The sequence below is a fragment of the Triplophysa dalaica genome, chromosome 25, assembly GCF_015846415.1.
Source record: "Triplophysa dalaica isolate WHDGS20190420 chromosome 25, ASM1584641v1, whole genome shotgun sequence".
In the NCBI taxonomy this organism is placed as follows: domain Eukaryota; kingdom Metazoa; phylum Chordata; class Actinopteri; order Cypriniformes; family Nemacheilidae; genus Triplophysa; species Triplophysa dalaica.
In genome coordinates, this window is record NC_079566.1 from 2,995,897 (window position 1) to 3,053,727 (window position 57,831).

Consider the following 57,831-nt stretch of genomic DNA (forward strand, 5'->3'; position numbering starts at 1 on the left):
CACAACATGATGATATTTTAAACTCCTCATGTAGCCGAATCTGTGCTGTTTTGTATTAGCTACCTCCAGTTTTCCCTTTGTTTTGCCTCCAGCTAAGCGTGACTTCAGCCGTAAAAATCCAGAAAGAAATCCAGTAGAAATCCAGTCTTTTAATTTAACCGCAAGTGCTGTGATATTACTTTACTTGATTCTAAACAAAAAAGAATTGATGTTCAAATACATTGAACAGTTAATGTAATGCTCTACCAGAAAACTAAATAGATCAGCTCTTGTTTCCAATATTCTCCAAATTGGTGTTTTGAAATGCTAGTTTTTGAAAAGCGTGAACAGAAGGCCAAAACATAGAGACTTTATTTACTGTTGTTGTAACTGCACTGATCCAATAAATCACGGCCACGAATCATACAGATGTCTTTTAGACTTTTATTTTGCTCTCTCTTTCCTGTGTCGATCCGAAGATGTCACGGTCTAAGAAAGACACCGTGAAAACTACAAATAAAAGACATATACAACTTAAACACACCTCTTTTACAACAGAATCCCATAACAAATAGTCCAATTTGCCTCATTGTTACAATACAGAACACGTTACATTACACACATTAAAGCACATAAACTCAAACATAAAAATTATAACATGCAACAAATATAAACAAATACCGTGTGCGCCTTTAGGACCATATGCAGAGATTATACGTTTTGAAGGAGCCGCACGTGTTACGACCTGTTCGCATCCATTGCTCTCTGACCCACAGTTCTTCACTCCCTCTCTTAGTCATGTGACGCATTACGCATTATTAAAGGAACATTACATACAGAAAAGCTTTTCATTTTTAAACACAATATAAACAATTTATAATCAACAATTTTCTCTAAACATTGTATTTTAACCATGTTTCAAAAAACCTCAATGAACTTTACAAATCATATCAATAAGCATTACAATATGTCATCGGACATTTACACTCCCATCAAATTACTATGATTTATGATGAACTTCAATAAATGTTTGAATAAATCCAGTAATTTTCAAAATCAAACATCAGAACAAATTGTGTTTTTACTTATCCATGTTCATGTTAAATGAGTACTTCAAATTCCATGCATTATTGCATTTAGAGATTACCACACAAATTTAGTTGTTTTCTACAAGCACAACCAATTTATGAATTGGACGTTCAAGAATAGAAAAATTATTGTTTTTGCTTTTGCCCTCTTTACTCGCCTTTCTATCGCCTAATTGAATTGTGACCTTTCGCACCAATCCATCTTCATCTGTACGAACATCAAGCACTCTTCCTAGTCTCCAGCCATTGCGTGGAAGTGCGTCCTCTTGGAGAATGACAACATCTCCGATTTTTACATTTCGTTTTGCGGAATGCCAGCGCTGTCTGAGTGCTATGTTTGCCAAGTACTCCCTTTTCCATCTACCCCAGAATTGCTCTGTCAAGTACTGGACTCTACGCCACCTTTTTTTGGAATAAAGGTCTTCTGCTTCAAATTTTCCTGGTGGTGGCAGCGGTACAGAAGCTTTCATGGTGAGCAAGTGGTTTGGGGTAAGAGGCTCTAGGCTCTTTGGGTCATTAATGGTATCAGTGGTGAGTGGACGGCAATTTATGATAGACATGGCTTCATAAAGGAAGGTTCTTAAGGAAGCATCATCTAATCTGCCAGCACTTTGAGAGAGGACCCAATTTAAGACACTCCTAATTGTTCTGATCTGCCTTTCCCAAATACCCCCCATGTGGCTGGCATCAGGTACATTGAATGTAAAGTCACATTGTTTTTGGGCTAAGTATGCAGTTAGTCTCTCTTTGTCCAACTCGTTAAGTGCCTTCGTCAGTTCATTCTTTGCCCCAATGAAATTTGTGCCTTGATCTGACCGGATTTCTCTTACAGCACCACGGATTGCTATAAAACTCCGCAGAGCATTTATGAAAGCATCAGTAGTAAGGTCTTCCAGCATTTCCACATGAATTGCTCTAGAAGAGAGACAGGTGAATATGAGGCCATATCTCTTGTACTCTTTACGGCCTTGCTTGGTGTGAAATGGCCCGAAACAATCCATGCCACAGTAGGAAAACGGTGGCGAGGGATCAACACGGTTAGCAGGTAGGTCTGCCATCTTCTGTGTTTCTGTTGGCCTGCGAGCTCTTCTGCATGTAACGCACTGCTTAATGTAGTTAGCTACAACTTTACTGCCACCAACAATCCAGTAACCGTTAGCTCTCAGTTCGTTAAGGGTTTGCCCTCTGCCTTGGTGTTGAGTTTTCTCATGGCAGTGACCCAAAATTAGACGTGTCACCGAACCATTCTTTGGCAGGATTATTGGATGCTTCAAGTCCAAAGGTGAGGAAGCTTTGGTTAAACGCCCCCCTACTCTGAGAACGCCATCGTGCAGCACTGGATCAAGCTGGAAAAATTGATTGTTATTTGGAAGTTTGCCATGACTTAGTGTTTCCATTTCTTTTTCGAATGCATCCTTTTGTGCCAATTTTATAAGCGCGACACCTGCTTTCTTTAAGTCCTCGACATTTATGGGCTTTGGGAATTTGTTTCCTTTAGCTAGTTGCTGGATTCGAGCGACCACTTTCAATGCTGTATGCCATTTTGAGAACCGACTGAATCTGTCCAAAAATTGTTCTTCCTTTTCTAGCTTGGTTTGTAGTACCTGTGTCACTTTTACTTCAGGATCACCCACCAAGAGCTCTGGATCTGACTCCGACGTGACAATCTCTCTTTCCCACAAAAACTTGGGTCCAGTAAACCAATTTGAACTGATCAACTCTGACACACTGAGGCCTCTGGAGGCATGGTCTGCTGGATTACTGTCACTATCAACGTAGTACCACTGTGCGGGGTCTGATGTTTCTCTGATTCTTTGAACTCTATTGGCTACAAAAACGTGGAACCTTCTAGCTTCATTATTGATATAGCCCAAGACTACTTTTGAGTCTGTCCAAAAATATTCTTGGTCGATTTTGAGTTCTAGCTCTTCCCTTAACATACTGCTGACTGCTGAAGAAACTACTGCAGCTGATAACTCAAGCCTGGGTATTGTCACAACTTTAGTGGGTGCAACCCTTGCTTTCCCAATGACTAAAGAGCAGTGTACTTTGTCTTCACTCAGCAATCGTATGTATGAGCACTGACCATACCCTTGACTACTCGCATCGGAAAAATGATGAAGTTCAATTCTCTGGGTCGTTTCCATTTTTCCAGATGTGATGCATCTTGGAATCTGAAGACCCTGCAGATTCTTTAGATCATTTAGCCAGCTTTCCCATCGTGGCTTTAATTCTTCTGGCAGTGGTTCATCCCATTCAATGCCCTTTCGGCACATGTCCTGTAGTATTTTCTTTCCCAGGAGGAGGAAAGGAGCTAGAAAGCCCAGTGGGTCAAACACAGAAGCTATAGTTGAGAGAATTCCCCGCCTCGTTGCTGGTTTCTCATCCAAAATAACTTTAAATGAGAAGGTGTCACTATTTGCACTCCACTTCACTCCTAACACAGTTTGGACTGGAAGGTCATCATGCCTGAGATCCACGTCATGCATTTCAGTTGCTCGTTCATTGTCAGGTATTGACTCCAAAACTTCTCTGTTATTGGAGATGAATTTATGAAGATGCAGTCTTCCTTTGGCACACACAGTTTGTGCTTCTCTCACTAGGTTTATGGCAGTGTCCACATCTTCAACACTGACGAGGCCATCGTCAACATAGAAATTTTTCCTTATGAAGTTGGCTGCTGCAGGATAGTCTTTCTCATTTTGGTTTGCAAGATGCTTCATTCCATAATTTGCGCAGCCAGGTGAGGATGCCGCTCCAAATAGATGGACTTTCATACGATATTCCTTTGGCTCAGAATTCGTATCCCCGTTCTCCCACCACAAGAAACGTAAATAATCTCTGTCCTCCTGGCTTACATGGAACCTGTGGAACATCTTCTCCACATCACAGATGACTGCTATAGGGTATTTGCGAAACCTGCAGAGCACTCCAGTCAGTCCATTTGTAAGATCTGGTCCAACGAGCAGATGATCATTTAGTGCAGTGCCATCATACTTGGCTGAACAGTCGAACACTACCCTAATTTTGTTTGGCTTTTTAGGGTGGTAAACACCTTGGTGAGGGATATACCACACATTTCCTGTTTCAGATTGTTGTTCAGCTCTCTCAGCATCACCATCCTTGAAAACACCTCCCATGAATTTGACATAGTCTTCCTTGAACTTTGGATTTTTCTCAAGCTTCCCTTTTAACCGCTTCAGCCGTGCCAAAGCCAACCGCTTATTTTCTGGCAGGTGTGGGCGTGTCCTAAAGGGTAGGGGCATTTCCAAGTGACCATCCGCATTGTAGTTTGTTTTCTCATTTAATAGTTGCATGAATTGTATGTCATCTTGTGACATGCTCCTTTCTCCAGGGTTGGTATCCTTGAAGTCTGATTCAAGAGCTCTGATGATGGTGGCTGGTGTCAATGGTGGAACTTCCTTGACGTGTACGCGATGGCACAGACCTATTACTTCTGTAGACTTTGCAACCTTTGGTGAGCTACCGACAATACTCCAACCTAAATCTGTCTTAATGGCATAGGGCTCATCTTCACCTCCTGTGATGACTTGTCGTGGTGCCAGTGCTCTTGAGCAGTCGTAACCTATCAACAGTCCGACTTTGCAATCCATCAGCTTTGGCATTTCCTGCACTATACTGTTTAGATGATTCCACCTTTTTGCAGTCTGAGAGGTAGGTATGTGGGAACGTTCAAGAGGAATGAAATCTCTGGTATAGGCGGGTGGCAAGTTGACAAGACTTTGAGAGAGAAGCCCTTTAACTCGAAGCCCATTGACTCTCTCACTCTGAATAATGGAATCTTTTCCCATCATTGTGGTAAGCTTTAACTTAACTGGCTCTAGACTCGCACCTATCTCTTCACATACTTCTTTGTCTACAAAGGTGTTGCTGCTTTGGGTATCCAGTAAGGCATACACCAGGATCTGTTTTTCTGGATTTGTAGATGAAGAAATCCACACAGGAACTATCATGGATGTACTCCCACCACAACCTCTGTCAACAGAGCAAGAAAGGGAAGAAGTTGTTTCTTCTGTTTCGATAGCATGAGAGGATGTGTCTGCTGCAGCAGAAGAGCGTTCTTCATGAAGTGGGGTTGGATGACGTTTCTTACAAATGCTACAAATTGCCTTGCTTCTACACTCTCTCGAATTATGTCCTCGTCTAAGACACCCAAAGCAGAGATTGTTATCAAATATAAGCCTTTTCTTCTCTTCCACTGGCTTATTGGCAAACGTCTGACATTTGTGGATGGAGTGGCTGTCTCCACAACACAGGCATGGAACTGGCTCTGAAAATGGCGATGTGACATTTACTTTATTTGATTCCTTTGGTTGATTTTCACCGGCACTGTTCGACCTCATCACTGTACAGAACTTATCAGGTGCCTTTACATTTGTTATAAACGCGTTGGCCCTTTGGCGCTTTACGTCTCTGATGGGCCTTTCTTCTGTTGACTTCAAGGCATTAAAGGAAGTTACAGGGTTGCATGCCACTTCTGCCTCACGGGCCACAAATTCAGCAAACTCATTGAACTTAGGGTATTCCTCCGTTTCTCTTAAGTGCTTTGTGACATAACGGTTCCATTGAGAGGTTACCCAATCAGGGAGTTTTTGTACCATTCTCTGATTCTCTTCACAGTCATTTAACACCTGAAGTCCTTTGATGTGTGGTATAGCATTGTTGCAGGATATCAGGAAATCACTAAATTGTCTCAATTTAACTGACTCCCTAGAACTAATCTTGGGCCAGTTATTTAGTTTTTCTCTAAATGCCCGCTGTATTACAAAGGGATGACCATATCTAGAGTTCAATAGCTCCCATGCCTGTTCATAGGCTTTATCATCCTTTCGGAAAAAGCTTCCCTCCAGTACACATTTTGCTTCACCACTGATGTATTTCTTTAGATAGAATAACCTATCAACTGGATTTGTGCATCGTCTTTCAATCAAAGCTTTAAAACTTGAACTCCACTCTAAGAATGTAAGTGGATCGCCTGTAAAGACTGAGGGTTCGGGTGCTGGTAGTCTGGTAAGAACCATTGCGTCATGCAAGGCTTGTGCTAATGATCCATCATCGTTAGATTGATTTGGTTGCACTTTGTCAATGTTAATGAATGTCTGTTCCTTTTTCATTTCTTTAGGAGAATAAATGGGACTATTGGCCACTTCACTACCTGTGGTTCTACTTTCGTCACTAGAATCAGCTTCAGAGTATGCTTTAAGCTTTGCCGCTATTACTTGTAGATCTCTTTGGTTTTCCAGTCTCTTTAGCTCCTGTTTTTGTGCAGCTATAGCTTCTTCCATCTTAATTTCAGCCTGTTTTGCTGCGAGTTGTGCTGCACATTCTGCTCTTTTTGCTGCGATGCTTAGGTTTTCGGACGAACATTTTGAATGGCTACTTTGGACAGTGTGTTTTGATTTTGTACTTCCAAATATTGAGTTGGCGTACTCTTTATCCAGCACCATGTGAATTCTTGCATTTTCTCCTGTAGCATCAAATTCCTCTAACCCGACTTCACACATACGTACTTTCAGTAGCCTCATTAGGTCTGCTGTTACTGCTGTACAGGAATCCATCTTCCTTCTAATTTCGGTAGAAGGTGCTGTTTGAGAACGAATGGTTTCATACATTTCTTTTACTTGTGTCTCCAGTCCTTCTACGGCATCCATCATTTTACTTAAGTCTTCCTCAGAACACTCATCCTTTATTTTGACACGTGTATCTTTCGCTTGATCTTTCCAACTTTCATAAAGCTTGATCCACTTAATCTCCTTTTGAGAAATTTCTTGCTGCTTAAGCTCCAGCATTTTTTCAGTTAGTTTTCTTTCCCTTGAAGACTTTCTTGGTTCTTTTTTAGAAGGGGCAGAAGTAGAACCTTTCTCTACTTCTTGTATTGTTTCTAACTCTGTCTGACTGGTCTCCATTTGCTCACCTTGCAACAACCTTTCATTATTTGACATTGTGCCTGGCACTTTATCTTCTTCTTGTTTAATTATTTTTTAGCTCTACTTTATATACTCTTTGAGACCAAGACAGTGATAACTGAAAAATCCCAGTAACACTTAAAATACCATTTAAGAACTCAGATCATATAACAGAGCAAGAACATTAACAACAGTTGAATTGTACGATGTAGATAATAATAGAAAGTGTAAATGTAATGATAATCAAATAAACACAATTATATTTCAATGAAACGTTTCCCTTTTATCAAAGTCCTTTTAAATGTCCAGAAATTTTAAAGTTAACAGTCAAACCTGATGTTTGTATGGTCGCACTCTTCTTCCGGTATTGAGTAACGTCACACAGTAACGCTGAACTCTGAAGATTTTGCCGAAGATTTGCGGCGATGTTGTCAACACAGGTAATTCACGCCCTCTCCTGGTAAGACGCGATATCTCTAAAGATGCCAGAATCAACACTCCCGGTCATCTGTCGATCAGCAAACCGAAGCTCCGCCTACACCAGCGATATCGTCTTTTCTCTTATGGCGTCTTTCTTTACTCTGTACTCTCGTCGACTTCGGCGGTACGTTTTCACTGTAACTGCACTGATCCAATAAATCACGGCCACGAATCATACAGATGTCTTTTAGACTTTTATTTTGCTCTCTCTTTCCTGTGTCGATCCGAAGATGTCACGGTCTAAGAAAGACACCGTGAAAACTACAAATAAAAGACATATACAACTTAAACACACCTCTTTTACAACAGAATCCCATAACAAATAGTCCAATTTGCCTCATTGTTACAATACAGAACACGTTACATTACACACATTAAAGCACATAAACTCAAACATAAAAATTATAACATGCAACAAATATAAACAAATACCGTGTGCGCCTTTAGGACCATATGCAGAGATTATACGTTTTGAAGGAGCCGCACGTGTTACGACCTGTTCGCATCCATTGCTCTCTGACCCACAGTTCTTCACTCCCTCTCTTAGTCATGTGACGCATTACGCATTATTAAAGGAACATTACATACAGAAAAGCTTTTCATTTTTAAACACAATATAAACAATTTATAATCAACAATTTTCTCTAAACATTGTATTTTAACCATGTTTCAAAAAACCTCAATGAACTTTACAAATCATATCAATAAGCATTACAATATGTCATCGGACATTTACAGTTGTAGTCTAAGAGGTGGACTTTTTGCTCGGGCAATCACTTAAGCGACTTGAGAGGAAGAGTGACAGCAGGTTTGCCAACTCGGCGGGTTTCCCACGGAATTGAGCTACTTTTAAACTAATTATTTTTTATTCCACGGGTTGAAATTTGACATTAATAAATTGTAGTTGACTTAAATGCGTATATTGAACTAATTAACTCTACCAAATGTATATTCTAACAAAAATAAAACTGAATTGGATAATAAATCTGCAAATAGTAACAGAAAAGAAAAGGCAACCACATAGGATTTAGTTCAGCAGCTGTAAATCTTGAGGTTTGATCATTTTATATATGTAAATATGTCAATGATTACTATTATTGTTTAATGCATAACAGCGACAGTAGAATGTGTATTTTATGTTTGAGAGTGGCATATTTTGAGTTTTAGTGCTTTGGCTAGTTTGATTGGCCATTGGGAGTGTTTATTACAAAAACCTGGCAACTCTGAGTGATGGTGATATTGAGAGAACAGGACAGATGATGATGTTTCTCAGTTCATCTCTGAACAGATGTGTTTTCACTTTAATCATGTTTTATCTACACTCGATGATGAGACGAGAGAGAGAGATGAAGAAAGAGGGAGGAGAGACACATTCGCCGGGGAAGAACTTCATCCAACCTCATCATTAACATAATAACGCAGAAGATGAAAGTGACATCAGCTCAACATTTATTAACAAATCTAACACAACAGGTAGTTCCAAATTTATAAATCCACTTTATTAACTTATCTTAATCACGTATATTCTGTACAACAGCACAACTGATACTGATTTATAAACTGTGTAATGTTTCCAACCCCCACTCATGCAGACCACAGAACTAAAGTCTGAAATCTAAACATAAGTCTTTCTTTTGTAAGCAAGCAGTACACGTTTCTAAATGTAGTTACTAACCACAGTACAAACATATGTAAGTGTGTGAGATGTTTATGGGGAACTGAGGCAGCCCATGACTATGATTATTTTTACACAAAGTGCATGTGAGTGTGAGTAATCCCTGTGTGAGCATCAACACCTTCAGCTTTGTCACAGTCTGTTTGCCTTGAGAAACGCTCTGTCTACGCTCTGTGTGTGTAATGCTGTGTCTCTCGGCTTTTCTGAGGTATTTCACAGGAACCAGCATTCCCGGCATTCATCATCTTCTGATTGGTGGATGTGTGCAGATCCCTACGAAAAAGCTTCATTTTTTGGCAATGCATCATCTGAGCTCATTTTTAACACATGCGTTAAATGTGAAAAACACTTAACCACACACAGAATTAAATTCCTGTGACAGGAAGTAAAATCACAGAGAAGAAATTTTGCTCAAGACACATTTCAATGTACAAATGAAATATCATTTCAATGTACATATCATCCGTGTTAAGGTCTCAGGCCAGGTTTCACAAAGAAAGAGCAATAAAAAAGGATGGAGACTGATAGATGTTTCTCAGTATTTGAGCTCCAGGAAGAGCTCCAGCTGTCTGTAAATCACAGGGAAAGGAAAAAGATAAAGAGCAAATGCAACTAACTGATGTGTGAGGTTCAGCAGAGAGACCCACCGGAAAGGACCTCTTCTGAGTTAAAAAAGTGTCAGGTGTACTCTCTGGGCCGATCAAAACAAAGGTTTTACACCTACAGCCATCACGACGACATTAGCCAGGTTTCCATTAAAGATTTGCACAAAACTTTTTTAAATGTCGATTAAAAAACAATGCGTAATGAGGCATTTCCATTAAACAGTGTTATAAGAATGAAGTGTATTTTTGTCTGTTATTACCTTATTTCGAAGGGTCATGAATATTAATGTTGGTTCTAATGGCAATATAGGTGGAATTGCCCACCTTCTTAAATCAGTATCAAAATGTTGAGTGAAGCTCTGTGCTTAAAATTGCTTTGTAAACAAATATAAACAAGGTTTGGGGGAATATGAAATGCAGGATACAGACCAGACGCATCAGGAGGAAACAATAGTGTTTGAAGCTCGCAATGTCATTTCCATATACAGACCTCTTTTTATTCATCTATGCCTATGTAAATACAGTTTCCATTCTATGGCACCTTTAAGTCACTGTTCCTAATAAATCCCCATCCTGCATTTAGGCCATCATATAAGATATTACATAATGTGAATTTCTCACATCGTATCTTTCTATGTTCTGCCCAAACATACCAGGAATGGTCATGTGACTTTTTCGTAGGCCACATGACTTGTAAATGCAATAAAAAGTGTTTCCATATCAGTTTTTCTCAATATGGCGTTACCGTATTGGCTAATGAAACATGGGCATATTTTCCGTGCGCTATTTCATTTGGAAGGAAAATGGAAAGGCAGCTTTTGTCAGCTATGTGATTGAAGAGGTACTGATGAAAGATTGTCAGAAAAAATAAATTTGACTACAAAAAGCTATTATATGACTTGTAACACTGAATGATGCATACAGACTGCATTTATGTGTGTTGTCTACATTGAATGTGTTTCTTTGTGTTATTTGTCGCTATGATGAGAGATTGTTATAGTAACAATCATTTAATTAATCTTTATGGCTTTAAAGATATTTGGTATATTTGATATCCCCTAATCCCACCCTAAACCCAACTTCTTCTCAACCATACAAAACACAACACACGAGTGAATGTACAGTCACGGGTATTTATGTATTTACATACATTGACCGAAACAGTATATTATAAATCTTGCGTTACAAAGCTTCTGAATTGAAGCCATAAGACAACTTTATAGACAGTTTCATTAGACGGCTGACATTCTTGACACACCCACCAAAGAAGAGAAAACGCATCTCAAACACCCTTGCACAACGTTTCCAGGAAACATGTCGTTCAACCCGGAAACCGTAGCAAAACGTTGCGTACTGGTTTGAGCTTGAACGTGCCCCAGGGCTGCGTGTGATAGTCTTTCCGTCGGAACACTGTTCGTTTGCTATTTATTTTTGGTTTTAGGAGGTAATCCTCACTGGGGAATCCTTCGAAAGACTAGCTAGAACTAGTTTAGAACAGGCGGGCGTAACACAAGGGAGCCAATGCAATTTAACAATCACAGCTGGCGTGTCACTTTGTCAGGTGGTAAATTTAAAGTTTGATAAAAAAATCGATAGTTTTTATATCTTTAACATTTGTATGTGCTTTATTAGCTGTATTTAATGTTATATGTTAAATAAAGGGGTTATGTTACTTGATCAGATGTGTGAATGATGTAATGTGTAATGCAAATACATTTGATCCTGATCGTTTCAATTGAAAATCACACTCCAATACGTGTCATCATTGCAAAATGTCTGTGCAATATATCATTTCATAATGATGGTAGAGGAAAGATTCTCCTGCTGGTACTAATTCAGTTAACAGTAATTGGGGAAAGGAACTTTTCATGTCATGTGGGTTGAGGACAGGTTGCCTTATATCACTTTCAGTTCTGATGGTCTTAATATAAAAAGTAGTCTAGTCGAGGTGAAATTCTTCAGCAGATGACATAATGTTGACATAATGTTTGTCCCACATATGGTGGGAGGACAACATATGTATTAGCAATGTTTTGTGGTATTTCATGTCACAGTAAAAAAAAATTCATCTTTGTTTGATATCTCACAGGCATTTGTAACTACTTTACGAGTTGGCTGATTCTTATCAATTCATATGATCTTTATACATTTTTAATATGATTTTAATGCGATCTATGCTTTCGCAACAGTGATGGTTAGGTTTTGGTGTGGGTTAGGGTAGAGGCTTCAGTGTTCTTTTTTTAAAAGTATGAATTCAGACGAAATAACCACCTCGTGAAATAGTTAAGAATTCCTGTTAGGTTGTGTTGGATAAACTTGATGATTCAACGTTTCAATGGATGGTTTAAAAATATCAAAATGCTGACAACCTCAAGTCAGCTTCCTCTCAGTCACTTGGCTTTTCTATTAAATAATGTATTATTTATTCCACCTGCCACTGTTCGATATCATTGAGTATAGTTCTTAAATTATGTTGTAACATTTAATACACAACCTTTCTTTACATTACAAAACAATACATTACCAAAATGATCCAGTTACAGTTAAGAGGTCAGTTCCGAGCTTATCTCATCTTGTTCTCTCTCTGGTCCTGTTTTTCCCTGACCGGGAACAGTCCCTCTCTCTCTCTCTCTCTCTCTCTCTCTAAAATGCGTCTGATTCAATGAGACATCACGGGAGATCAGAGCCTGTATAAAAGATTGAACCATCTGACGGGGGTTAAAGAGAACATCGTGTCCTCTGGGTTACTGGGAAAATGAGCTCTAGCTCAACCTCACTGTTACACAGAAGAGGATCTGTCCGTGTCCTTCAATAAACTTGCACTCCTCACTGTGTTCTGTGTATGAGTTTGAGGATCCTCTGGGTTGAGGATATGTGCTCAACTTTAAGTCAATGCGATGTGAAAACTGATTTTATTCTAAAGAATTTGTTTCTGTTTCATTTCTGATAAATATAATACATTGCTCTTTTCCATCTACAGATGTACAATATAAAGTTAATATTGTTTCATGTTTTATACATTTTATACATTTCCACCACAGGAATACAGACAGATAGGTTAGTTTAGGTGTTCATTTTGAGCTCTAAATTCTCTCTAAGCTTGAAATAGTCTGTGAACCGAATCATTGTTTATCAGACTGAAATAGTGAAGTTACACTGAGACAGTCTGCAGTCGAGGCCTGACATGTTTAGGTCAGGGTGAAGTTAACTTAGGTAAGCACGATTCAAGGTCAGTAGAATTGACAGAGTCTTGCCGTGGTTAACACTGCCATCTGCTTGTACACTTAAATACAAGACTTGTGGTATATTCGATTTTCACATTCGATTATAATAATTAGATACAGTTTCAATCTGTCCAGCAAACCCCAGAGCTCTTATGACTTTAAACATTAACAGTGAAAGGAAAATCTAGACGTCTTTGTATAAATTTACAGAATTATGACCAGGCAGTCTGAAGTTATAGGCATTTAGTTTTAAGGTGCAAGTCGACCCCTGCTGGTTGTGTGAGAAACTACAGACGTTCGAAACGATGCTCTAAAAGCCATAAAGTACCTCACACCTTAATAATAATACCACTAGGCCTACATACCCTTATGCCATCTTTCTTCGCAAAGATATATTGGCTGTGTATAAAAGTGTGTGTTTAAGGGGTTTAGGGGATACAGTTTGTACAATCAAGTCAATGTGTCTTAAAAAAGGTAAATTTGTCTATGCAAACTCCCTATAATTTTTACATTTCTGCATTTGGCAGACGCTTTAACCCAAAGCGACTTATATTGCATCATCCTATACATTTTGCTTCTAAGTATGTGCAATCCCCTGGGATCTAGTTCATAACAACACATTTGAAATTTGTTTTAGGCTACACATTATTTTGCGACCTACACAAACCAGTTGGAATGACACCAGACAATATCAGATCAAGAAGCAATAGTTTTCGGAGCTGGTGCCTTAAAGGTGCCTTACAACATAAAACGCCACCAGACTTTCTACACGACACTTTTGAAGAAAATCGAAATTGATTGCAGTATATGTGCCTCTGTAAACATGTATGGAGGTCTGGTTTTTAACGGTTCTTTGGCGATGTAAAACTACTCATATATGTGATATATCTGATATTTGAAAAGGACCTTGTTTGCGTCTCACAAGGTTTAAATAGGTGGACATCACAGAAAACAAAATGTGCCCATCAAGCAGATGCCTACACCCATAACAGCTGAAAAGGACCTTATCTACATCTCTAAAAACAAAGGAGGCCTGTCATTAGAGCATGTGTTATAATTATTTTAATATTATGTTACTTTTTTGCTTTGCCTTGTGTCTACTATGACTGTCATTGGACACAGTGAGACATTAAATAAAAATGATTTATATGCTTACTGGATTACTTGAACGCTGTCTTTTGTTTCTGTTACCATATTTCCCCCCATTTACTTGCTATAGTTCACAATTGTTTGCTGCTTTTTCATCTGTGTGGGCACTGAAATGCACCATCGCCTCAAACTTTCACATTTGGTGCATCGGTCCGTTTGTTGCCAGGTGTTCCTTCCTGAAATAAAAACAGTTATTTCTTAGTCTACAGACAACTATATTATAGGCTAGCGGGAGTTTCATGCTGTTCATTTCTTCCTTTATAACGCGAGATTTTAACTGAAGTTTATGTTTGTTTTTCACTCGCTTTCTGTTTATTCACATATTAAATAAGAGACGTTAAGAGACGATGTTTGCATCTACCAATGCAAAGACTGCAGTAGCCTATAATCACTCATAAACACTTCGTCCGTCTACCCTACAGGAATATTACATGCAATACGATTTAAATGTATAATCATAATTATGATACCAAAAACATCAAAACTGTTTTTGTTACTGTTTTTTGTTGATGTTGATAACATTTTTCTGTCTACAGTTTGTCATTATTCTTATTGATTGAAATATAATAACTGCATAAATATAACTATATGAAGACAGTGCATATGACAATGCACATTTAATACTTGGCTACCTAAAACTAAGAAAAGAACATGAGATGTTATTAAAAACATCTCAGCTGAAAAAAACTAGATGAAAAGAACATTAATGTTCTTTTCAGCTACTACATCTCTTAAAGCAGAGCACTCGGGTTAACATGTCAGTAATGCTTTACACATATCACTTGTTGTTTATGCTCAGGACAATTTCTACCATCCTGCTATATGTGTACAGTGTATATTGAGCACTGCTTGTTTGGCCACAGGTACAGGGCCCAAAAACCAGCTGAACCGGCGCCTGGGAAAATGCCGGCTTGACCAAAGCATGACAAGGTGAGGCAGGATCATGACACCGTTACTTGGCTAAAATTGTCTCTCCATTATTTTGAATTCAGACTGCGATACCAAGCTAAAACACTAGATGTCATTGTGCCAAACCGTTTCCTTTAATGCCACCAAAAGATAAAGTAAAGTTAAAGTGTCAGAAAAACAGATGCCTTCTATCAGTGAATGCTCCCTCAGATCTGCCTGAAACGCTTCGTGTTACCACACCCCCAAAATCTACGTCAGTTGGTGGTATGATTTGACTAAGAACCCCCAAATGTATACGCAAGCAAGGTGGGCGTACCTGTCAGTACAATTGAAGAGGAACCTGATGTTCCAAATATGGTAAGAAGCATTACATTTCCCTTCACACGCTTGCAGTATTCTACCAATCACTACACACTGGTGAACTGGCCAATCATAGCACACCTCGCTTTTCAGAGCCATGAGGTTTGTGAAAAAACTGTGTATTTCAGAGAGGCGGAGAAAAGAGTTGATGCAGCATGAAAAACACAGCGTTTTGAACCTTAAATCGTGTAGACACATTGCATTACATCTATTGCATTTTCCCTTCCAGAATACCGATTCTGATACCTGGGCTCAGGGTATCGGCTGATACCGAGTATTGATCTGATACCTTGGTGTGTATCTGTGTACAGCTGTATATACTACTAGCCCTGTGCCTGAATTAATAAAATTATTTTTGGTGTGCTTCAGACTTATCCCTTAATATAACATGAATAAACACATACATTAAACTAGAGTATAATTCTTATCTGAGAGATTTTTTAATCTTGACAGTAATATTATTGATTTTTCTTAAGTCGCGGACATACTGCTAGCACGTTTTTTCATTTCATCTAAGTTGCTCTTAAGTGGTTCCATGTGAAGAAATGATTTTCCATTTGAAGCTAGCGGGTATAACTTGGTCCTATTTAAGAATATGTTATTGGATCGGTACTTGTTTCAAGGACTCGCCGACAACAATACCAGAATTTTATGTGGTTTCGATGGCCTTTCCGATACTAGTATCGGTATCGGAACAACCATTATGATTATACATTAAAATCATAATATAAATGAATACTAACATGAATAAAATTTTAAATCATAATATTATTAGATACTAGCCAAACACAAACCAGAAGTTAACTGAGTAACCGTCTATAGTCCTTTTTTAAACTTTTATCAGCAAGGTAAATTAACTTACTGACTTCCTCAAGCAGGTGGGACAAGTTGAACAGGACAAAATCTACATTAGTATCATTTCTATATTTAATAACTTGCTGCACTAAGAGAAAAGGTTGCAAGGAGCATGCCAAAAAGAAAAATAACAGAAAAGAAAAAACAAAATGCCCTTGAACGAAACTAAAATGATTTAAAAACATGTTGTAAACAATAAACAAATAGAAAAATTTAGCGATGTGTACCCAAGTTTCTTTATATCACGTCTTCACAGTTATCAGTAGTTAGAGAATAACACAATAGTTATTCACAAAGTGTGTTGAAGTAAATCAAACACCATTATATTTAAACAACAAATAAAGAATTATTTAATTATTAACAACCAAAAACATTGTTTTCTATTCCTGAAGGACACAACCCTGGTTGGCTCTATATTTCCAACATCCCACTTGTGCCCCACAAATATTTCATATGGAATAACAAAGATATATTATTTAAAAACAAATCTTTATTCTATCATACTTGGTTCAATGAAGGTATTCTTCTAGTAAGACAGTTATTTAATTCTCATGGATACATGTTGGCATACACTGAATTTCTTCAAAAATTCCAATTACCGATTAAACCAAGAGAATTTGCTATTTTTATTGACGCAATTCCGAAGAGTGTGACGGTACTTTTAAAAAACTGCATTTCAGAAGGAATCAGCATGGTTCCTCCACGTGGAAACATGTACATTGAAAATATTGATGTTTTAAGACAAAAATGTAGTAATAAGATTATAAGAAATGCTCTTTGTTCTGTTTCTTTACCTGCAGCAAAAAAAATTGGTCTTCTTTATTTGGTAAAATCTCTTGGGTGAAAGCTTGGAAACTGCCGAATAAGTTTTGTATCAAAAACAAAATTAAGGAAGTGTCTTACAAAATTCTTCATAGAATTTATCCGGCTAAGCATGTTTTGGAAAGATTTAAGCTTAATATTGTATATACCTGTGAATTTTGTGGTCAAGAAAGGGAAACTATTTTCCTTTTTTTTTTCTTCATTGTATTTACTCAAGATATTGAATTCTATATTAACAGAAAACTGGAATGTATGATAAAAATGTGTATATTTGATGTGCTTTTTTATACAGAAAATGAAAATTTGAACTGTAAACAACAACATATTATACATTTGTTTATTCTATTAGGGAAAGTCTATATACATGTGAAAAATTTGGTTTACATTGCGCCCACTTTTTCTTATTTTATTTATGACTTCAAATTGTATGTAGATCTCTTGGAAAAAACTAAACACAAAAACGCACTGAAAACATGTAATGCTCTGAAAACATTGAAATTTATTTATTTCTATTTTTTCCCCTATCTGATAGCGATTGTTAATAGATTGGAATATGTTATACCTCTTGTTCTATTGGCATTGATTTAATAAAGCATAAAAAAAACACCCGTCTTGTGTTCCAAACACCCATTAAGGTCTGCTGGATGACGTCGCGATAATCGATGAATATTCATCATGATTTCACTTCCGCTTTCTAAATACGGTCGTGCTATCTGCTATTGAATTTATGTCTAGAAGGGATACCGCTACGGCCGGAAGTGATACAAAATCTCGCCATAAAATTACATTAAATTATATTATCTAATGCCTACACCTACCCCAACCCTAAACCTAACCTTACATTAATAAAAAATTGTTGTGAACTGTTGTCAGTGTGACAAAAATTATGCGGAATTGAACTGCGCATGCGCAGTGGTCGGAGCTGTATCCCGCTGCTGCTGAACAGTTCAGTGACTGACTGCTCCACGTGCACGAAATCTCGGAGCGGGAGCACGTTTATTATCGGGCTTATGATCACAGTTTAACAGTGTTTTATATATTAACACAAGTTTTATCGAGACGGTCAAGAGTTTTCACACTCCGTACATATACAGATAATCTACAAATAATCAGGTAAGAGAAATATTTTCGTGATGTTTCAGTTAGCATCGTTTTGGGAAGATACGATCAACAATTGTGTGGATTGTAGTAAAAATCATAGAGCTGTAAAAACTGCGAATAATGAAGCCAACAACCATATATAAATGTGAGTTTAAGGTGTTTATAGATACATCACAATGTCCTGTTTTTAACAATATAACTCATTGTTAGCACATGTACGTTAACACAACCGGTTAAGTAGATTCAGGAATGTGATGTCTTAATTTATTTACCATTAATCTTAATAAATGTATCTAAATGAAATAATAAACAAGTCGAAAAATTAAGATGTGTACCAAGTTCCTTAATAACATGTTATAACATTTAGCAGTTATTGCAGTAACACAATGGTTACTCACAAAGTGTGTTTAAAAAAAAAAACACTATTGTCTTTGAACAAATATACAAAATGTTAGAATAAGTCAAATATAATCAGATATAATTACATATGATAATAGTTCATGCAATGGTGGTTGATTTATAAATGTGTTGAGAGAAGACTTGAGTTATGAATAATTGATGTTCTAGCCAAAGTTTCCCAGAAATGTTTGTTTGGTTCTGAACTTTGACCCTGGATCACAAAACCAGTCTTAAGTCGATTTTTCCTTTATGCCCAAAATCATTAAGATATTAATTAAAGATAATGTTCCATGAAGATATTTTGTAAATTTCCTTTTGTAAATATATCAAAACTTTATTTTTGTGAATGGATGACCAGTAACAGTGCCTCTTATTACCAACTTCAAAGGCAATTTTCTCAATATTTTGATTCCTTTGCACCCTCAGATTCCAGATATTTAAACAGTTATATCTCCACCAGATATTATCATATCCTAACAACCCATACATCAATAGAAAGCTTAATTATTCAGCTTTCAAATGATGTAAAAATATAGATTTCGAAAAATTGACCCATAAGACTGGATTTGTTGTCCAGGGTCACATTATTGATCTTGGTCTTATCACTGCATTTGTGGGATTAGGTTAAAAGTTTTATTTTAGTGACAGTTTGTGTTTTAAAGATGAAGTGTGACATTTCTCCACCACTAACTTCACCACAATGAAATTGTAGAGAAAGTTATCACATGTGATAGCATGTCAGTGTAACATGTATCTGGAAACAAATGATGAAACTCACCTGTATTGGTTGTACCCAGCAACATTGAATCATTAAATGAGCACTGATTTCTATGAGAAGAAAACCTGAAGCAATCTTTGTTGTTTTCTCTCCAGTCAGATGAATCACGTGTATGATTTCTTCTCATTTGTTTCTCCAGTGAATGAGCGGCATTATGAAGTATATACTGGTGACAGGCGGTGTGATATCTGGCATTGGGAAGGGTATCATTGCCAGCAGCGTGGGCACCATTCTCAAATCCTGCGGCCTTCACGTCACAGCCATCAAAATCGACCCGTACATTAACATCGATGCAGGCACCTTTTCCCCCTATGAGCATGGTAAATATATAACCCCTTTGCACCCACAAGTCTTTATTTTGAAGTGTTATACTTTAACATAACTCACCTTGCACTGTTTATGCTATAGATACAGTAACAATAAAATGCTCAAATGAAATGAGAAGGACACATCTTTATAACAGAATATCATCACGGCGCATGCATGGGATGAAATGCGTTGTAACGACACAGATTACCCTGGAAGCCCCATGGCAATGCCCTCGCAACCTGCTCAAACAGCAACATCTTAGCATAAGTTTATGTTTTTTACATTATGCACATTCACACCGATTGCTAACAAAACAAAGACGTATGACTTAGTTTGACTTACCACGTGCGGCCGCGTCATCTATCAGTTTCAAACGATCTTCAAATCCAGTGTTATATCCAAATTAAAAAAAAACATTCATCACCCAAATGCAGTGAGTGAACAAACACAGCTAAACATCCGTCAGCCGATTGAAGCGACATTGATGGGCGAGCTCTTTCTCACACTGGCTGGGTGACGCGTGGGCATGTTCTTTCGCTCATTCTGGAAGAATTGTCCAATATGGGACTAAGAACCCTTGTTACGAAACGGGAATCGTGATCGAAAAAGTTTCCAAACCTGTACGAACCCTGGCAGAGTGGAGCACAGAAATACTGCATCATACGTTCAACTCGTTTTAGACAAGTTGACTATGTTAAGCTTGAGAAGCCAGAACGTTGAACAGCGTAAAGAAGTAAGAATGCATGAAATGGCATGTAACCTCTGCTTTAAATATCTGGTGTAAATCATCTTTGTCAAATGTGTGTAACTATCAATATGGTTTGTGCGTAGGTGAAGTGTTTGTGTTAGATGATGGAGGAGAGGTTGATCTTGATCTGGGAAACTACGAACGCTTTCTGGACATCCGGCTCACCAAAGACAACAACCTGACCACCGGCAAGATCTACCAATCAGTCATCAATAAAGAGCGCAGAGGAGATTATCTGGGCAAAACTGTACAGGGTAAGAAGATCCTCTGAGAGATGTGTCTTCCTCCATAAGATACTATTACTAAGAATTTCATGAAATTTTTTGTTTTTATATGGATTTCCAGCAAATTGTGGTAAAGGATAAGTTTGATGACATTGATCGTTCTCATTTGTTGTAGTGGTTCCACATATAACGGATGCCATCCAGGAGTGGATGATGCGTCAGGCCCTTGTTCCTGTAGACGACGATGATGTTGAACCTCAAGTCTGTGTCATTGAGGTAAGACCACCACATTCATAACTCATGTGATGAAATCCATTTCCTTCCATGTGTTTTTAATATGTGAGGATATGCGTTTGTCCAGTTGGGTGGTACAGTGGGAGATATCGAGAGCATGCCGTTCATCGAGGCCTTCAGACAGTTCCAGTTTAAAGTGAAAAAAGAGAATTTCTGTAACATTCACGTCAGTCTGGTGCCACAGGTGAGCGCTTGTTCAAACACACATTACATGATGTCAGAAGGCATGTGTTCGTATTAGTGACACGCCGTCTTTGATGTTCAGCCCAGCGCAACAGGAGAACAGAAGACCAAGCCCACCCAGAACAGCGTGAGAGAGCTCAGAGGACTGGGACTGTCTCCTGATCTGGTGAGATTTGATCAGAACGTATCTCATCCATCCTGACCAATCACAACACTGCAACAATTTTCTAAAAGTAGACATGTCCTCAAGTCTAATTCATTGTCTTGGGATGGAACAAAAGTCAGGTGCCTTAAATGTTGTCTAAAGAGGCAGCGCACTTATTTTGAAAACTGAGCCAACGTCTGTTTAGTTGGGACAGGTGAGGGGTTTGTTTCGCCTGTGAGTTATGTTGTTCTTTCTCTTCTAGGTCATGTGTCGATGCTCCACACCACTTGATAACTCTGTTAAAGAGAAGATCTCCATGTTTTGTCATGTGGAACCTGAACAGGTAGGTCTAGGTTCTACAGGAACGAAAATAGAATCAAATACTATCCACGTATTGTATGCATTGACCCTCGCTTAAAATCTCTTCGTGTTTGAAAGACCGTTGACCACAAAGAGTGAATGATTTGTTGTCGTCTTCTGCAGGTGATCTGTGTCCATGACGTGTCGTCTATCTACAGAGTGCCATTGCTCTTAGAGGACCAGGGTGTTGTGGAATACTTCTGTCGCCGATTGAACCTGCCCATAGAGAACAGACCCAGGAAGATGCTTGCCAAGTGGAAGGAGATGTCAGACAGGTGAGACCGTAGACGCGGATTCAGGAGCGCTTTATGAGTCGCTTAAAGTGTTGAAATGATGCTGCCGGATCAAAAGATGTAGTGTGTGTGTTGTTGTGCGTTTTGTTCATGCGTTGTATGTTACTGTGATAGGTCCGACAGGTTGTTGGAGCAGTGTTCCATTGCTCTGGTGGGGAAGTACACAAAGTTCTCCGACTCGTATGCGTCTGTCATTAAAGCTCTGGAGCATTCAGCTCTCGCCATCAGCCACAAACTTGAGGTGAAGGTGAGTCAGTCCACCTGAAGCTGCACGTCAATGCTGATGGATAAAGACCATTGGGAGTCAAATGATGGTCATGTTCTCCATCGTGGCTTTATTCGGATCGTATAAAGTGACTTATAACGTAACACAGTGTCACATGTTTTTTTCAGTATATAGATTCTGCAGATCTAGAGTCCAGTACGTTACAGGAGGAGCCGGTGAAATATCATGAGGCCTGGCAGAAACTCTGCAGCGCTGAGTGAGTACAACTGTCACCTGTTCATTACATCATCATTCACATCAACGGATGATAACGTTAGTGAAACCCCTCATGACATGAACCATAGTTTAATTACAAATGATAAAACATGTGGCAGCCACAAATGAATCATGGTATAGCAACAGTACACATAATTCAACTCTGGTATTTGTTAGAAAATGTGGTTAATACTAGTGGTAGTCAATCTGCAAAGAATTTTTGTCAATAAAATCACTGTTGATTTTCACATGAGGTCATGTAAAGACTTTCTGAAGAAGTTTAACAAATGGCAAGAACCAACACTCTTCATTTCACATGCATGCAAACATCTGGCTCAAGTTCTCGCCATTTTCAATATCATTGATGATGATGATTGACAGCCCTCGTGTCCAGCTAATGTTACTCCTGTTGTATTTGATGTGTCCAGTGGTATTTTAGTACCGGGAGGGTTTGGAGTCAGAGGGACGGAGGGCAAGATTCAGGCCATCAGCTGGGCCAGAAAACAGAAGAAGCCTTTCCTGGGTACGATCACATGAATATTTCATTCAATTATGATTATACCTGCAGTGTTTGTACTAACACAGCTTATCTTTCAGGCGTGTGTCTGGGGATGCAGCTTGCTGTGTGTGAATTTGCCAGGCACATGTTGGGCTGGACAGGTACGGATACCGTGATGTTAAATCAGTGTTTCCCTGTCAATCCCTAGTTGCCCGAGAACAAGGATTAAAAAACAATGCTATAAAGAGAACGGCTGATGATTTAGTATTTACTCAACATGTTAAGAGTGTCCTTCTTTTGTTCGAACACAGATGCAAACTCCACAGAATTTAACCCGGAAACAGAACATCCTGTGGTGAGTTTACTTCCTATCATTGAAAGTGAAGGGTCATGGACACAGCTAATTAAATCGTTATAAATGTAAGAATGCATTTGATTGGTTGTCTCGCAGGTGATTGACATGCCAGAGCACAATCCAGGACAGATGGGCGGCACCATGCGATTGGGAAAAAGGAGAACCATTTTCAAATCCAAAAACAGCATACTAAGTGAGTAAACATCACTTTAATACTATTCATAACATTTACATGTCATGCATTTGGGAGATGCCTTTATCCAAAGCAACTTTCATTGCATTTTGCTATACATTTGTTACTAAGTAAGTGCAATCCCTGCGATCAAAGTGCCATGCTCTAATCTATGAGTTAAAGAAAAGCTGTATTGCAAAACAATGTAATATTCATTTATATAAATTTTGTCATACAGGAAGACTTTACGGGGATGTGGACTATGTAGATGAAAGACACAGGCATCGTTTTGAGGTACATCTTCTCTACTTCGTTTGTTATACTTTGCTTTAGGGCCGCAAGATGCATCAACAGTAACAACCTACTGCAATTGTAACTGGATGATTTTGTTATGAACGACAGTTAAATCGTAGAGTCAAATGACCAGTCTTCATTTTAAGATTAAAGATGATTCTTTGTTGTTTTATAATGAACTATCGGCTGATATTGGAAGTGTTGAGATTGTTGGCTGTACTACTTTCGTTTGATTTTGAAAAAGGCTCAGACTGCAGACATTTTTGTTTCTCTATTTAGTGTGTATGGCTTATGAGTGATGTCACCTGATTAACCGGTATGTTTTCCCTATGCATCTCTAACGATGTATTTTTTGTACAAATTTGCCTCTATACATCATGTATCATAGCCGAAATCCTCCCTATATGTACTAATTGGCTTCGTAAATCTCCCTGCATTCCATTTCGAAGGACTCATCCCTATGCCCTGAGCCCTTCGAATGGTTTACCCTCCGGAGTGAGAGCTTTGAAGGGTTAAAGGGTGTAGGGGACCAAACAACTGTTTCTTGAAGTGCCCTTCTGCGTCATCATCCCGCGCCCATAAGGAGGCAGCGTCACAACGCAAAAGAATCATGGGAGCCCGAAGTGACCATCAAGTTGTACCCTTCAAATCCTTCATTCTGATGAAGGGCCCGTTAAAGGGGCCAGTTATGAGCACTTTGGCTTGGAACGAGCCTTCAGTATGGCGGCCATGATTGTTTTCACTCTGAAGGGTGTATATATATCCCAGTTAGAATGCAGGGAGTGTCTCCTTTCAAGCCAATAAACTGGTGTTTGGTGGGCGTTCTGGTGCAATATGCCGTTACATCATCCAGGTGGATGCTGGATATTGGTGGTATTTGAGGATGTTCTCGCTCTTCGATGTAAAGTTTTATGTGAAGTCAAATATTAAATCACGTAAAATAAAACTCTGTGCCTTAACACAGTCATCGAGTTTGAATGATAATTTTATGCTGTCACCAAATTTTTTAAATTGATCATAAATGCCCAATGTGTAAGAGTTCATCTCTAGATATCACGAAAGAGGTCTAAGCCTCTTCCTGTTTGAAATTGCAGCACACTCCACTGCCTTTTTCATTGACTTTTTGAAAAGAGTTTGTTACATGCTATGCAAACATCGAATCAGCTGCTCTGTCAGTCAAGCAATATAGCGTGAGCTCTCTAGTTGCTGTTAGCGGTCATATTAGTAGAAACTAAACCAGTACAAGCAAAGGGGCTGGCTCTGACTTTGCCCGTCAGCCAGAACAAGTTTCTCCATCATTGCACGTTTCAAGTCACCATAACGGAATCCTCGCCTCTCCTTTCATTTGATTAGACAATGAGGAGAAAGTGGTTTATGTCATGCACCTTTTATCCTGGAGTTGCTGTTTTTCAACTTTAGACACTCCATCTTAAAGCAAAAAAACTCATTCTGTCACTTATGATGTTTATATGTAATATCTTAACTGTATATTATTTGTCCAGGTGAACCCAGAGCTGAAGCAGCACTTTGAAGATAAAGGTTTCAGGTTTGTGGGTCAGGACGTGGAGGGTGAGAGAATGGAGGTCATTGAGTTGGATGGTACGTGAGAGGACATATGTATTCGAAAACATTCACTAAACTCAAGAATCTAAATCGTTCGGTTTATGGATCTTGAGATCATAATGTATCTTTATTTTGCAGATCATCCGTATTTTGTTGGTGTACAGTATCACCCAGAATTCACATCGAGACCCATTAAACCATCTCCACCGTACTTTGGTCTGCTGTTAGCTGCCGCCGGGCGACTCCCAAATTATCTTCAGAAAGGCTGTCGGCTTTCACCACGGTATGGATCTGTGTTACCCAAGCGACTCCACATACACGTGCCTTAACTGGAGATTTCGGTCCCATATTAAGTCTAAATAAAAGCTCGACTTACACAAGATGGAAAATCGAGTCTTTACTGAACTTTAGAAACTTTGATCATTTTAAAGCTATGGAATTATAGGCAAAAATACTTCATTAAAATTGTGGCTAATTGTTACTTTTCTCTCCAGAGATACATACAGTGATGAAAGTGGCAGCAGCTCTCCAGAACCAGAGATGACAGACTTCAAACTACTTTCAATAACTCAAGATTAAATCTGTACAATTTCATCCCGCTTGCTAAAGCATTTTTTTTAAGTATCTTGCATTTTGTTTGATTTTATTGCCATTATCAAGAAAAAAATTGAGTCACCTTTCTGAAACTAATTTAAACCCTTACCAGTCAAGCAGAGATTTTTACAGATTTGGATTAACTATTCATGTGGACAAATAATGTCAAGTATTAGTCATTTCAAAAAATTTATTGTTCCAGCAGTCTGGTGCCAAAAAGTTCAGTTGAGTATTCCCTTAATATTTTGGTCATTAGAACAGCAATTTGAGTGAACTACTCCAGTTATTGGTCAAGACTGGAAGACATACAAATGCAGTCACAAACATCTCAATCCCAGTATTGAACCAGTTGTGGATTAGTTTTATTAGCATGTTGTTTGGTGTTAGTTACAGTGGTATTTTGTGGTACAACTATTTTTTAAAGATTATTGGTCAAATAAAGAGAAATATTCAACTTCTAGATTGCGTTTTATTGAAACAAAGAAAACTGCCTAAAGGCTGTTCACAAATTCCAGTCCACTTGAAACCGCACAGAACGGCATTCATGTTGCATCCTTCAGATCCAGGTGAAGCTCACACCTAAAGGTCAGAAACCAAAATGAACAAACCACATACTGTATGCATACACAATCATCATACTGAACTGATCTCAGCCCCATATCCGCAAGTTTCATCCAGCAGTCACCATAACAAATACTGTCATCATCGATCAGTGAGCGGTCGTATTAGATTTGGTCATGTTATAAGTTAGACAAACCTGGCATTGAATCATCCCATTCCAGAGATCCCATGTCGTCACCTACAAGAGGAAAAACAGCTCATTACAAAACTGATAAAGCAATTTTCTGAAGTGACAACAATGCCAAAGATTAAATAAAAGAATATTACCTCAAGCTTACTAGAGTCCTTTCAGGAAGTGATCTCATCTCACTGCCATCTAAAACAAGAATACAATGATCAGCAAAGAGTGTTTATGAAAGAGAAACATGCCATTCCCTCAGTTTTCAGTGGCTCAGATAAAATATAAACTTTCTCATAACAGAGCTGTTCTCTCAGATAGGGCAAGTTCTGGTCATCATAGCCAACATGAAAAGGTGGAATACGAAACTAACAAACCTGCGAGGCGGCATACTGCAGTCCTTCACATCATCCTAACACAACTATGGACTGAAGCAAATCTTCCCTGTGTAGAAAGAGATACTTGTCAATACATTTAGATTAGCCATCACAATATTAAAAATAAGTGCGAAACATACCAGCTGTTCACTCAACTCATCCTTCTGAAGACACGGTCAACCACATCTGCGCCATCAGACCTGAATAGAAACAACAGTCAGACACACAACATAAAAACCGGCACATCATGACAAACACAGGTTTGTTATCCTTTGCCTTTATGTTGCCGAGACAGCTACAGGTGAACTGTACAGCGACCGTCGGTCAAAGTGTTGCTCTTGGCTCCTGTTTGACCGCGCCTGCTATAGATGAACAGGAACGGCTTCGATAAGGGCCACAAAGACCAATTTGGACTGATGAAAGTTTCAATGGGAGTTGAGCACGTGCGTCAAATCTGCTCTGTGCGCATAAACTACCAGTAAAGACCAAACTCACAGACCCCAGTTTAGTGCAAATTACACACTTAAATACGCCAGTGCCCGAACGTGCTGCAGTTTTAAACGCTTAAAATTAACTTCAATAATAAAATGTACCTCTGCGGCAACGTGGATAGATGAACATCATGGTGGGTGAAATAGGCTCCAACTGAAGAGTAAATACACAATTATAAACTTTCACAACCACACAAAAGTTGCATATAAAAGTGCATTTTAAAGTAAGCCAACACAATTGACAAGAAATATCTTTAGAAATAAAGCCTGCATTAAACGACCAACCACGTTGCGTTCTACATTTAAACTGCAAGAGTAGATGCAGTCAAAGAACGCAACAATGATAAAAAAACGACTATAGGTCAACTTCAACTAACACATTATGAATAATTAACATTATAAAGTAGAACAAAGATTACTGCTAGCCTAGACGAAAACAGCGAACACCAAAATGCATAGTTTAAGTAGCGCTACATAATTATATCAATTATTTAGAGAAAACTACAGATGGAAAACCTCAAGACAGGCTTCGATGTTATAAGATTACATCTGCGCTTACCTCCACACTGTGTGATGAACGCGGCTCAAGGAAGGACGGAAAAAACGTGACGCACCTCTTTATACAGTGCTTCTTACCGCTGATTGGTTGAACGCGACGTCTCGGCCGCATAGGGACATGGGATATGTAGTGAATTCGAAATGATGGAAAACAAGCACTATTGCCAAGTTCGTTTATTATAAGCGGCTTTGGGCTCGATTTTCTGTTTAAGTCGCTTACAAATGTTGGTAGTTGCGGGTCGCGTTTTTAGGGGCTTGTTTCTAAAGTGTAGTCGCTTATTTGGGCTTGTTCCCATCTTCATAATAAGTTGTCAAGCTGTTTTTCTATAAGTTATAAACGGTGGAGTTTGTCTTGCCTGTTCCCTCTGTCCTCCCCCTCTTTTCCCCAAACACACAGGAGACAGCAGAGTTTGTTCCCACCCATATTCTGCTTCTAATCGGCTCCGACCCAGATAATAATCAATGATGTATCCTGTTTGTGTGTTGTAGTTATTTAAGAATGGGATATTCTGCAGTCCCTGTAATAATAAATAAATAATTTATGAGTTTAGGATGTCTGTGCAGATTTTTATAACCAGAGGTTTACTGTGTAGCCTATATAATGCATTTGGTACATCAGTTTTCTAATGATATAAATCATGTTAAAAGGTGGTTTAACTCCCTCTTGCGGTCATTGTCCTGAAAATCAGGGGGGAGAAAAATAAATAAACTGTACCGTGTCTACAGTTTTGCAGTACAGTCCACATGGATGTAAATTGACAATCTGTACCCACAGTTTAAAATCCATCCTCACGGATTGTATAACCGCGCACACAGTTTATTTATTTTTCTCATCCCGGAACCTACGGGAGCTCCGTAGAAAAAGTCGCTTGTTGTGGGCGTGTTTTCATGGGCCTGTTTCTTATTTGTCTCGCGAGATCTGGCAACACTGAAACAAACCAAATCGAAAGTAAGCCGAACGGAGAGAAAACACGCGTACAGGTACATCAACATAACAACGTTATTTTTAATAATTCATCTTTAAATCAAACTCTGTATCTCTGTTAACATCAAACAATGAGCAACTGAATGTATTTACCAACATGAATAAATAACAATAAATGCTTCACGATAGCTCGAATAACGAATAAACATATAAACGTTTATTTTAAAGTGCATATTGAAGAGTTAATGCTGTATGTTCTGTATGTGGAAGAATTGACAATAAAGCAGATTTTGACTTGAACTGTATCAATATTATCGTGGTCACGTGACTGTATGAAACGATAGGTCTTCCGGGTCTAATTATAGATTTTACCTTTGGCGATGTCAATCTGGTGCGATTATTTTCTTTTATAAAAGTGATTTTTAGGTCATTTCACCCCTTAAATACTATAATAAAAACTGCTGCTTTGAGGTATGAGTTAGAGGATAAAGAAAATAGAGGATTATGACACGTTTCCAAGTCATCACTTGTCATTTAAAATATTGCAATTAATATCATCTTGTGGACTATATACCGAGGTATTATCGTTCTGTGAGATTTTGATATTGCTACATCCCAATAAAAAAAGTCTTATTAATGTGAAAACACAAGTTTATCTTGACAGGTTAGGCCATGTTTATAGTAATACTTTACATATAGGTGTGATAATATGGATTCAGTTTTGTTGTTTCATTTTTATTGTTTCATTGTTTTATTGTGTTTGTTTATTTATCGTGAAACACTCCTTTATTACATTTACAGACAGGCCTGTTTTCTCAAACACATTCTGGAAAAGTGAAAGTAAAAGTGTTGTTAAGCAGTTGGTGGTGTAAATGAGATGAAATGGCCAGTATTTCAGTGGATCACGATCAGTTGATGTGTTCAGTGTGTTTGGATCTACTGAAGGATCCAGTGACGCTTCACTGTGGACACACTTACTGTATGAGATGTATCACAGACTGCTGGGATCAGGACGATCAGACGGGAATCTACAGCTGCCCTCAGTGCAGACAAACCTTCAGCCCTCGGCCTGTTCTAGGGAAGAATGTGGTGTTTGCTGAAATGGTGGAGAAACTGAAGAAGACCAAACTTTCTGATGTGTGTTACGCTGGAGCTGGAGATGTGGAGTGTGACGTCTGTACTGGAAGAAAACACAAAGCCATCAAATCCTGTCTGACGTGTCTGAAGTCTTACTGTCAAACTCATCTTGAACGTCATGAGGAATTTCTCTCTGGAGATTCACACAAAATAGTGAGTGTGACTAGAAAACTGAAGGAGATGATCTGCCCTCAACATCAGAAGCTTCTGGAGGTTTTCTGTCGTACTGATCAGCAGTGCATTTGTTTGATGTGTTTGATGGATAAACATAAAAACCACGACACAGTTTCAGCGGCAGCACAGAGGACAGATGAAGAGGTCTGAAGTGAAATCACACACTGTTGTAGACTCTTAATGTTCACACATCATCACATGACTTATGAGCTTTATTTTCTTTGTCCTTCAGAAACACTTGAAGGAGACGCAGAGAAAGTTTCAGGAGAAGATCCATCAGAGAGAGAGAGATGTTCAGGAGCTGAGAGACGCTGTGGAGGGTCATAAGGTGACATGTGATGAGATCTGTGTGTGTGTGTAATGTGTAATGTGTGTGTGTGTGTAATGTGTGTATGTAACTGTAATGTGTGTGTGTGTGTGTGTAACTGTAATGTGTGTGTATGTGTGTGTGTGTGTATGTGGGTTTAACTGTAATGTGTGTGTGTGTTTGTGTAATGTGTGTAACTGTAATGTTTGTGTGTTGTGTGTGTGTGTGTGTGTGTATGTGTGAGTGTGTGTAACTGTAATGTTTGTGTGTAACAGCGGTGTGCACAGACAGCAGTGGAGGACTGTGAGATGATGTGGACTGAAGTGATGTCATTGATTGAGAGAAGACGCTCTGAGGTGACACAGCTGATCAGAGATCAGGAGACGGCTGCAGTGAGTCGAGCTGAAGGACTCTTGGAGCGACTCAAGCAGGAGATTGATGATCTGAGGAGGAGAGACGCTGAGCTGGACAAGATTTCACACACAGATGATCACATCACTTTCCTACAGGTCTGTGAAGTCTCTTTCATTCATCAACATTACACTGACAGTCTACACAACATCATAGATTGTGTCACTATTGCTTGTTTTCATGTGAAGTCATGATGGGATTTGTGTGTTTATTTGATGGTGTAGAGTTTTCAGTCTCTCTCTGCACCTCCTGAATCTCCAGACGACATCAGTGTCACTTTCCTCTTTTCTTTTGATGATGTGAGAGAATCTGTCCGTCAGCTGAGACACAAACTGCAGGATTTCTGCACACAGCCCATGAGAAAGATCTCCGGTAAAACACTGGACATCTGACATCATATTAGAATGACAGTCCAGTGATATCATGAGATTGACACTGTTTCTATCTGCTGATTTCCACAGTCACACACACCATCACTGAGCCCAGGATCAGAGAGCACTTCCTACAATGTAAATAACACACAATAACACACACACACACACACACCTCCTCTAGAAGATCATCTCTCTGAACAATGAAAGAAAACATCAGCAGAGTTGATCATCAATCATTCAGAATCACACACTTCATGAAAATACATTCAGTCAGAAGAACATCTGGGACTCCTGACGTCTAGAGTTTCATATTTTATAAACACATATTCATCTTAACATGAGTTAAAAAAACATTCAAATCACACAGAGCTTCTTCAGGACACTCATACATGAAGAGTTCAGATACCAGACATTGATCAGATGTTTATTTTCATCTTTAAATTCATCATTCTGTAATGTGTTTGTTCTTCCTCAGATTCTCATCAGTTGACTCTGGATCTAAACACAGTGAATAAACTCCTCAGTCTGTCTGAGAGAAACACAAAGATCACAAACACTGGAACACCCCAGCAGTATCCTGATCATCCAGACAGATTTAATGTGTGGCAGGTGTTGTGTAGAGAGAGTGTGTGTGGACGCTGTTACTGGGAGATTGAGAGGACTGGTGTTAGTGTGTGTATATCAGTGTCATATAAGAGCATCATGAGGAAGGGATGGAGTGAGTGTTGGTTTGGATCTAATGATCAGTCCTGGAGTTTGATCTGCTCTGACTCTAGTTACACATTCAAACACAATAACATCGACACTGAACTCCCTGTAAAGATCAGATGTGATAGAATAGGAGTGTATGTGGATGAGAGAGCAGGAATTCTGTCCTTCTACAGCGTCTCTGACACAATGACCCTCATCCACAGCATCAGCACCACATTCACTCATCCTCTCTATCCTGGATTTACTGTTTTTCCCAAATCATCAGTGAAACTGTGTGATCTATAGATTATAGAGAGATTCTACACGTCACAGATAACATGTCAGATATTAACATGAGTAAAATCTGCCTATATGAGGTGTAATAACAATTCTGATGTGAAATCATTAAACTGATCAAATACAGGATTAATAGAGTCATTACGTTCTTCTTCAGTATTGTTGTTTTTCTTCTTCACAATATAAGATAAAGCCGATACTATCATCACATAAACAACATGAGATGAACTCACAGTTTCTTTAGTTGTAACAGAAATGACATCATCTCTGTTAGTGAGTTTTGAGACAGCGGTGGAACAAAAGGTCTGGTGTTATCAGCTCACTGTTTTACATTCAACTTGATCTTCTTTATTATTTATAGCTGAGAATCATGCTGGTATAAATCTTTCAATCATGCTTTTGTATATTTCTCTTTAAAGATCTTCCTTCACACTATTACTTTATGTAGATGTGATTATTCATGTGGTGTCTTTTGACTTTATGAATAAAGCATTCTTTCTAAAGGCCTTCAGATGTTTTATTTGACAGTATTTGAGTTTGTTTTACTGTATTCATATTTGAGAAACACACACGCTTATATGCAGGTGTCAGTCCTGTACTGGAGGTGAAGACCTGCGTCAAAATAACTTCACAAGAAACCTCATTTTTCACTTCAGACTGTCAGAGATCGACTCTTTTCTAGATGATTCTTTTCACTTTATAAGAAGTTTGAAGGCTACTTATTTTTTACATGCTACTAGAAGGAGTAAAGCTGAAGTAAGCAAAGGAGAGAATGAACGATAAGATTATTTCAGACACAGACATACAGAGTTATTTGTTAGTCAAATATATGCGGAACGGGTTAAGTAAGAGAGCATAAAAACATTAAACGATAACACTCCCCACTTCTCCCCACAACCAGTATCTGGTTGCTGCCCCTTTATTCCCTGAATTTAATTTATTGTTCCCTTATATCTACACCTATAGGTACACCATAGTGATTTACGCAGTTCTTTGCAGGCGTTAATCAAAAGCGTTAATGTAATCTTTTGTTTAAGTTCAATTCAATTCAAGTTTATTTATATAGCGCTTTTCACAATGTGTATTGTTTCAAAGCAGCTTTACAGGGGCAAACAGGAAAAACAGAAAAGTTAAAACACAGCACAGTGCATGGTATTTATACAACGAGTAAGATCATTCTAATAAATAAAATCTAATTTCTAATTAAATAAATAAATGAATAAATGCAGTCTCCCGGTGAGCAGGCCAACACTGCCCTGCTGTGGCGAGGAACCCAAACTCCAATGATTGATTAATGGAGAAAAAAACCTCGGGAGAAACCAGGCTCAACCGGGAGGGCCAGATCCCCTCTGACGTGTCATAGCTGCACTCAAACTGGTGACATGTAATCTTAGTTTAGCATTTAATACCAAATATTGTAATTTTGGATTCAATTTATTGTCATTACACATGTACAAGTACAATGCAACAAAATGTATCAAGAAGGAAATACAGCATAACATGAGGAAGGTGGGGAAAAAAACAAGCACACAGTACACATAGATAAGAACTTGCAACAGGGTAAGTAATCCAGCTCCGGCAAGCAGCCATCCGGTCCTGCAGCCATTACGGGGCTTGACACAGACCCGCTTGCCAAGCTGGCGGGTCAAAGCGACGGAGGTCTGGAATCGGTCAGAGTCTTTATTTGTGTGTGTGTCTGTATGAGTGATAAGGTCCAAAAGTCTGTGTGTGTGTGTGTGTGTGTGTATGATGGGGGAGGGAACACAAGAGCGTCTCGCCACATTGCCCTTCAGGGTTATTTCTCCAGTATCGGCCTCGGCCAAGGCCAATCCTGGTTCAGGGGGGCCGAAAAGATAAGATTGCAGTTGTTTCGTCTTGAGGTGAGTAAACCGCATTCCAATTCCACGGCTACTCTCTTTGTCCATTTTGGTCTCTAGCATCATCAATTTTCCATTCCATAGCCGTGAGCTCTTTCAAGATATAATCCATATTGCGATTAATAGTCTCAGTCTCAGTGCTGACCGCTCTTCTCACGGCCTCCGTCAAAGCCTTGTGAGGCTTTGGACAGCTGTTCCCGTTTTAAGAATATTTCGATAACTCAGGGCAAAGCATAATCCAATCAGCATAATACCTGTTATCATGGTTCCGAAAAGGTAGATATCTTCAATGTCCTCCACGGAAAGAGCCGCCAGACACACGATCCGCCATCTCTCCCACGCGTCCATCGTGTAGCCAGCTGCGAACGTTCCGTCAGGGCATTCAGGTTCACTCGAACCTTTCTTTCTCGTCGAGAAAATGGTGTCAATTGCGCTAAGGGACCAGTTGATCAGATCCATAATTTCCAAGTTTCGAGAGCAGTGCAGAGAGAGTCTCTCAATAGATGAGACGAGACAAGACAGGAGACAAAGCAGGGAAGATATGGGCAAGGACGGGGAGAGAGAAAATGTGACCACCTCCGATGAGAGCCAAACGAGAAGGGCACACGAGAACTTCAGCATTAATTTGACAAATAGTCCGTCTTTGCTCTTGGTTGGGGATGTAGTGGTCTGAGCTGGGATGGTCCGATGGTCATATTTCTCTTGGCTGGTGGTGGAATTGCCTTAGATGGAGCTGGGATGGTCAGTCAGTCTGCACCTGTAGCTGGCGTAATCTCAAATTGGGGATGGGCATCTGTCGGTCGTCTGGACATGGTGGAACTTCTTCCTACCTCGGGATGGGCATCCCGAGGCAGAGGCGGAAAGAGAATAAAGAGAATAATTAGCGTAGCAGCTGTTCATTAACTATGCATTAAGTGAAAGCTTGGATGAAAAGATGTGTCTTTAATCTAGATTTAAATTGGGAGAGTGTGTCTGACCCTCGAATAGTATTCCCAGCCGGCACATGACCGACCTTCAACGTTGAAATATGGTTGAAATAATGACAGTTGTTGTTTCAACGTTGAAACAACGTTGATATAACGTTTAATGCTAAATGGTTGAAAACCAACCGGTACATTACCAACCTTCAACGTTGAAATATGGTTGAAATAATGACAGCTGTTGCTTCAATTTTGATTGAAATGCTAAATGGTTGATAAAGGGTAATAAAAACACTTATAAATCAACTTTTTTTTTGCAAGATCCATATGTTGAATCAATTAATGTATGCACAGAATAAATCATTTCTGCCTTTTAAATTATTAAGATCATTATTATTATTATTTTATTATCCATTTACATTTTTATCATGAACCTTCTGGTATAGATATTATCAACAGCAATAAAAGATTGCGCTGCTTTACCACACTGACACAATTCCTATTGGTTATCTAACCTTATTTGCTTTGATTATGATTGGTTAATCTGTCTGTCATTCATGAAACTGGCCAATGAAACTGTGCGCGCCATTTTATGTTTGAAAATATGACCGTTATCCTGACCGTCATTTGAAGCGAGACTGGTCTGGCCAAGGGAAGAGCACGATAGAAAGTGGTCTGCGAGGGCGCGGGATCAAAAAGGTAAGTCTGATTTCAAAAATATACGCAAGGTCATGAGTTAAACGCATTATGTCAGTTCTTGGAAAATTGTAAATGCACAGTTTGTTGAATGAATTTACTAACTCGATATTCAGGGAATGCTTTTCCACATTTGTGTCGCGGAGGGCTAACGTTAGTTTTACAGATGTCGATTGAGGCCTAACGTTACTCGTGCCGCTTCAGTGTCGTTATGTGCTTTTGCGGTTGCAACGTCGATTTTAAGGGATAAGACATTATACGTGTGCACACAGATACAAAATTGCAGGGAAAAAAGTGTAACGTTACATAAGCTAAATTTTCCGTTTGTCGTCGTGATTACTGTCCATTCACGGTAATATCGCGAGATTGGAAGCGAGACTGGCCAAAGGAAAGAGCATGAAAGAGATGGGCGATATGGAAAACAATCCAATCGAGTTAATTTTATGTGTTAAATATGATTCACAATATTATCACGATTCTTTTTCATGTTAGTTTTACTGTTTTGCAAGTTGTCTGAGCAAATAATAGTAACGTTACTGCAATATGCTACTGCAGTGGCATATGGCCAACAGCATGACAGGGTCTGAAAATCCTGCTCAAAACGCTATGTTCCTCATCAAATGAATGACAAGGGTTAGTAGGATTGTAAAATGTTTTGATGTGATTGATCAATTAATTAAATTAAATTAATTATTTAATAATCAAATATAACGACTACAACGTGTCACCAACGCTGCCTCAGATGTGGGCTTGTCAGATGTGTGACTGTTGCGGACGTGCTCTTCCTGGAACAACGCACAAACGGCAACTAAACCTAATGAATTCACAATGATTTAATAAAATAGTGTTCTCAAACTAACAGTAGGACAACAATTTTATGTAATTAATTTTTTTTTAATAGAACAGAATAGAATGGAAGAGAAAATTGGTATTACTGGATCAAGATGTTTGAATTGAAGCAGACATATATGATGTATAATGTGCGAGAATGACTGAGCTGGCTTATCGAAAACAGGGAAGCTACTGTGCATAAGGTCAATTGTGATCCTGATAACTTTGACATCCTTAAAAGCTTTTCCATAAATTTATAGCAATTTTGTTGATCTTGGCTGTTTTGATTTTTCCCTTTAGATGCAGTCGTCAATGCACACAACACAACCAGTACAAAAGTAATGGAGACCATGTCCAAATATTTAAAAATATGCACCAGAGAGGATGGATGGTGGTGGCCGTAAGAAGACTCTTCCTTGAAGACACCTTTTTTTCCTTCTTCTTTTTTAATGACTGTTGCTAGTAAAATGTTAAGTTCTACTAAAGACTTCTTGTTCTACAAACTTTCCTTACTTTTACTTGGATTCTTTTTCACTTAATTGTTGAGATTTTAGAATGTTACGAAATGAGTACATATGTTGGTCACAAAATGAGTACATATGTTTGTTATTATTTATATATAGGCTATTGTGTATATTTGCAGTGTGTATGAAATTAGAATTAAAAGCTTTTTCCCTCTGCATTCTGATATCATTAAACCCTTAAGAAAGTGCTTTGCTGTTGAATGAGAATTTTTTTCAATAAATTATGTGAAAGTGTAAATGTAGAATATAGATGTATATTTAAATTCTAAGAAAGTTATTTTTCCATTTGGTGTAAATGTTCAAAACTTTTTCTTTAGAAAATGAAGCATCTCATCCCTGCACTGCAGATTAATGAACATCTAATTGTTAGAAAGAGTTTTTTTTTCTTTATGCCGTCCAATTGCAAATCATGTACAGCAAGTTTTATTAGTTGCTGAAAACACTATGTGTACCGAAAGTCATAGTTTACATCTCAGTGTTGACGTTTAAGCATAATAACAGGTACGCCAGTGAAACAGGGTTTCAATATCAACGTTGATTCAATTTGCAAAATCGAAAGCTGATTCAACGTCGACAGAAGACCATAACCCGAAAGGCAAGAGTGAAACGACGTCGCGATTTCAACGGTGAATCAACGTTGTTTCTTCCGCGGTGAAACGACATCACAATATCAACGTTGATCCGTTTTCGCAAAATCGAAAGGTAATTCACCGTTGATTCAACCATGGTACCTGACGTTGTTTCAACGTTGAAATGCCGGCTGGGTTAGGAAGGCTATTCCAGGGTTTAGGTGCTACGTATGAGAAAGCTCGTCCCCCTTTGGTGGATTTTGTTATTAGTTAACTTAAAAAAGATAAATTAGTATTTGTAAGGGAACATAATGATTGAATTACTTTTTTGAAGGTAAATCAAATAGTTTTATAATAAAATCTTTAATCAAATTCAGATGCATGCTCAGTATACAGTATCTACATATGGTTTAACTTTCCCCCTGACTCAGATCAACTTACCCCTACCATGGGGCAAACAGAACCACATGAGCACTTTTTTTTATAAGAATCTTATCATTTAAAACCTTATGTCATAGATGTGTTGTTATAATTTAGATTGATAGGAAACATCCTGAAAAAAGATTAAATACTTTTAATGCACTTATGCCTCAACGCGTGTTGCGTTCTTTAACGGTCCGTCTGGAAACAACACAAAGTCGTCTGATCTAAGAAGTAAACTGTCGTGTTTACAACGGTTTCAATAATAATTTCTCACGATCGACTAAACGTTTAATTCTTAAACGTATGCGAGGTTCACGGCATAAACTTATAATCATTTTGTTGTTGTTAACTTTCGACACGTTCTTGCATGTACATCGGTCTGTTACTATGGGGACATTTCCAAGCCTCTTAAGTGACAAATGAAACGTGATTGGTTGCTTTACCTGTCAGTCATAAAGCCTCTTGGGCGGGACTTAGCCAAAGAAAGCGGCGATAAGTTCCAGACCTTCAGCATGAGAAGCCAGCACGTTTAACAGTGCAAAGAAGTCAGAATTCATGAAACAGTGTTTAACCCCCCCCCCCTATAAAGTCAGTGTACTTACATTTATATTCAGTAATTAAGCAGACGCTTTTATCCAAAGCGACTTACAGAGCGTTCAGGGAGCAATAAGCGAACTTTCATACAGGAGCAATCATACAATTCAAGTTTCAACAAACGCCCGTTGAGAGAAAGAGAGAGGGTTAGTTTTCTTTTCTTTTGTCTGTCAAGTGTTCACAGAAGAGATGGGTTTGAAGTGAGAGATGAGTTAGGACCAATGTTCCACCAGGAAGGAGTTGTGAAGCAGAATGAGCAGGAAACCACAGTGAGATAGAGTCTAACATTTCTAATGTCTAAAGTCATGACCGCGCGGTCTTACACAAATCTGGTTGGACACCAGACGCGATTTCTTTAAGACTGCGAGGGAAGCTCAGCTTCCCCTATAATTGTCAAAAAAAAGAATGGTCAAATATATGTACTATTATGTTAACATTTTATTGACTAAAAATGCGTTAAACACGTTCATCTCGAACGAAAACAATTTCGTTCAGAATCAGCTACTTAGGTCGGCTGACTCGATTTCCTTCTCATTCATTCCCGTAGCGTACAGTGCATTACTCTGTTGAAGCCCAGCGTCCATTGACTTCAATGGGGCTGCTTTAAACAGTTTTTTTCAGTGCTTAGAAACAAGACGGTCATTGGATAATGCTGCGATTATGTCCCACCCACGGACGCTCAGCGTCTCTGGGATGAATGGAGGAGTGGGCTGGCCCGGACTCCCAGCGTCTGCGTGATGATTTTTGGGGTCGACAGCTTATAAAAACGTATTTCTTGTTTTTTTTAGCTTGTTTGCTATACACATTGTCACATATCAGCTTTTAGACATTGTTTTTTATTTTTTGTTATAAATCATAAAGGACAAGGAGGCGGCAGCTTCTCGCAATGCAAAGAGACGGTTGGTGTGGGCGTGGTCTTCAGATTATGACGCGTATCACTCTGTGTCTCCATTTCCAACTCAGTCCCATCGCGGATTTTACATGTGTAGTCGAAAGACAAACTGCTGCAACCTTCATCGTATATTTCACACAATTTCACACCACATTCATTGTTTCAGTTTAACATAATTCCCACATTTCCTCCCGTTGAGTTAAATATAAATATATATATATATTAGATCGTTTGTTCATTAATTAAAGTCACTGGAAAAGACGCCTAGTTGGTACGACAGGGTTACAGAGCATTTTCTTGAAAAGGAACGTAGGGCAGAATTTACATATAAATAAATGGACAATTTTTATGATTTAGGCCGAAAATGAGCTTCCCCTCTTTAAAAGACCAGCAGCCGCCACTGTATGGACACATATAGCAAACACAACTATCCCATAAACAAAGTTAATATAAATTATTGAAAATAATTAATTCACAAAATTGACCATATCCATTGCATGAATTGAATCACATTAGTCATTATCATTTTTACTCAAAAATATCTGAGGGACCCCCTAAGTCTAGTTTTTTATTCTGTATACCGAGGTCTGAGGTTCTGAGAATTGTTTGCTGATGGATGATATTTTTCTCAGTGAAAGAGAGAGTGAAGTCCTCCGCAGTCAAAGATGAAGTGGGTGGGGAGGAGGGAGGCAAAGAAGAGAGTCACATGTCTTGAAAATTCTTCAAAAACCTTTATGTCATATAAAATAATTTGTATAGATGTTCAAATATTAAATATATCAAAAGAAGTCTTTCTAACAAAACTAACTTCCTAGCGGATCCGTTTGATAAAAGAAGCATTCTGAACAAACAGCTGAGAAATTGGCTTTTTTGTCAAACAGAATGTCAACTTGTTACGAAACGGGAATCGTGATCGAAAAAGTTTCCAAACCTGTACGAACCCTGGCAGAGTGGAGCACAGAAATACTGCATCATACGTTCAACTCGTTTTTGACAAGTTGACTATGTTAAGCTTGAGAAGCCAGAACGTTGAACAGCGTAAAGAAGTAAGAATGCATGAAATGGCATGTAACCTCTGCTTTAAATATCTGGTGTAAAGCATCTTTGTCAAATGTGTGTAACTGTAAATATGGTTTGTGCGTAGGTTTAGTGTTTGTGTTAGATGATGGAGGAGAGGTTGATCTTGATCTGGGAAACTACGAACGCTTTCTGGACATCCGGCTCACCAAAGACAACAACCTGACCACCGGCAAGATCTACCAATCAGTCATCAGCGCAGAGGAGATTATCTGGCCAAAACTGTACAGGGTAAGAAGATCCTCTGAGAGATGTGTCTTCCTCCATAAGATACTATTACTAAGAATTTCATGAAATTTTTGGTTTTTAAATGGATTTCCAGCAAATTGTGGTAAAGGATAAGTTGGATGACATTGATCGTTCTCATTTGTTGTAGTGGTGCCACATATAACGGATGCCATCCAGGAGTGGATGATGCGTCAGGCCCTTGTTCCTGTAGACGACGATGATTTTGAACCTCAAGTCTGTGTCATTGAGTACTGTGTCATCAACAGTAACAACCTACTGCAATTGTAACTGGATGATTTTGTTATGAACGACAGTTAAATCGTAGAGTCAAATGACCAGTCTTCATTTTAAGATTAAAGATGATTCTTTGTTGTTTTATAATGAACTATTGGCTGATATTGGAAGTGTTGAGATTGTTGGCTGTACTACTTTCGTTTGATTTTGAAAAAGGCTCAGACTGCAGACATTTTTGTTTCTCTATTTAGTGTGTATGACCTGATTAACCGGTATGTTTTCCCTATGCATCTCTAACGATGTATTTTTTGTACAAATTTGCCTCTATACATCATGTATCATAGCCGTAATCATCCCTATATGTACTAATTGGCTTCGTAACTCTCCCTGCATTCCATTTCGAAGGACTCATCCCTATGCCCTGAGCCCTTCGAATGGTTTACCCTCCGGAGTGAGAGCTTTGAAGGGTTAAAGGGTGTAGGGGACCAAACAACTGTTTCTTGAAGTGCCCTTCTGCGTCATCATCCCGCGCCCATAAGGAGGCAGCGTCACAACGCAAAAGAATCATGGGAGCCCGAAGTGACCATCAAGTTGTACCCTTCAAAATCCTTCATTCTGATGAAGGGCCCGTTAAAGGGGCCAGTTATGAGCACTTTGGCTTGGAACGAGCCTTCAGTATGGCGGCCATGATTGTTTTCACTCTGAAGGGTGTATATATATCCCAGTTAGAATGCAGGGAGTGTCTCCTTTCAAGCCAATAAACTGGTGTTTGGTGGGCGTTCTGGTGCAATATGCCGTTACATCATCCAGGTGGATGCTGGATATTGGTGGTATTTGAGGATGTTCTCGCTCTTCGATGTAAAGTTTTATGTGAAGTCAAATATTAAATCACGTAAAATGAAACTCTGTGCCTTAACACAGTCATCGAGTTTGAATGATAATTTTATGCTGTCACCAATTTTTTTAAATTGATCATAAATGCCCAATGTGTAAGAGTTCATCTCTAGATATCACGAAAGAGGTCTAAGCCTCTTCCTGTTTGAAATTGCAGCACACTCCACTGCCTTTTTCATTGACTTTTTGAAAAGAGTTTGTTACATGCTATGCAAACATCGAATCAGCTGCTCTGTCAGTCAAGCAATATAGCGTGAGCTCTCTAGTTGCTGTTAGCGGTCATATTAGTAGAAACTAAACCAGTACAAGCAAAGGGGCTGGCTCTGACTTTGCCCGTCAGCCAGAACAAGTTTCTCCATCATTGCACGTTTCAAGTCACCATAACGGAATCCTCGCCTCTCCTTTCATTTGATTAGACAATGAGGAGAAAGCGGTTTATGTCATGCACCTTTTATCCTGGAGTTGCTGTTTTTCAACTTTAGACACTCCATCTTAAAGCAAAAAAACTCATTCTGTCACTTATGATGTTTATATGTAATATCTTAACTGTATATTATTTGTCCAGGTGAACCCAGAGCTGAAGCAGCACTTTGAAGATAAAGGTTTCAGGTTTGTGGGTCAGGACGTGGAGGGTGAGAGAATGGAGGTCATTGAGTTGGATGGTACGTGAGAGGACATATGTATTCGAAAACATTCACTAAACTCAAGAATCTAAATCGTTCGGTTTATGGATCTTGAGATCATAATGTATCTTTATTTTGCAGATCATCCGTATTTTGTTGGTGTACAGTATCACCCAGAATTCACATCGAGACCCATTAAACCATCTCCACCGTACTTTGGTCTGCTGTTAGCTGCCGCCGGGCGACTCCCAAATTATCTTCAGAAAGGCTGTCGGCTTTCACCACGGTATGGATCTGTGTTACCCAAGCGACTCCACATACACGTGCCTTAACTGGAGATTTCGGTCCCATATTAAGTCTAAATAAAAGCTCGACTTACACAAGATGGAAAATCGAGTCTTTACTGAACTTTAGAAACTTTGATCATTTTAAAGCTATGGAATTATAGGCAAAAATACTTCATTAAAATTGTGGCTAATTGTTACTTTTCTCTCCAGAGATACATACAGTGATGAAAGTGGCAGCAGCTCTCCAGAACCAGAGATGACAGACTTCAAACTACTTTCAATAACTCAAGATTAAATCTGTACAATTTCATCCCGCTTGCTAAAGCATTTTTTTTTAAGTATCTTGCATTTTGTTTGATTTTATTGCCATTATCAAGAAAAAAATTGAGTCACCTTTCTGAAACTAATTTAAACCCTTAACAGTCAAGCAGAGATTTTTACAGATTTGGATTAACTATTCATGTGGACAAATAATGTCAAGTATTAGTCATTTCAAAAAATTTATTGTTCCAGCAGTCTGGTGCCAAAAAGTTCAGTTGAGTATTCCCTTAATATTTTGGTCATTAGAACAGCAATTTGAGTGAACTACTCCAGTTATTGGTCAAGACTGGAAGACATACAAATGCAGTCACGAACATCTCAATCCCAGTATTGAACCCAGTTGTGGATTAGTTTTATTAGCATGTTGTTTGGTGTTAGTTACAGTGGTATTTACACAACTATTTTTTAAAGATTATTGGTCAAATAAAGAGAAATATTCAACTTCTAGATTGCGTTTTATTGAAACAAAGAAAACTGCCTAAAGGCTGTTCACAAATTCCAGTCCACTTGAAACCGCACAGAACGGCATTCATGTTGCATCCTTCAGATCCAGGTGAAGCTCACACCTAAAGGTCAGAAACCAAAATGAACAAACCACATACTGTATGCATACACAATCATCAGACTGAACTGATCTCAGCCCCATATCCGCAAGTTTCATCCAGCAGTCACCATTACAAATACTGTCATCATCGATCAGAGAGAGGTCATATTAGATTTGGTCATGTTATAAGTTAGACAAACCTGGCATTGAATCATCCCATTCCAGAGATCCCATGTCGTCACCTACAAGAGGAGAAACAGCTCATTACAAAACTGATAAAGCAATTTTCTGAAGTGACAACAATGCCAAAGATAAAATAAAAGAATATTACCTCAAGCTTACTAGAGTCCTTTCAGGAAGTGATCTCATCTCACTGCCATCTAAAACAAGAATACAATGATCAGCAAAGAGTGTTTATGAAAGAGAAACATGCCATTCCCTCAGTTTTCAGTGGCTCAGATAAAATATAAACTTTCTCATAACAGAGCTGTTCTCTCAGATAGGGCAAGTTCTGGTCATCATAGCCAACATGAAAAGGTGGAATACGAAACTAACAAACCTGCGAGGCGGCATACTGCAGTCCTTCACATCATCCTAACACAACTATGGACTGAAGCAAATCTTTCCCTGTGTAGAAAGAGATACTTGTCAATACATTTAGATTAGCCATCACAATATTAAAAATAAGGGTGAAACGTACCAGTTGTTCACTCAACTCATCCTTCTGAAGACACGGTCAACCACATCTGCGCCATCAGACCTGAATAGAAACAACAGTCAGACACACAACATAAAAACCGGCACATCATGACAAACACAGGTTTGTTATCCTTTGCCTTTATGTTGCCGAGACAGCTACAGGTGAACTGTACAGCGACCGTCGGTCAAAGTGTTGCTCTTGGCTCCTGTTTGACCGCGCCTGCTATAGATGAACAGGAACGGCTTCGATAAGGGCCACAAAGACCAATTTGGACTGATGAAAGTTTCAATGGGAGTTGAGCACGTGCGTCAAATCTGCTCTGTGCGCATAAACTACCAGTTAGTGATGGGAAGTCCGGCACTTTTCCGCGAACTGGTTCTTTCGGACAGTTCGTGTCAATGAACCGGTTCAATGAAGCGGTTCATCGGTTTATTTACGCCAGAACGTAATGACGTGCTGTTATGACGTAACGACGTTCGGTCGGGATGAAAATACACTTGGCTGAACATTTAATGAAGACACTTTTCATCACTTAAAACATCATCATGATCTGATAAGTTTATCACATTTAAGTTTGCAAATAATGCACACAGATACAGACAAAGGCAGTAATATGCAAGCGAACGTTATGAAGTGAATAATCTGTTATTAATTAAACTTAGGTTTTGTCAGATTGCCCCACTCGTCGTCGTCACACGTGCTTATTGTCTTCATACTTTGGTTAACTTTGGTATAACTCTAAATTCCAAGAATCTTTTTAACTTCAGAGTGAGAGAAGCCTGCTAGTTTTCACACGCACGCATGCGCAGCCGCAGTTTATCAACTCACTAGCACTGAACAGCCGGTTCACATTTATATTCTTCACAAATCGGACGTGTCCGAAAGACACGGCTCTCGGTTGATGACCCAAAAGACACGGCTCTCGGTTCATGACCGGAAAGCCAATGGAATGCAACCGATTGGATTTTGTGACTCAAGATTCTCTGCGAGAACGGTTCAATCCGCTTGTTTCGTTCCTGTGCATGATAATGTTTAGATTTGTATCATCTTGTTTAAAAATGAAATAAGATATGCTCATGAAAATACCATGGATTCAAAATGAAACAAATGAAAGTGTAGTTAAATTTTACAAACTGATAGCCTAGGAATTGTTTTCAATCTTTAAAGTAATTATAAAGCAAAAATGCACAACATTAATGCATTTTAAGCCACGTTAACATAAATAAAATACAAATAGTTCTGACCATTATAAAGTGTGTTCCCTGTTAATGTTTTTATGCTGCAAATGTAGTTTCTTATATGTATAGTATATGTTTTGTATGTAATTCTATTTTGGTGTATTTGAAAAAGCACAATAAACATTTTTGTACACTTTTTTCATACATTATTACATTTTATTCTCAAAATATTCTAAAGTATAAACGTTAAAAGGAATATAAAGCAAACGATTATCTAGGCAAAGGGCTTATTAATATGCTTAGACTCTGCCAAGACGCACGTGCATCAGCTGAGCTCATCAGTTAAACCGGTCTGGTTCACATCTCGAACGTGTCCGAAAGACAGTGAACCGGCTCTTGGTTCAATGAATGTACTGATGATCCAAAAACTGTTGCAACCGATTCTTGAATCATTAACGAGAACCGCTCTTGGGGTGCATGCGTGTGTAACTGAGGAAATATGTGGATACGTGCTTTCTGGAGGCGCGGACCGCTTTGAACGATTCAGTTCGATTTGGTGAACCGGTTCGACCGGCTCACTATAAAGAGCCGGTTCAAAAGAACGATTCGTTCGCGAACCGGCCATCACTACTACCAGTAAAGACCAAACTCACAGACCCCAGTTTAGTGCAAATTACACACTTAAATACGCCAGTGCCCGAACGTGCTGCAGTTTTAAACGCTTAAAATTAACTTCAATAATAAAATGTACCTCTGCGGCAACGTGGATAGATGGACATCATGGTGGGTGAAATAGACTCCAACTGAAAAGCAAATACACAATTATAAACTTTCACAACCACACAAAAGTTGCATATAAAATTACATTTTAAAATAAGCCAACACAATTGACAAGAAATATCTTTAGAAATAAAGCCTGCATTAAACGACCAACCACGTTGCGTTCTACATTTAAACTACAAGAGTCGATCTACACATGAAACGTGACATGACAAAGAACGCAAAAATGATAAAAAACGACTAAAGGTCAACGTCAACGAACACATTATGAATAATTAACATTATGCAGTAAAAATAACGTCGGTAGACTTTTCAGCCGAACCCAAGCCACGTTGTGACAAAGATTACTTCTAGCCTAGAGAAAACAAGCTAACACCAAAAATGCAGTTTAAGTAGCGCTACATAATTATACAAATTATTTAGAGGAAACTACACGTGTAGCTTCGATGTTATAAGATTACATCTGCGCGTACCTTCACAATCTCTGATGAACGCGATTCAAAGAAGGAAGGAAAAAACGTGACGCACTTTTTATACAGCGCATCTTACGCTGATTGGTTGAAGGCGACGTCTCGGCCGCATAGGGACATGGGATATGTAGTGAATTCAAATGACACAAAACATACACTATTGCCAAGTTCGTTTATTATAAGCGGCTTTGGGCTCGTTTTTCTGTAAAGTCGCTCACAAATTTTGGTATTCGCGTTTTTTTGGGGCTTTTTTCTAAAGTGTAGTCGCTTATTTGGGCTTGTTCCCATCTTCATAATAAGTTGTCAAGCTGTTTTTCTATAAGTTATAAACGGTGGAGTTTGTCTTGCCTGTTCCCTCTGTCCTCCCCCTCTTTTCCCCAAACACACAGGAGACAGCAGAGTTTGTTCCCACCCATATTCTGCTTCTAATTGGCTCAGACCCAGATAATAATCAATGATGTATCCTGTTTGTGTGTTGTAGTTATTTAAGAATGGGATATTCTGCAGTCCCTGTAATAATAAATAAAGAATTTATGAGTTTAGGATGTCTGTGCAAATTTTTATAACCAGAGGTTTACTGTGTAGCCTATATAATGCATTTGGTACATCAGTTTTCTAATGATATAAATCATGTTAAAAGGTGGTTTAACTCCCTCTTGCGGTCATTGTCCTGAAGCTCAGGGGGGAGAAAAATAAATAAACTGTACCGTGTCTACAGTTTTGCAGTACAGTCCACATGGATGTAAATTGACAATCTGTACCCACAGTTTAAAATCCATTCTCACGGATTGTATAACCGCGCACACAGTTTATTTATTTTTCTCATCCCGGAACCTACGGGAGCTCCGTAGAAAAAGTCGCTTGTTGTGGGCGTGTTTTCATGGGCCTGGTGGCTTATTTGTCTCGCGAGATCTGGCAACACTGAATACAAAGTAACAAGAATCAACATACACGCACAATTTTAAATGAGTGTTGGGAATATTAAAATAATGGAGGAAATAGTTTTGGATGGAAATATGAGGATTGTGGGCTGGAGAATGAAGTAATCTCTCCTAATGTGCCATTAAATGGTGTATCGGTATGGAATATCCCTGAACCTATTGTTGAAATGAGATTATTGGAGGCCCGGGAAAAAAGCAGAATGAAGATATAGTAATAGTTATGAAATCAATGCTTTTATAAAGGAAACAGTTTTATTCTTTTGTGCAGATTTACACAGATGATCTAAAGATCCAATTGAGCAAAAAGTGGGCATAGGAGTGTATGTTCCAAGAATTAAGACGGAAATAAATTTAAGGTTAAGTGACAAATTGTCTGTATACTCTACAGAATTAACTGCGATAATAATAGGATTGCAATGGGTCGAACAGATAAAGCCAAATAGGATTGTAATTTGTTCAGACTCTCTATCAGCTCTTAAAGGTATAAAGTCGACAAAATCTGATAGAGAAGACCTGATAGTAGAAATTTATACATTACTACAAAAGCAGAGGGTATAATTGTATAATTTTGTTGGGTGCCGGCACATATCGCGATAGTAGGGAATGAAACAGCAGATAAATTAGCAAAAAAAGAATTAAAGGAAAACTTGGTGGATGTTAAGGTACCTCTGGGAAGGAGTGGGATAAAGTCAGTAATTAACTGAAAAAAATTAAGAATATGGCTACAAAGATGGGAAAATAGCAGCAAAGGAAGGTGGTATTATAATATTGTAAAATCAGTAGGGAAAAAATAAGTTTTATGGAAGGCACAGAGAGGAAGAAGTAATGATTTATAGATTAAGGATGAGACATACAGGACTAAACTCAACACTAGCATTATTGGGGAAGCATGAAAATGGTTTGTGTGATGAATGAGATGTTTCTGAAACAGTAGAGCAAGTGCTCTTTGAATGTAGTAAATATGATGATCAGCGTAACAGTCTTTCTAGCAATATAAGTAACAGCCCAGTGAGCGTTGTGGAACTTTTGGGAAAGGGTTAGAATGATAATCAGGTATTTAAGGCAGTTTTAACCTTTTTAGAGTTTACAGGACTAGACCACAGGGTTTAATGTATGAGGATGAGGGTCATGATGCTTCTGCCCATCTAAGAGGTTGAGGAGACCATTGGGAAACTGGAGGAACTGAACACGCAGCGCCAGATGAAGCTTGGGCTCTGATCCTCTGAGATGGATGAGGCATTACACGTTTTCTTTTATTATATCAAAACAGATTCATCACCCATGTGCACAAGATATACAGTAGGTGGCGGTAATACTCCTTAAGAGTGAACGGCAATTGAACCAGAAGAAGAAGAAGAAGAAGAAGAAGAAGAAGAAGAACACCGAAAACAAACCAAATCGAAAGTAAGCCGAACGGAGAGAAAACACGCGCACAGGTACATCAACATAACAACGTTTTTTTTAATAATTCATCTTTAAATCAAACTCTTTATCTCTGTTAACATCAAACAATGAGCAACTGAATGTATTTACCAACATGAATAAATAACAATAAATGCTTCACGATAGCTCGAATAACGAATAAACATATAAACGTTTATTTTAAAGTGCATGTTGAAGAGTTAATGCTGTATGTTCTGTATGTGGAAGAATTGACAATAAAGCAGATTTTGTCTTGAACTGTATCAATATTATCGTGGTCACGTGACTGTATGAAACGATAGGTCTTCCGGGTCTAACATAGAGAATGTTAGAAAAAATTATAGATTTTACCTTTGGCGATGTCAATCTGGTGCGATTATGTTCTTTTATAAAAGTGATTTTTAGGTCATTTCACCCCTCAAATACTATAATAAAAACTGCTGCTTTGAGGTATGAGTTAGAGGATAAAGAAAATAGAGGATTATGACACGTTTCCAAGTCATCACTTGTCATTTAAAATATTGCAATTAATATCATCTTGTGGACTATATACCGAGGTATTATCGTTCTGTGAGATTTTGATATTGCTACATCCCAATAAAAAAAGTCTTATTAATGTGAAAACACAAGTTTATCTTGACAGGTTAGGCCATGTTTACAGTAACACTTTACAATAGGTGTGATAATATGGATTCAGTTTTGTTGTTTCATTTTTATTGTTTCATTGTTTTATTGTGTTTGTTTATTTATCGTGAAACACTCCTTTATTACATTTACAGACAGGCCTGTTTTCTCAAACACATTCTGGAAAAGTGAAAGTAAAAGTGTTGTTAAGCAGTTGGTGGTGTAAATGAGATGAAATGGCCAGTATTTCAGTGGATCACGATCAGTTGATGTGTTCAGTGTGTTTGGATCTACTGAAGGATCCAGTGACGCTTCACTGTGGACACACTTACTGTATGAGATGTATCACAGACTGCTGGGATCAGGACGATCAGACGGGAATCTACAGCTGCCCTCAGTGCAGACAAACCTTCAGCCCTCGGCCTGTTCTAGGGAAGAATGTGGTGTTTGCTGAAATGGTGGAGAAACTGAAGAAGACCAAACTTTCTGATGTGTGTTACGCTGGAGCTGGAGATGTGGAGTGTGACGTCTGTACTGGAAGAAAACACAAAGCCATCAAATCCTGTCTGACGTGTCTGAAGTCTTACTGTCAAACTCATCTTGAACGTCATGAGGAATTTCTCTCTGGAGATTCACACAAAATAGTGAGTGTGACTAGAAAACTGAAGGAGATGATCTGCCCTCAACATCAGAAGCTTCTGGAGGTTTTCTGTCGTACTGATCAGCAGTGCATTTGTTTGATGTGTTTGATGGATAAACATAAAAACCACGACACAGTTTCAGCGGCAGCACAGAGGACAGATGAAGAGGTCTGAAGTGAAATCACACACTGTTGTAGACTCTTAATGTTCACACATCATCACATGACTTATGAGCTTTATTTTCTTTGTCCTTCAGAAACACTTGAAGGAGACGCAGAGAAAGTTTCAAGAGAAGATCCATCAGAGAGAGAGAGATGTTCAGGAGCTGAGAGACGCTGTGGAGGGTCATAAGGTGACATGTGATGAGATCTGTGTGTGTGTGTGTAATGTGTTTGTGTAACTGTAATGTGTTTGTGTGTGTATGTGTATGTGTGTGTGTTTGTGTGTGTGTGTGTGAGTGTGAGTGTGTGTGTGAGTGTGTTTGTCTAATTGTAACGTGTGTGTGTAACTGTAATGTGTGTGTGTAACAGCGGTGTGCACAGACAGCAGTGGAGGACTGTGAGATGATGTTGACTGAAGTGATGTCATTGATTGGGAGAAGACGCTCTGAGGTGACACAGCTGATCAGAGATCAGGAGACGGCTGCAGTGAGTCGAGCTGAAGGACTCTTGGAGCGACTCAAGCAGGAGATTGATGATCTGAGGAGGAGAGACGCTGAGCTGGACAAGATTTCACACACAGATGATCACATCACTTTCCTACAGGTCTGTGAAGTCTCTTTCATTCATCAACATTACACTGACAGTCTACACAACATCATAGATTGTGTCACTATTGCTTGTTTTCATGTGAAGTCATGATGGGATTTGTGTGTTTATTTGATGGTGTAGAGTTTTCAGTCTCTCTCTGCACCTCCTGAATCTCCAGACGACATCAGTGTCACTTTCCTCTTTTCTTTTGATGCTGTGAGAGAATCTGTCCGTCAGCTGAGACACAAACTGCAGGATTTCTGCACACAGCACATGAGAAAGATCTCCGGTAAAACACTGGACATCTAACATCATATAAGAACTAGATTTTAACGTTCGAGTACAAACTTTATGTTGGCTTGACAAAGCCTGTCCCAAAGAGTTTGAAATAGTTTGAAAGGTTTTATTGATAAACTTTTTCTAACATGATGGAAAAAAGAATGGGACCCCAGTGTGTAGAAACCGTGCTTAGTATGTTGTTAGCATAATTAGCATGTTCGCTAGCATAATTAGCATGTCGCTAGTATGATACTCCAAGCCATGAGTTAAACGAACCAACCCCTGTGTCTCTATGATGTTCTGATGCAGAGATATAGGCATTGCTAAATGGTTGCTAGGGTAACCTGTTTGGTTGCTATGGGCGTGGCTTAGCAGAAGTCAATTGATGATGGGTCAAGCCCTAAGTGAAACGAACTAACCCCCATGTCTCTACGATGTTCTGATGTAGAGTTATAGGCCTTGTTAAATGGTTGCTAAGTTAACCTGTTTGGTTGCTATGGGCGTGGCTTCGTAGCTTAATGAAGTTTCAGGGATACTGACTGGTTGCCTTAGTCAAATGAGCCCACCCCCTTGTCTCTACGACACTGTGCTACTAAGATATCCATCTGGACTTTTTATAATGGGAGTCTATGTGAGCGGATGCTTGGTCGCTATAAATGGTTGCTATGGGCGTGGCTTCGTATCTTAATAAAGTTTCTGGGACACTGATTGGTTACCTGATTAAAATGAGCCCACCCCCTTGTCTCTAAGTGGTTGTACTGCGAAGATATTCAACACGGGACAGTTATAACACCGTATATGGGCATATTTCCTCTTCCGTTATAAGTATGGGGGAATTTTGGGGGGCTCTTACACCCCAGGGGTGCAACTGACACCCCATTGTGAGTTATGTTCTTATAGAGCCTGTTAGATTCTTCAAACGTGGTATCTCGCAAGTTTCTTCGACATCCTTACTTTGAGTTATGGGCCGTAAAAGTTTGCCCCAATGTTAAGTCAATGTAAAATGTGGTGGTTTTAGGTCCGGTATTCGAAAACCAGAGCCTGGATCAGTTTAAAAGGATAGAGCAACTGAAGTCAGACCAGTTTGAAGGTTTGTGGAAAGTTTGGTGCATGTAGCTTGAAAGCTCTAGGAGGAGTAGCAGTCAAAAATTTTGGAGATCGTAATAATAATAATAATAATAATTATAATAATAATAATAATAATAAGCTCAGAACAAAGAACAGAATGTTGACTCTGTCAAGCCAACAGAATGACAGTCCAGTGATATCATGAGATTGACACTGTTTCTATCTGCTGATTTCCACAGTCACACACACCATCACTGAGCCCAGGATCAGAGAGCACTTCCTACAATGTAAATAACACACAATAACACACAATAACACACACACACCTCCTCTAGAAGATCATCTCTCTGAACAATGAAAGAAAACATCAGCAGAGTTGATCATCAGTCATTCAGAATCACACACTTCATGAAAATACATTCAGTCAGAAGAACATCTGGGACTCCTGACGTCTAGAGTTTCATATTTTATAAACACATATTCATCTTAACATGAGTTAAAAAAGCATTAAAATCACACAGAGCTTCTTCAGGACACTCATACATGAAGAGTTCAGATACCAGACATTGATCAGATGTTTATTTTCATCTTTAAATTCATCATCCTGTAATGTGTTTGTTCTTCCTCAGATTCTCATCAGTTGACTCTGGATCTAAACACAGTGAATAAACGTCTCAGTCTGTCTGAGAGAAACACAAAGATCACAAACACTAACACACTCCAGCAGTATCCTGATCATCCAGACAGATTTAATTTTGTGTGTCAGGTGTTGTGTAGAGAGAGTGTGTGTGGACGCTGTTACTGGGAGATTGAGAGGACTGGTGTTGTGTGTATATCAGTGTCATATAAGAGCATCATGAGGAAGGGAGGGGCTGAGTGTTGGTTTGGATCTAATGATCAGTCCTGGAGTTTGATCTGCTTTGACTCTAGTTACACATTCAGACACAATAACATCAACACTGAACTCCCTGTAAAGATCAGATGTGATAGAATAGGAGTGTATGTGGATGAGAGAGCAGGAATTCTGTCCTTCTACAGCGTCTCTGACACAATGACCCTCATCCACAGCATCAGCACCACATTCACTCATCCTCTCTATCCTGGATTTAATGTTCATCCCAATTCATCAGTGAAACTGTGTGATCTATAGATTATAGAGAGATTCTACACGTCACAGATAACATGTCAGATATTAACATGAGTAAAATCTGCCTATATGAGGTGTAATAACAATTGTGATGTGAAATCATTAAACTGATCAAATACAGGATTAATAGAGTCATTACGTTCTTCTTCAGTATTGTTGTTTTTCTTCTTCACAATATAAGATAAAGCCGATACTATCATCACATAAACAACATGAGATGAACTCACAGTTTCTTTAGTTGTAACAGAAATGACATCATCTCTGTCAGTGAGTTTTGAGACAGCGGTGGAACAAAAGGTCTGGTGTTATCAGCTCACTGTTTTACATTCAACTTGATCTTCTTTATTATTTATAGCTGAGAATCATGCTGGTATAAATCTTTCAATCATGCTTTTGTATATTTCTCTTTAAAGATCTTCCTTCACACTATTTCTTTATGTAGATGTGATTATTCATGTGGTGTCTTTTTACTTTATGAATAAAGCATTCTTTCTAAAGGCCTTCAGATGTTTTATTTGACAGTATTTGAGTTTGTTTTACTGTATTTATATTTGAGAAACACACACACTTATATGCAGGTGTCAGTCCTGTTCTGGAGGTGAAGACCCGCGTCAAAATAACTTCACAAGAAATCATCATTTCTCACTTCAGACTGTCAGAGATCGACTCTTTTTAGATGATTCTTTTCACTTTATAAGTTTGAAGGCTATTTATTTTTTACCTGCTACTAGAAGGAGTAAAGCTGTAGTAAGCAAAGGAGAGAATGAACATCAAGATTTTTTTTGACACACAGACATACAGAGTTAATGGTTAGTCAAATATATGCAGAACTTAGTATTTGTAAGGGAAGATAATGATTGAATTACTTTCTTTGAAGGTAAATCAAATAGTTTTATAATAAAAAACTTTAATCAAATTCAATTACATTCTCACTATATCTCCATATATCTCCACTATATCTCCATATGGTTCAACTTATGCCCTGACTGGTCACGAGTCTAACAATTAGGACACGACTGCCCCTTTTTTTCACACAAATAAAAATATCTGAGAGTCTGTTTTTTAATTATTTTGGGGGTCCTAGGTCCCCCCAGGCCCCCTTCAATTCAAGCATTGGTGTGTCGGAGAACAGTCAAAGATGAAGTGGGCGGGGGAGGAGGGGGGCAAAGAAGAGAGGCAAAGAAGGGAGTTACATGTCTTGAAAATACTTCACAAACCTTTATGTCCACTAACATAATTTGTATAAATGTGCAAATATTAAATATATCAAAAGAAGCCTTTTCTTTTAAACAAAAACTAACTTCATTTTGATAAAAGAAGCATTTTGAACCAACAGCTGAGAAATTGGCATTTTTGTCAAACAGAATGTCAACGGCAGGGAAAAGGTTAATAATGTCTCATTTTATAGTAACTCTGAGATGTTATAGGTATTCTCAATTGGTTTGACTCATTTCTTGAAACAGAAATTACATTCTCAAATTCTAAGATCATTTTGCAAAACAGTCTTAAAGTTCAGCACAACACTATAGCTCACTTGCAAAAGCTAATATCTCTCCCAAAACTGTTCACTCATGCTTCAAAGCTAAATTCCTTTCCCATATAAAGAGTCTTCTCAATTGCTTTGGCTCATTTCTTGAAACAGACCGGACGTTCTCAACACTCTTGGTGCTTTTGCCAAAATAACGTGGATGGTTCGGCACAACACCATGGTTCACCTGCAAAAGCTCATACCTCTCCCAAAACAGTTCACTCATGTGTCAAAACTAAATTTAAACAGTCAGTGCCCCCAAAATGCTTCATTCCTTTGGCATTGTGTAAGCACTGCAGGTCAAAATATTTAGATGTTTTGTCACCATGGCAGAGGACCATTTAAACATCCCTCATGGCCACCTTTCAGTCTTGGCCCATTCCTTCATTGACAATGTTTACTGGACTGTTTTTGTCTAGCTAACAGAACACAATTGTGTATAAAACTGAAAAAAAGAAATAGGATTTTAGGGTAAGAGTGGCCTCCAAAATTTGACATCACACATTGCACTCATACTGCAGAGGAAATTTTCATTAATTATCACGCACACACATAAAGTAACGTTAATACATAAGAGTAAAAATAAAATGTATACAGCATAATATACTGTAATATAGACACACAAATAAAAGCAATTAAACTTAAATGCAGCCTACAGTCCTGTAAATAAAGCTGGAGTTTCACAACTAACAGTTCTTCACTGGTCACTGTCCTCACGCTCCTGTCCATCCACACGTTGCTGTCTGTCTGGTCACAGATTCTCGTCCACATCACAGGGTATATTCTCTCTTGCGATGCAAAGAGGGAAGAAACGGCGTGCATGTCGCAACCATCCCTTACACTGATCTCCTGTAATATCCTCACACGCAGCTTCCATTGCATGGAGCAGTGACCTCTGATCTTGAGCCCGATGCTCATACACTCTCATCCTCCAAGCGGAGGAAAACTCCTCAAAAGGATTGAGGAAAGTAGAGTGAGGTGGTAGGATCACCATCACCATCCTTGGATGAGTAGTGAACCAGGCCCTGATGAGCGGGCCACGGTGGAAATTCACATTGTCCGATACCATGAAATATTGTGGTAGATGAGGCCCTACGAGACCTCTCTCATATTCAGGGATCATTTTCAGGCGTGGCTGGGAAAACGGTAAGAATCTTTATTAAACAATATTTCCGGGTTTCACACTTCCGGTTTCAAAATCAAAGTCCCACTTGATCCTTCTGGATCTAAGATTCTGTCAGCTAGTTTCCTTGGACACAACGTCTCTGTTCTCTGGCACACTCGTCTTCCCAGCCGCTCTCTCTCTACTCCTCCAGATCTGCCATGGGGTTTTAAAGCGTCTCCTCGCCAATTACTAGAACGAGAAGCAGGTGTTTTCACTAAACCGTTGATCTGCCTACTCACCGTCTTTCTCCCGACACTCTCTCTCTGCACAGACCATGCTGACACACGGACACCTCGCCACACAGATAAATCAAATACTTTCATACCTGGATTACCTGGATACACAAATCAGGTAAAGTGGGTACTGAAGCCAAAACAGATTGGGAACCACTGCTTACTGTTATGTAAAAATGTTATAATGATGGACAACCAGTAACTGACTTGCATGCACATAGTGGTACCGCAGCTCTTTCACTATCAGAATTCCCCTCAAATGGTACCCTGTAAATTTGCTTCATTCTCATCTGATTCTTCTTCAATATCCGGTCTATTGTGGAGATGCTTATAGAGTTGACATTTTAGAATATGGCATTTTCTTGTAGGATTGCTGTTATGAATCACGTGGCAAGAGAACCCAAGTGCAGGCAGGGATAGGACAAGACGAGATGGTAGGGGTAACACAGGAATTTATTGAACAAAACAGGAAACAAAACAAAGAACCACGATGGGGTAAAACCAAACAAACAGAATACGGGTACGAGACTAAACAACACTTGATATAAACTGAACAGGAACAAGGTAACAAGGAACGGGAACAAGGTAACAAGGAACGGGAACAAGGTAACAAGGAACGGGAACAAGGTAACAAGGAACGGGAACAAGGTAACAAGGAACGGGAACAAGGTAACAAGGAACGGTAACAAGGTAACAAGGAACGGTAACAAGGTAACAAGGAACGGTAACAAGGTAACAAGGTAACAAGGTAACAAGGAACGGGAACAGGAACAGGAACAGGAACAGGAACAGGAACAGGAACAGGAACAGGAACAGGAACAGGAACAACGGCTTAGCATAGAGCTACAGGTACACTGAACAGAATACAGGCAAGGTAAGACGTACAATGAACCAGCACAGGACAATGAACACAAGGATGTTTTAAAGGAAACAAACTAAAGAGGGAACAGGTGTAGTGGATGAACACTCAAGAAAAACTAATTAACACAAACTAGGAAACAGGAGGGTAGGAACGATGACGCAGACC

The 57,831-nt window shown here is 38.8% G+C and overlaps 5 protein-coding genes, 3 long non-coding RNA genes and 6 other non-coding genes across 20 annotated transcripts; 4 read left to right on the top strand and 10 right to left on the bottom strand.

Annotated features, from left to right (window-relative positions):
• Positions 1 to 405: 405 nt before the first annotated feature.
• On the bottom strand, positions 406 to 7,282 carry LOC130415960 (uncharacterized). The gene is made up of 2 exons (XM_056742001.1): positions 661 to 7,282; positions 406 to 489 (listed from the first exon to the last, which is right to left on the bottom strand). The coding sequence occupies exon 1, from the start codon at positions 7,028 to 7,030 to the stop codon at positions 1,136 to 1,138; it is 5,895 nt and encodes a 1,964-aa protein (XP_056597979.1). The 5' UTR covers positions 7,031 to 7,282; the 3' UTR covers positions 406 to 489; positions 661 to 1,135.
• A 369-nt stretch (positions 7,283 to 7,651) lies between these two features.
• Positions 7,652 to 8,196, bottom strand: LOC130415961 (uncharacterized). The gene is made up of 2 exons (XR_008905999.1): positions 7,907 to 8,196; positions 7,652 to 7,735 (listed from the first exon to the last, which is right to left on the bottom strand). It is a non-coding gene; the product is annotated as an uncharacterized LOC130415961 (long non-coding RNA).
• Positions 8,197 to 18,007: 9,811 nt separating this feature from the next.
• Positions 18,008 to 26,325, top strand: LOC130415636 (CTP synthase 1). Its single transcript, XM_056741468.1, has 18 exons — positions 18,008 to 18,186; positions 19,491 to 19,671; positions 20,492 to 20,662; positions 20,808 to 20,908; positions 20,994 to 21,110; positions 21,192 to 21,275; positions 21,517 to 21,597; positions 21,738 to 21,889; positions 22,022 to 22,154; positions 22,301 to 22,389; positions 22,817 to 22,911; positions 22,986 to 23,048; positions 23,199 to 23,242; positions 23,339 to 23,435; positions 23,653 to 23,708; positions 25,211 to 25,307; positions 25,410 to 25,554; positions 25,766 to 26,325. The coding sequence occupies exons 2-18, from the start codon at positions 19,494 to 19,496 to the stop codon at positions 25,848 to 25,850; spliced, it is 1,788 nt and encodes a 595-aa protein (XP_056597446.1). The 5' UTR covers positions 18,008 to 18,186; positions 19,491 to 19,493; the 3' UTR covers positions 25,851 to 26,325.
• LOC130415637 (uncharacterized) lies at positions 26,315 to 28,806 on the bottom strand. Of its 6 annotated transcripts, none has more exons than XR_008905953.1 (6): positions 28,032 to 28,787; positions 27,575 to 27,626; positions 26,982 to 27,181; positions 26,754 to 26,802; positions 26,623 to 26,664; positions 26,315 to 26,444 (listed from the first exon to the last, which is right to left on the bottom strand). It is a non-coding gene; the product is annotated as an uncharacterized LOC130415637 (long non-coding RNA). The 6 variants fall into 6 exon arrangements; XR_008905952.1 differs by having other exon boundaries at positions 26,982 to 27,343; positions 28,032 to 28,051; XR_008905949.1 differs by having other exon boundaries at positions 26,982 to 27,626; positions 28,032 to 28,806.
• On the bottom strand, positions 26,507 to 26,579 carry LOC130416179 (small nucleolar RNA SNORD99). Its single transcript, XR_008906046.1, has one exon. It is a non-coding gene; the product is annotated as a small nucleolar RNA SNORD99 (small nucleolar RNA).
• On the bottom strand, positions 26,872 to 26,951 carry LOC130416157 (small nucleolar RNA SNORD103/SNORD85). Its single transcript, XR_008906026.1, has one exon. It is a non-coding gene; the product is annotated as a small nucleolar RNA SNORD103/SNORD85 (small nucleolar RNA).
• LOC130416160 (small nucleolar RNA SNORA16B/SNORA16A family) lies at positions 27,245 to 27,380 on the bottom strand. The gene has a single exon (XR_008906028.1). It is a non-coding gene; the product is annotated as a small nucleolar RNA SNORA16B/SNORA16A family (small nucleolar RNA).
• Positions 28,807 to 28,912: 106 nt separating the features above from the next.
• On the top strand, positions 28,913 to 32,851 carry LOC130415566 (tripartite motif-containing protein 16-like). Its single transcript, XM_056741362.1, has 7 exons — positions 28,913 to 29,011; positions 29,757 to 30,410; positions 30,499 to 30,594; positions 30,849 to 31,082; positions 31,209 to 31,356; positions 31,446 to 31,493; positions 31,834 to 32,851. Exons 2-7 carry the CDS (start codon positions 29,838 to 29,840, stop codon positions 32,352 to 32,354), a joined length of 1,620 nt encoding a protein of 539 aa, XP_056597340.1. The 5' UTR covers positions 28,913 to 29,011; positions 29,757 to 29,837; the 3' UTR covers positions 32,355 to 32,851.
• A 9,335-nt stretch (positions 32,852 to 42,186) lies between these two features.
• On the top strand, positions 42,187 to 43,782 carry LOC130416062 (CTP synthase 1-like). The gene is made up of 3 exons (XM_056742157.1): positions 42,187 to 42,766; positions 42,869 to 43,013; positions 43,225 to 43,782. Exons 1-3 carry the CDS (start codon positions 42,745 to 42,747, stop codon positions 43,307 to 43,309), a joined length of 252 nt encoding a protein of 83 aa, XP_056598135.1. The 5' UTR covers positions 42,187 to 42,744; the 3' UTR covers positions 43,310 to 43,782.
• On the bottom strand, positions 43,772 to 47,056 carry LOC130416063 (uncharacterized). The gene is made up of 7 exons (XR_008906006.1): positions 47,011 to 47,056; positions 46,509 to 46,560; positions 44,580 to 44,639; positions 44,439 to 44,506; positions 44,211 to 44,259; positions 44,080 to 44,121; positions 43,772 to 43,901 (listed from the first exon to the last, which is right to left on the bottom strand). It is a non-coding gene; the product is annotated as an uncharacterized LOC130416063 (long non-coding RNA).
• On the bottom strand, positions 43,964 to 44,036 carry LOC130416180 (small nucleolar RNA SNORD99). Its single transcript, XR_008906047.1, has one exon. It is a non-coding gene; the product is annotated as a small nucleolar RNA SNORD99 (small nucleolar RNA).
• Positions 44,329 to 44,408, bottom strand: LOC130416159 (small nucleolar RNA SNORD103/SNORD85). The gene has a single exon (XR_008906027.1). It is a non-coding gene; the product is annotated as a small nucleolar RNA SNORD103/SNORD85 (small nucleolar RNA).
• Positions 44,703 to 44,838, bottom strand: LOC130416161 (small nucleolar RNA SNORA16B/SNORA16A family). The gene has a single exon (XR_008906029.1). It is a non-coding gene; the product is annotated as a small nucleolar RNA SNORA16B/SNORA16A family (small nucleolar RNA).
• Positions 47,057 to 49,238: 2,182 nt separating the features above from the next.
• LOC130415898 (tripartite motif-containing protein 16-like) lies at positions 49,239 to 54,378 on the top strand. 2 transcript variants are annotated; one of them, XM_056741896.1, is made up of 7 exons: positions 49,239 to 49,384; positions 50,150 to 50,803; positions 50,892 to 50,987; positions 51,166 to 51,399; positions 51,526 to 51,673; positions 52,971 to 53,018; positions 53,361 to 54,378. In XM_056741896.1, the coding sequence occupies exons 2-7, from the start codon at positions 50,231 to 50,233 to the stop codon at positions 53,879 to 53,881; spliced, it is 1,620 nt and encodes a 539-aa protein (XP_056597874.1). In that variant the 5' UTR covers positions 49,239 to 49,384; positions 50,150 to 50,230; the 3' UTR covers positions 53,882 to 54,378. The 2 variants fall into 2 exon arrangements, with proteins under 2 accessions (XP_056597874.1, XP_056597875.1); XM_056741897.1 differs by having other exon boundaries at positions 49,279 to 49,352.
• The last annotated feature ends 3,453 nt before the right edge of the window (positions 54,379 to 57,831 follow it).

What these genes read in the sequence shown, in the direction of transcription:
- LOC130415898 (XM_056741896.1), top strand. Translation starts at nt 50,231, where the DNA reads ATGGCCAGTATTTCAGTGGATCACGATCAGTTGATGTGTTCAGTGTGT. An exon ending in CACAGAGGACAGATGAAGAG is followed by an intron (nt 50,804 to 50,891) that starts GTCTGAAGTGAA and finishes TTTGTCCTTCAG; the next exon opens with AAACACTTGAAGGAGACGCA. An exon ending in ATCACATCACTTTCCTACAG is followed by an intron (nt 51,400 to 51,525) that starts GTCTGTGAAGTC and finishes TTGATGGTGTAG; the next exon opens with AGTTTTCAGTCTCTCTCTGC.
- LOC130415636 (XM_056741468.1), top strand. Translation starts at nt 19,494, where the DNA reads ATGAGCGGCATTATGAAGTATATACTGGTGACAGGCGGTGTGATATCT. An exon ending in CAGAAACTCTGCAGCGCTGA is followed by an intron (nt 22,390 to 22,816) that starts GTGAGTACAACT and finishes TGATGTGTCCAG; the next exon opens with TGGTATTTTAGTACCGGGAG. An exon ending in ATCCAAAAACAGCATACTAA is followed by an intron (nt 23,436 to 23,652) that starts GTGAGTAAACAT and finishes TTTGTCATACAG; the next exon opens with GAAGACTTTACGGGGATGTG.
- LOC130415566 (XM_056741362.1), top strand. Translation starts at nt 29,838, where the DNA reads ATGGCCAGTATTTCAGTGGATCACGATCAGTTGATGTGTTCAGTGTGT. An exon ending in CACAGAGGACAGATGAAGAG is followed by an intron (nt 30,411 to 30,498) that starts GTCTGAAGTGAA and finishes TTTGTCCTTCAG; the next exon opens with AAACACTTGAAGGAGACGCA. An exon ending in ACGCTGTGGAGGGTCATAAG is followed by an intron (nt 30,595 to 30,848) that starts GTGACATGTGAT and finishes TGTGTGTAACAG; the next exon opens with CGGTGTGCACAGACAGCAGT.
- LOC130415960 (XM_056742001.1), bottom strand. Translation starts at nt 7,030, where the DNA reads ATGTCAAATAATGAAAGGTTGTTGCAAGGTGAGCAAATGGAGACCAGT.
- LOC130416062 (XM_056742157.1), top strand. Translation starts at nt 42,745, where the DNA reads ATGGAGGTCATTGAGTTGGATG. An exon ending in GGAGGTCATTGAGTTGGATG is followed by an intron (nt 42,767 to 42,868) that starts GTACGTGAGAGG and finishes TTTATTTTGCAG; the next exon opens with ATCATCCGTATTTTGTTGGT. An exon ending in GGCTGTCGGCTTTCACCACG is followed by an intron (nt 43,014 to 43,224) that starts GTATGGATCTGT and finishes TTTTCTCTCCAG; the next exon opens with AGATACATACAGTGATGAAA.